This window comes from Miscanthus floridulus, chromosome 1, assembly GCF_019320115.1.
Source record: "Miscanthus floridulus cultivar M001 chromosome 1, ASM1932011v1, whole genome shotgun sequence".
Taxonomy (NCBI): Eukaryota; Viridiplantae; Streptophyta; class Magnoliopsida; order Poales; family Poaceae; genus Miscanthus; species Miscanthus floridulus.
Genome location: NC_089580.1, coordinates 108,125,009 through 108,197,097, shown reverse-complemented (window position 1 = coordinate 108,197,097; position 72,089 = coordinate 108,125,009). Strand labels below are relative to the sequence as shown.

General features: G+C 43.9%; 1 protein-coding gene across 1 annotated transcript; it reads right to left on the bottom strand.

The window, feature by feature from the left end:
- Positions 1 to 37,123: 37,123 nt before the first annotated feature.
- LOC136490785 (acyl transferase 1-like) lies at positions 37,124 to 41,955 on the bottom strand. Its single transcript, XM_066486979.1, has 2 exons — positions 41,458 to 41,955; positions 37,124 to 38,225 (listed from the first exon to the last, which is right to left on the bottom strand). The coding sequence occupies exons 1-2, from the start codon at positions 41,890 to 41,892 to the stop codon at positions 37,260 to 37,262; spliced, it is 1,401 nt and encodes a 466-aa protein (XP_066343076.1). The 5' UTR covers positions 41,893 to 41,955; the 3' UTR covers positions 37,124 to 37,259.
- Between the last annotated feature and the right edge of the window lie 30,134 nt (positions 41,956 to 72,089).

Genomic DNA, 72,089 nt, shown 5'->3' with positions numbered 1-72,089 from the left:
AGGTGGCAGCTGCGGCGTTGGAGACCTCCTTGGAGATGGTGTGGATGTAGCCTCACCTTCCAACACAATGTCATCGTACAGAGCACTATGATGATCTGGCAATTGAACAATTGGATTTAGGTTGGGGGAGGATCTGCTACAAAAAAAGGAATGACATATTATTATGAGCAGATTGTTAATTATTTAAGCCAATACAAATTAATGATGTAGTGTTTTCATCCGCACGTACCTATGGTGAGGTAGTTTAGGAGGAGGTGGAGCCGACATCCCTGGAATGATGATGTAGCGCTTGCACCATAGAATGAATGTCTTCTCCGCTTCTCCTAGAGTCTTCTCGCCATCACCTCTAGGAATGTCAAGAGGCAAATCACTAAAACCTTTTTCAGCTTTATCTACCGAGATGGTAGCATATCCTTCTTGGATTATATTCCCATGAATCCTTGGTGTCTTGGTTTGGTCAATATGATTAACAAGACTGATAGCCACCTTGATTGTGGAATTCTCCTTTAGAATGTGTAGCTCACACGTTGTACAAGGTTCAGTGACATCATCCATAGGGAAGCATAGTCCTGTGTCCCCTTGATTTGGTATCTCCATGGAAGCGCATCTACTTTTCAACTGAACAGATTGGCTAATGTTGATTCTTAGCTCTGATGCATGCTTGCTTGCACTCACTGCTATTTGCACTTGCCTTCTGATTTCCTCCTGCATTCTCGCTTCAAGGTTTTTTTCCCGCTCCTGTGCTTCACGCACCGCTTCCTCCAACCTCTGGAGCTGCTGTGCCTCTTCTTCCTTCTTTCTCTGGCGACTTCTGTAGGAAGGTCTGTCCTGAGGGAATCCATGCTCCCATGAGACACTTCCTTTGCCTCTAGTTCGGCCACCATGTTCAATAGTCCCGATGGCGTATGTTAGCTCATCCTTCTCTCTGTTGGGCCTGAACGCACCACTAGCAGTAGCTCTCTGAGCATAAAACAATCTTTTTGCTGCTTCTTGTAGTCTTGCACCATAAACGCACTTCCCTATCTCCTGGTCTAGTGTTCCCCCATGAGCGAAAAACCAATTCTTTGCATGTTCTCCCCACTCGAGTGATTCTGGTCTGATACCCTTGGCAAGAAGGTCTGCTTCCATTTTGTTCCACTTCTTAATGGCAGTCGGGTAGCCACCTGATCCCAAGTTATGGTGGTATGTCTTCTATTGGGCATTATGTTGGTTCTTTATCACCCGACTCACACCCTCTTCTGAAGTCTTGTACTGTACAAACTCATCCCAATAGGGCCTCTGCTTTGAGATCGGGCCTGGGACAGTAAAATTTGGTGCTATGTTCTTCTTGACATACGTCGTGTATAGGTGTTTCTTCCAAGTCTAAAACTAGGTGGCCATCTTCTTCATTGCCCAATCCCTAACTCGCTCCTTCAATTCATCACCATCTATTATATCATCATAACCATTTGTTTGGAGCATGAAATGTACCAAGACATCTTTCCAAATTAACGCCTTGTCATGATCGGAGACAAAACTAATATGAGGAGCATTGGTCTTCTTCTTCCATTCACGGGTACTAATCGGGAGCCGGTCCCATACAAGGTAACCACAGTGGTGCACAAATTTCATTTTATTCAGCCCCCCCGGTTCTCCTGTATCCACATTGAACTCTGAGATGATGAAGCGGCCCTCCAATGGCTTTTTGGGACCTCGAACATTTTTACTCTTCGTTGTAGTTGTTGATGTCGATCCAGAGGGCTACAAAACATAAACATTATTTTTAATGTCATGAGCACACATAAGACATATGATAATATATATAGCTAATAATAAAAAATATATACTTGGCCAATATGTTGTTGCTCATTTTGTTCAAGAGCTAAGTACTGACTCCCGTCATCTGCATCCTCTTACATGTTATTTTTAGCACCATCATCGCTGGCAACTTGAGTGCCAGTGTTGATCAAATTCATCATCAACTCCTCCTCATCCATGTTTCTTGGGTCGGCCATCTAGCTTCAAAAAACAAAACCAATATATAGTACGTCAAATCTTTGCTTACATGCGTAAAATCTACGAATAATATGCATTATTAAATCTTGCCCCTCGGTCACGGATGCAATTCGCCACACTAGGGCGAACTGCGTCGGTACTAGGGCGAATTAGGGCTATACATAAATGGCCGAGGGTGAATTGCATCGGTGACTAGGGCGAACCACGTCGGTGACATCAACAGCGCGGTTCGCCCTGGTGTGATTGTTTAGCATTAACGATAACGATAATACGAATGTTGATCAACTAGGCCACGAGAGAGGGCGGTGTGATAAGAGTGGCGGTGCTCCACTCCGCCGTATATATGTCTGTACACATGGGTGAATGAGGGCGGCGGTGCTCCGCCTTATACATAGAAACGCATGGGTGAACGAGGGCGGCGGTGCTCCACGACGTATATATACATGCATATGAATACAAATGACGCATATATACGTGTCGGCGTGGTGGCCGGTGTGCTGACAACGATGACGTGAGGCGGGCCGGCATGCTGACGACGACGACGATGTGAGGTGGGCCGGGGCGGTGTCGGTGCGTGATGTTGTGATCCTATGTACCATGTGAATCATGTAGTCATTCATCATATGAGAAAATTCTATGCTGATAATGTAAGTATAAGTCATTATGAAATGTAAGTATATGTGTCTTATTGCTAATATAACCATTACTATTTCCAAAATGATAAGAATTTATTTTCTTCTTCTACAGGCGATCTCTGATGCTATAATATAAAGTTTGAAGATAGTCTTCCCGAAAAAAATATGTAACGCTCATATTACTTTAGCAACATTAATATATTATATCTGTATATTCAAAGTTCACAAATGAAGAAACGTTGAAGTTTTCCTTCATTGTCTATAGCCATGCATGCAAGTCCAACCATGCTTACATCATCACATGTGATATTTTTTATAAACTAAAAAATGCTTAGTTTACAAACTGGGTATCCAAATTGAGTTCCTATTTGACCATTATATATCCTACAACAAATCCTTCAAAAAAAAGACCCTACATGAATATATTTGGATAAAATTTCGTTAACAAACATTGATCTATGAAGATAGAAAAAATTCTTCTATTGAGCAAAGGCAGTGTTCTAGATTCATCAAACAATGTTCTAGTTTCCGGCCACCGTCTGAGAATGTACAAAGAGATCGATGAACTGATCACCTCGAGCTCGGCAGTGGAGGGCCTTGGGCGTGGTGGAGGGCCTCGGGCGCGGAGGAGGGCGCGGTGGAGGGCCACGGGCGTGCGCGGAGGAGGGGCACGGGCACGTGTGGTGGAGGCCGCATGAGGAAGAAGAGGGCAGTGGTGTCACAGAAGGCGAACGGACGGTGGCGCGAGGAAGAAGAGGGCGGCGGTGTTCAACGAGGAAGAAGATGAGCGGATCGATCTGCGCCAGGCACTGGAGGTTATATATCAGAGAGAATTACTCCCGGTGCCAGCCACCAACCGGGAGTAAAGGTCCTTTACTCCCGGTGCGTGTTACCAACCGGGAGTAATGGTCCCTTTACTCCCGGTGCGTGTTATCAACCGGGAGTAAAGGTATACCTTTACTCCCGGTTGGTAACATGCACCGGGAGTAAAGAGTTTTTTTTGGCAGGCCACGAAACTGCAGCCCACCTTTACTCCTGGGTGGGCTTCCCACCCAGGAGTAAAGGTGGCCTGCAGTTTCGTTTCCCGCCTATTTTGAGCAGACTTTTTTAATAGAAATATAGATTTTCTTGTTAAATACATAGTAAATTAAATAAAAGGCATAAAATTATTTTGTTAAAAATATGGATTTTCTTTTTCTTTATTGCACATAGGAAAAATCTATAACCTAACTTTTTTATTTTTTGTTACAATTATAAAACATAATGTAACTAATATTTATTATTTCATTAATGCAAAAATGTAGTGTTTAATTAAAATTATTAAAACTATTGGTTTTGGACAGGAAATTTGTTTTCACATCATTTTAACGTTAATATTTTAATTTTTCATCACTCAGTATCCTAATTTACCTTGTTGAGAGATAAATCCCACCAAATCAAACATTGATTTAATTTGAAACATGACATAATAAACATCTGAATTCACAATTATTACATAATATCTCAAACACACACTACATTAAATCACTATATCATCAAGTGGGCACATCAGTGAACTTCTTCTTTACGTATGTCCCTTGGTTATGATCGCTTCGTAACCATGGAGTGTCCTCATCATTTACAAAGATGCTAGGGTCTTTGTTCACTTTGAAGGGCGGAATTCGGTCATCCTTTTTATAATCTTCTGACATGTCCGACTTGTCCTCAATTCCCACGATGACTCTTTTCCCTGAAAGAATTATGTGGCGCTTTGGCTCTTTGGTTGAGTCATTATCATTTTTCCCTCTTTTTGGTTTGGTAGACATATCATTGACATAGAACACCTGATTCACATCCTTGGCAAGGACGAATGGTTTGTCTTTGTACCCAATATTACTAAGGTCTACTGTTGTCATTCCATACTCGTTGTCTACTGTTACCCCACCTCCGGTCACCTTGACCCATTGGCACTTGAACAATGGGATCTTCAAAGTAGGTGCATATTCTAGTTCTCATATTTCATCTATGCGTCCATAATATGTCTGCTTATTCCCATTCGGGTCTGTGGCATCTATGCGGACACAACAGTTTTGGTTGGTACTCCTTTTATCTTGGGCTACTGTGTAGAATATGTTCCCATTTATCTCGTACCCTTTGTATGTGACGATATGCCATGATGGTTGCATAGCCAATAAATACAATTGCTCATGGATGCTCTCATCACCTTGACATTTTTTTCGCAACCAACCGCCAAAAGTTTCCATGTGCTTACGCATAATCCAAGCTTCAGTCTTCCCTAGAAACTCGGATCGTAAGAGATCCTTGTGTGTCTCAATATACGGATCTACCAAAGAGGAGTTCTGTAGAACTATGCAGTGCGCTTTATTGAAATAATCATCATCCGTACCAATATATGTTTTCCTCCCTAGTGTCCCCTTTCCACTTAGTCTCCCCTCATGTCTCGATTCAAGAACACTAATTGAGTCAAGGTTGGGAATAAAGTCAACATAGAACTCAATGACCTCTTCTATTCCATAGCCCTTGGTGATGCTTCCTTCTGGGCGAGCACTGTTGTGAACATATTTCTTCAGGACTCCCATGAATCTCTCTAAGGGGAACATGTTGTGTAGGAACACAGGACCGAGAGTGAAAATCTCCTTGACTAGGTGAACTAGGAGGTGTGTCATAATATCAAAGAAGGAAGGAGGGAACACCAACTCAAAGCTGACGAGACATTGAACCACATCATTCTGTAGTTTAGCTAGATCAGTTGGATCAATTGCCTTCTGAGAAATTGCATTGAGGAATGCACATAGCTTCATAGTGGCTAGACGCACATTTGGAGGTAGAATTCCACTTAATGCAACTGGAAGTAATTGCGTCATGAGAACGTGACAGTCATGGGATTTTAAGTTACAGAATTTCTTCTCTGGCACATTTATAATACCCTTTATATTCGAGGAGAATCCAGATGGTACCTTGATGTTGTTTAAGCATTCAAACATGATTTCCTTCTCCTCTTTGCTTAGAGTGTAGCTAGCAGGACGTAAGTAATGGCGTCCATCATCTGTCTTCTCTGGATGCAGGTTGTCTCTTTCTCTCAAACAACGTAGGTCCTGTCGTGTTTCAAATGTGTCCTTAGGCTTTCCATACACACCCATAAAGCCTAGCAGGTTCACATAAAGATTCTTCGTCAGGTGCATCATGTCAATCGAGCTGTGGACCTCTAGGACTTGCCAATAGGTTAGGTCCCAAAATATGGACTTCTTCTTCCACATGGGTGCGTGACCGTTAGCGTCTTTCAGAATAGGTTGGCTTCCATGTCCTTTTCCAAAGACGACTTTCACATCATTGACCACATTAAGTACATCCTCACCGGTTTGGTTGCGAGGCTTGGTTAGGTGGTCTGCCTTCCCTTTAAAATGCTTGCCTTTCTTTCTTACGGGGTGATTTGTAGGAAGAAATCGACGATGGCCAAGGTGCACGACCTTTCGACATTTTTTCAAGAATACACCTCTAATATCACCGAAGCAGTGTGTGCATGCATTATATCCCTTGTTTGACTGTCCTGAAAGATTACTTAGAGCATGCCAATCATTGATTGTTACGAACAACAATGCTCGCAGATCAAAGTGTTCCTGTTTGTACTCATCCCACACATGTACACCTTCTTTATTCCACAAAATGAGAAGTTTATCAATAAGTGGTCTCAGGTACACATCAATGTCATTGCCAGGTTGCTTTGGGCCTTGGATGAGCACAGGCATCATAATGAACTTCCGTTTCATGCATAACCAAGGAGGAATGTTGTAGATACTTAGAGTAACAGGCCAAGTGCTATGACTACTGTTCTGCTCTCCAAAAGGATTGATACCATCTATACTTAAAGCAAACCTTAAGTTTCTTGCGTCATTTGCAAACTCTAGGAATTCTCTGTCGATTGCTCTCCACTAGGACCCATCAGCAGGGTGTCTCAACATATTGTCTACCTTACGATCTTCTTTGTGCCATCGCAACAATTTTGCAAGTTCTTTGTTTCTGAACAGACGTTTCAAGCGTGGTATTATAGGAGCATACCACATAACCTTGGTAGGGATTTTCTTATGCGGACGTTCGCCCTCAACATCACCAGGGTCATCTCGCCTGATCTTATACCGCGACGCATGGCATACCAGGCATGCATCCAATTTCTCGTACTCTTTGCCATGGTACAGGATGCAGTCATTAGGACATGCATGTATCTTCTCTATTTCTAGCCCCATAGGACAGGCAACTTGTTTTGCTTTGTAGGTAGTGGCAGTCAATTCATTGTACTTTGGAAGCATCTTCTTTTGGATTTTTAGTAACTCTCCAAATCCCTTGTCAGATACACCATTCTTTGCCTTCCATTACAACAATTCTAGTATGGTTCCCAACTTTTTTTGCCCTGCATCACAAGTTGGGTACAACAATTTCTTGTGATCTTCTAGCATCCGCTCGAACTTGATCTTCTCCTTTTCACTTTCACATTCTCTTTGTGCGTCACGAATGACCTGAGAAAGATCATCAGCCGGCTCATCTTCTGCGGCTACCTCTTCTTCAGCTTCTCCCATTGTAGTATCATTGAAGCACGCACCATCGGGAATAATATCATTGTCGTCCCATTGTTCTTCTTCACCTTCTTCCATTACAACACCGGTTTCTCCGTGCTTTGTCCAACAAATATAGTTTGGCATGAAACCCAACTTGAACAAGTGTGAATGAAGAGTCCTTGAGCAAGGATATTCCACCGTATTCTTACATATGGCACATGGGCAGCACATGAAACCATCGCGTTTGTTTGCCTCGGCCGCACGTAACAAAGAATGTACGCCGTCAATGAACTCTTGGGAGCAGCGATCAGCATTATACATCCAATGATGGCTCATCTGCATTACATGACATAAATATCATATTAAAACCTAGATCATAATTAATTATTTATACAACATGCGTGCCACCACAAAAGATACAAATTTATGAAAGCATCGCTACAATGTAGACAATCCCAACTACCACTAAAAGAACTAAAGCTAAAATACATTTCAGGAGCACAAGGATTTCGCGACCAATCTCAACTAAAATAGACAGATCCCCCGATTGTGCAACATCTTTGGGTTTCTTTGGCTGGATCACTGCCTCATTAGCCACCGTATCTGCCTGTTGTGCAAGATATTTTTGTACGAGTTCAACATACTCTTCCTCCCAGTAGAAGCCTGAACATCATCCACTGCCATCCCACTGAAATTAAAACAAAAAATTAGAACTTTAATCACAACCATCATGAAAATAGGTATAAACTAACCATAATCATTAAATATGATAAAATAACTCACATTGCGATCCGAACACTTGTAGAAGATACGATCCTTGTTGGGACCCTCCTTCTTCACTCGGTACTCCATCACAATCTTCGTCTCATCACGACACTTGCCGCATGGAATGAGAGGGAGGCCCAACCTAAGTCGCTTTGGAAACCCATGAGAGGCCGAGGACCCGGAAGCAGTTGCCATCTACTCTCTATACTCATTTTTTAATACACTATAAATTTCTCCTTTTATAAACAAATAAAATTAAGAAACTATAAAATTATCTAGATCTCTATACTCATTTTTAATACATTATAGCTCAAAAACATGTTTTAATAAATAACCATCCGTACTAGTTGACCTTGCTTACGTGATCATCTCGGCGAGCATTTCTCCACCGGACGGCACTGTACTTGGTCAAAGAAGAGCTCCGATTCTACGAGGAAGGGAACACGGTCTTCCACGACCATTGTTGCTCTCCCTCATAGAATCAAAGCTCCTCCTTGATATCCGTTACCGCTCGGCAGAGAACATGATCGCCGAGATTAATACGGTCCACAAGTTCAACTAATACGGATTTTCTATAATTTTCTAACTATTTTCTAAGTTTATATTTATATATACTACGTTTAGATACGGTGATTGACAGACTACTGTGACGATATCGGGACATGTGAATAAATAACCATCCGTACTAGTTGACCTTGCTTATGTGATCATCTCGGCGAGCATTTCTCCACCGGACGGCACCATATTTGGTCAAGGAAGAGCTCTGATTCTACGAGGAAGAGAACACGGTCTTCCACGACCATTGTTGCTCTCCCTCGTAGAATCAAAGCTCCTCCTTGACATCCATTACTGCTCGGCAGAGAACATGCTCGCCGAGCTGAACACGGTCTGCAAGTTCAACTAGTACGGATTTGCTATAATTTTCTAACTATTTTCTAAGTTTATATTTATATATACTTTAACCTTCTTTCATGTAAATATGCAAGCTTGAAGTGATTTTGAGCTCAAATTGCTTACAAATGAAAAAAACCACAATAAAGAACCATAAATATATATAGTGAACAAAATGGCATAAGAAAATGGTGAAAAATGAGAGTATGAGATTGGTAACCTTTACAACTGAAGAATCGACAGAGGAATCGAAGAAATCGATGGAGGAATCAAAGAATGGATGGAGGAACAATGGAGGGAGGGAGGAAGCAAGAACACTAGTGCAGTGAGCTTCAAAATGTGCTGAGCTCGGGCTCGGGGAGGAAGAAGGAGACGGCCGATATATAAAGGGAGAACATTTAGTCCCGGTTGGTGGATCCAACCAGGACTAAAGGTAACTTTCCAACCCTGGGCACAGCCATGGCCTGGGAGTAGACTTTTACTCCTAGTTGGTGGCTCCAACCGGGACTAAAGGTCCCTGCCACCTCTGTCTAGCGCAGTAGCCGTTGGGCAGGGACCTTTAGTCCCGGTTGGAGCCTCCAACCGGGACTAAAGGTATTTCTAGTCCCGGGGGCAAAAAATTCTCGGACTAGAGCCTATTTTGGCCGAGGATCAAAGGTCTGTTCTCTACTAGTGCAAGTACCGAGAAATCCAAATCCGCAAGCTGACGAGTTGCTGCTGAAGGTGACTGAGATGATGAAGAATCAGTTCGGTCTAAAGCCAAAAGGGCTAACCTTTTTGTACAAATGCTCATTTCTAGAATGGTATGATTTGGTCGCTCTTCCTACAAATTACAGGCTCCTAGAGTTTGCCAAGTTAACTGGTCAAGATAGTACAAGCACAATAGAACATGTCAGTCGGTATCTTACACAATTGGGCGAAGCATTAGTTGAGGATGCCCATTGAGTTCGTTTCTTCTCCTTATCCCTGTCAGGGCTAGCCTTCACTTATTTTTTGTCATTACCAGTCAACTCCATTGCCAATTGGGCTGACCTAGAAAAGAAGTTTCATACATATTTTTACACTGGGACTAGAGAGAAGAAGATAACTGATTTGACAACCATGAGACAGAGGACTAATGAATCAGGCATTGAGTTTCTTCAAAGATTCCAAGAGACTAGGAACTTGTGCTTCTCATTGAACTTGGCCGATGATCAACTAGCTGCTTTAGCTGTCCAAGGAATGTTGCCAATGTGGAAAGAAAAGCTGCTGGGACAAGAGTTTGACAACTTGGGACAATTGGCTCAATGGGTAGCAGCGCTCAATAGCTAATTCCAGAGTATGCATAGAGATACCTGATTCCAAAAGAGCACCACAATAGTCGAAGCTTATGATCCATACTCAATTGATGATGGCTATGAAGATGAAGAAGAAGAGGTTGCTACAACTGAATGGAATTGGGGTAAGAAGACAGTGATGGTGCCCAATCCTTGAGGAAGAGGAATCGAGGAGAGCTACGACTTTGACGTCACAAAATCAGATAAGCTCTTTGACTTCTTACTTGAGAAGGGCCAGATCAAATTGCCGGACTATCATGTTATGTTGCCCCCTGAACAGTTGAAGAATAAGAAGTTCTACAAGTTCCATAATGCTACTTCTCATTCCACCAATGAATGTAGAATTTTCTGACAGCACATATAGAGGGCTATTTAGCAAGGGAGGCTCAAGTTTGATACGCCTTAGAAGATGAAAGTTGATGATAATCCTTTCCCAGGAGATCAAAATATGGTTGATGTTGGGATATTCAAAGGAAAGACTAAGGTCCTAACATCGGCCATATCAAGAGAAGCTAGAACAGTTGATCCCAAGATGCAAATATCGGCTGATGAATATAGAGAGATTAAAAAACATCATGATCAGTAGAAGAACCGATATGAACAGGGGAAAACGTCAAAGGATGGAGCGATGAAGCCACGAGTCACATCTCGAATCCTATTGAATAAGTGGTGGCGGCAGAAGGAAAAAGATTATCAGCGATGGTTAGAGGATCAAAAATACTAGCGTCAACTGGAAGAAGAAAGGTATGAAAGGAAGTAAGCCGAATCACACTAGAATTGTCCTTTCTTTAGATACTGTTGGAACGAAGGTTTGAAATTGCCTACCAGATATAACTGTCTAGAATGCAGCAATCAATATTGGGAGTTTAGGCAATCTTAAATCAATGGCCGGTCTATCCATGCCTAGGATGCATATCATCATAATAACATGGATCAATGCTTAAAAAATAAAAGTATTTATGATCAGCTAGGAAAAAGAGTTGTTGACTAAGACTAGGCTGATCATGAAGAAGGAAGCAACCAGAGGGAACATGTTTGGCAGGAAGGCCAATGGTGCCCTAGAGGATTGACAAGAAGCCAAAAGAGAAGGGTGCAACGCCTAAGGAATAAAGAGATGGAATAGGCTCAGGCATCCGGTAAAACTCTAGTATGGCGTGCTAAGCAAACAGCTGATAGAAAACAACCATTGGCTAATATTTAAATGGCTTTTCTACTGCCATCAGAATTCAGAGCTCTAGTAGATCAAGAAGTTTATTCAGACTTCGATAAATTAGAGTATGAAGAGATGGTTGCCAAGTTGATGGTTACACAACAAGCGATATTTGATAAGCCAGTCAAACATCAGCACTTGAACGCTTTATACATGAAAGGTTTTGTTGATGGGAAGCCGATGAACAAAATGTTAGTGGACGGAGGCATTTCTGTCAATCTTATGCCATACACCACTTTCCATAAGCTTGGCAACAGACCAGGAGATTTGCTTGAAACCGACATGATGCTTAAAGACTTCAGAGGTAATACATCTAAGACCCCGGGGGTCAATGAACCTCAAACTGACAATCGGGAGTAAAGCTCTGCTCACCACATTCTTTGTCATCGATGGAAAAGGATCATACAGTTTACTCCTCAGTCATGACTGGATTCATGCAAATTGTTGTGTGCCATCGACCATGCATTAGTGTTTGATTCAATGGCATGGAGATGATGTCGAGGTGGTTCACGCTGATGAGTCTGTGAGTATTACAACAGCTGATCTAGTGTTTTGGGAGCTAGGAGACTTCAAATGCCTTTCTAGTAAAACATAGGAAGGAGGCTTCATCAGGATTAATAATAAAGTCCAACAGCCGGTTCAAGCAATCGGCTCTGAAAGCTTGTTTTAGTAGAAAAATTACGGCTTCACATTGGCCATTGGATTAATGGAAAAATAAGCATTGAGATGAACTTAGGCTATCACATGTGAATGCTGAGTCGAAGTGTAAGTGCGATTCAGAGTTAATGGATTCCTTAAAGAGGTTCTGGTTCGCTCAATAGGACGCTTGACCTGAGTTGATTAATCATTCGACCTTTGATACGAAAAGTTCTATGGCATAATATTCTGACACCCGGTCAACATTTGATAGCCGATCCATTCTCAGCTCTAATAGTCGGTACCGGAAGGGTATCGTCTCTAGTTCAAAATGAAAGATCTTCGAAGACATAAAAGCCGATACGATGTGTATCGCCTCTAGAGAAAAAACAAAAGAGCAAGAAACATTCACAATCATGCATGAAGGCATTGCGTTGAAACATATTCATGAAAGAACAGGGGTCTTTATTCATCGGATTACCCTAAGTACAAACTAATCAAAGACCTTTTTCACTACATCTTAAGCGGATGTGATGTCCACTATGGCCTCCGCTGCCATGATGAACTCTTCCAGTAGGTCCTCATGTTCTTCAGGGCCATCGCCCAATGGGAAACCAGTCTCCATGACATGGAGTTCGTACTCAGTCTAAACTTGTGCTGCAGTCAGCGCCACCATAGCGCCATGACGAACACCGTTGAGGGCGATCTCCCAAACATGGGCCAGAACATCGTGGAGATGAGCATTGATAAGGGAGCCACGAGCATTGACGGCTTCAACAGCCACGTTCGCCGCCAGTTGGAGATACTCCAACTGTGTTGTCAGGGCTGATGATCATAGAAAAGGGGGAACTATCAAGATAAAGGTAGTGAGAAATCAGAATGGAGACATCCCTAAAGATCATCCTACTTGTTACCACAGCATCAGAATTGGCCAGCCATGCTTGGACAGCGCTGGCCTCCTCCTCAGCCGCATGAAGAGCAGCCTGAGAAGCCCTGAGATGGATCTCGAGTTGGCCATTCTCTCAAGTCACCTTGGAGTAGCAGTTCTAAGCCACCCTCCACTCTCGGAGGAAACACCGAGCATCGTCACCATTGTATGAATCGGAGGAATCCAACAATGAGGTCGGTGCAGAGGACACGACATTAGATGGTTCACCAGCCTTGGGAAGAGGATGAAGCCTATCATTCACAACAAACCTAGAAACAAGAGTTCACCTCAATGAATAGAAAGTTATAGATCGTCGCCATAAGCATAAGGCACCAATCTCACCTCATGCGTCAGAGGCGCTAGCTCACCAGCATGTTCTCCTCTAGAGTCTCCTCCGTTGCGTGCTTACCGCGGTTGTCCTCACTGGCCATGATGTTGCTTGGATCAATTGGAAGGGGAGAAAACTACTATAGGGTTGTGAAGGTAGAGAAGTGCAAAGGAACAGGAGCGGTTGCAAGTGTAGATGTGTTCAAGGCCAGAGCCCTCGACTAGTATTTGAAGCCGCAGAGCAAAGAAATGGACGCCTCGGGGAGGTACAAAAGGCAACCACAATTAATAGAAGGCGAAGCGCCACCTTGCTAATATCGAAAAAGATGTGGCATCAGGCGATTGAAGGCAAAAGGTCGAAAGGTTCTCTCAATAAAAGATGCATTTTCAGATTCAATTAAGATCAAGATCATAAATCTGGAATCGGCTGTTTCCAATCAGCTCTTTGGCCGACAAAACAAATATGGTTATCGTACACAAGATATTTATGTTGACCTATAGATTACACATTCAGAACATCCTGAATGATTTTCAGTATTGCAAGCCGGACAACATTAGCCTCTGCAATCTTGCGCTCGCATTCTTCAACTATTCCAAGGGCGTTCTCAAGGCTGCCATGGATAGCTCTACTTTCTTTCACTTTGGACAATAGTTCCTATTTCTTCTGTTTGATGGCATCAGGTATTTGAGCTAGAGTGGACTTGCGATGATCAATGGCAGCCTTCACATTTTCCAGCTCCCTCTCAAGTTCTACACGTTTGGCTTCTAATTGGGACAACTCTAGATCGGTCCCGAGGGAAGAGTTCTTCAAAGCATCAATCGACTGTGTTAGTTCTTTGACCTCTTGCTTGTTGGAGTCCCTTTTAGCCAGCAATGCTTCATGGTTGGACAAGTTCCTCTAGATTGTTTTCATCTTCAAGGCCTAATCTTTGAAAATAGGTAAATATGATAAGACCCTGGAGAGAGCTGGGGATGGATCACCCTGAATAGCTAAGAAGACTCGCTGCATTGATTCAATATCTTGGACCAAATCGACTATGTTCTTCTCAAATAAAGGCAGTATATCTTTTAGCCGATTTCTAGTCTCCTCTAGCAAAGATTCAGCACAGGAAGTGACTGATGATCTGATTTCATCTTCATCAAAATACTCCTCAAGATTGAAAGAACAACTCTGTGCCGAAGGATCGAGTGCCTATATATAGGGGAAATCTTGATTAAGAGGTTTGAATGGTTTGTCACAAAATGGATGGTGAAAAGATACAGTACCTTCTCTGTAGTAGCCTCTATCAGAAGAGGGGGAGTAGCTGGTGATGCACCAATAGCTTTTGGTTGAATCGGCTCTAAATTTCCAGCGCTAATATCTGTAATGGCAAGGGGAGATTATTATTTTTATTGTAGAGGAATTGGCCAAGCACATGATTTCCTTACCATCAGGTGTATGCCGAATTGGGGAATCGGCAGTACGAGTATCAACAATAGGACTGTTCCCAATGTCAATGGGATCATTGTCAATAGGTTAACTGCCAAGCCCCTGCTCTTGCATAGGTATTTCCTCAAAAGATGTCTAGCGTGACAAATGATCAAATAAAGGTTGGAAAGCTAGGTAAATCAAGAAGTTAAAGGAAAATACTCCAACGAATATCAAGGATAAAACTCACATTTTCTGCCATTGTGAAAGCATTGGTTGCCTCTACTAAAATTGGCTTCTCCTAAGATGAAGGTTTAGTTGGTGGTGGATCAATTGCCTGAGATAGCTGTCCCACGCCCAAAGTAGACTAAGACGTGATGCTCGATAACTATGAAGAAAATGGGATCAGAAGATTGAACATCAGTTTGAGGAAAGTGTGAATCATTCACCTGAGCAGCTAATGGTCTTGTCCTACGGAGTCTTTTTTCCAGTAGTGGCTTTTTGAGTTTCCCCTGGAACCACTTTGCACTTTGGAGATTGACATGTCATGATCATGGGAGCAACATGGGTTCTCATCAACTTCTTCAAAGAAGGTGCGGTTGATCCCTCCCTTGAAATTGGGCATGACGGCTGGTAATCTATAGGACACCCTCTCCTATCTCGGCTTGGAGGATCAAATTCAATGTCCTGAAAGGGTCAGTTAGGACATTTGGCAAGAAGATTCGCCAAGTAATCTCTCCAAAAAGAGAATGAATGGATTACCTCACTATTAGAAGCAAATTCCCCGCCTAAAGCTATGCACAGAGGGTAGACCGGCCCATAGAAGAGATGGGAATGCCATTCTTGCCACCAGGAGTCAAAGAGATTAGAAGAAAAGCTGGCCCTGACCCAGTCATGCAAGGAAAAGGAAGGAAGGTCTAATCCCAATTGGAAGACTCTGGAAGCTTCTAGTACATCACTGATATCTTCCCTCGGCTTCAGGGTGTTCTTGAAGAACAGACAAGGGGGAAGTTGACCGAGGCTAAACTAACGGACCATAAATGAAGGGTTGTAAAACTCATAGGTTGGAGGATTGCCTAGGATGGAGGAGGCTTTAATCATTTTGCCATGACCATAACAAAATTCGGCTGGAAGAACACAGGGCTTGATAAAAGAATTAAAGATCATAGCCATTATTTCGTCCGAACAGCTAGATTCAAATTGGAATCTGAATGGAAAAGTTAGTTCATCTTCCTCATTATAAGGTAGCCAGCTCAGGATGGCCACATCAAACCCTCTGTAAATTTTTTTGAAGAGGTGGCTAGCATCGAAGTTGATTATTATGGCTGATGTAGCCTCACCATAGTTCGTACACCGTCAAGTTCTTCCTTCTTTGCCTCTATATTCCTCACCAAAATTAGAGGAAGCAAAGCTTAGGTCTTTGAGGTCAGGCTTTATAGTCTTGTGCATGTTGAAATTGAGCCACAATTGTATCAGCCACCAAGGACCGCTGATAGTCTGCATCGGTTCATTCTTTAGTAATTGGGTAGCCACCTGGTACATTAGATGATAAGCAGCTCCTAGCAGATATTTTCCAAGAGGGATATTCTTGCCTAATGCTAGGTGCTCTGCCATGAGTTTGTGATTATAGGTTGGACCACAAGATGACCCACAGAAAATGGATCTTTCCAACCACATGTTCAGAAAGGCCATGTATTCCCTTTCACTAACAGCTGGTCCATCTTCAATATGATTCAGAATGTAACTTGCCCATCTGATACAGTTTGCTATCTTGGCCAATCTCTTGGGATTGGCACTCAAATACTCATAAGGTTGCACTAATCCAGTAATCCTAAGGCCGGCCAACATATATACATCGGCCAGAGTAATGGTCATTGGGCCATGACCAAAAATGAAAGCATTCAAAGCCTTAGACCAGAAATAAGAAGCAGAGATCAAGAGTGAATCATTCCTCTCCATTTGGGACAATGAAAGTGTTAAGCATTGGTTCAGATCATAAAGCTCCTAGTCTCCACCTTTTTTTGTAGATACCCTATAGAACCAATCTCTCCATCCCTTAGGTGCATTAGGCTAGTTTCTGAAGGAAGTTTTGTTCTAGGATGATGAATTCACTATAGACTGTTTAAAGGGGATCTGGTTGGTTTCTTGGTGTATAAAATCGAATGGATCAGAATCACCCATAGGCCTGAGAAAGTAAGCATTAGGGACGGTAGCTGATGGAATCAAGATCTCATTCCTCATTTCCTAGAAATTGAATAAAATAAATTCAAGAAGAAAGAAGATATGAGGTGGTGGTCGATACTCAGAAAACAGAAACTTGGAGATATACCTTAGGGACGTGGTCGATGGTCGCCATCACGGTCAAAAATTGGTTTGGATCTGGCAAGGATTGCTTAGACGATGGCTCGTTAGAATAGATGATCTGCTAGGGTTTGGGACCTCGGCGATGATGGCTTTGGCTGTTTGAAGTTGGCTTAAGAAGAAAGGAGAAAGTGAATAGGCCGAGTAAGTTGTAAGATATACTATTGGGATGTTATATAGAACTTGGGCCAAGGAGTCAGGAGTCATGCGTATATCTCGGATGGTGCAATTGCGGCGTGGTAAACCAGTAAACTAGAATTTTGGGATAAAATCATTTTATCCTAAAATTGGAGGGCATGTGTTTACACCAAAATTTGGGAGAAGAGCATGGGAACTCATAGGCTTCTAGAATTATGCCAATCAAGGAGTCAACAGAGTAAATATTGATATCTGCTGGATTGAATGCGACACTAGATCGATTCTCTTCGAATGACGTCAGCAGATAACGATGACGGGATATGATGGGTGCCAAGAAGATACATATTGGACTCTACAAAAGGGGAAAGATTAGAGTCCAAGTTATCTTAAGATAGGAATATTTCCTTCATACCAAAGAATTGTATTGAGTCGTACTCGAGTAGGGTGCGTTTTTAGGCTCCGAGTATAAATACCAAACCCCGGCTATTGTAAAAAAACAACAATCAATCAAATACAAGTCAATTATTTTTCTTGGCTCCGGCCACCCCTTAGGAGTAGGAGTAGAGTAGATCTCGGTGAGTTCTTTAGCGAGTATGGCTACATTGATCTAGTCAACCTCTACTGCTTGTCTGTAAGTACCGTCATGGTTTATACCTCTGTTCGTATGGCTGCATCAATCGGGTCGACCCCCACTGTGACTTTGGTATAGGCTAGTTATCGACTCTTGTCTAATTCAAGTATGACCTGTGTGATTCTACCTCACACCCTAGTACTTGAATTAGATCAAGGTCAAGTTATCAGCTCTACCTTAGAATGGCAGTCTTTGGTAGATTCATTAAGTTACTGATATTGCTTATTGCTTTCATCGTTTATCTAATTATAGCAATATCACTCTGCCCGATTAAGATTGATCTAGATCGGCCTTATATCTTATTTAACCCATCGTTTGCTAATCTAATATTGATCTAATCTACACCTTAAACATTGAGTTATGTCTTGTCGGCCATTTTATATCAATCTTAATCATGCATAGCGTGCGGTTAAGGCATGTTCGATCTTGAGTAGATCTATTGGTTAGCGAGAACCATTTCATGACCCGTTATCACGGCCTATGGTATTCTGCCTCTCACCCCACTGTTAGCACCATGGAATGGGGATCGTTAGTTGGTAGATCTGTTTCGGAAGAGGCATGACCTTAACTGTGCGCTATGCCTGAATCGACTGTTTAGCCGATATCGAGTGCTTTCATGAACAGTTCACATTACGAGATCATTGAAGTAGAGATAAGTTGAAAGATATGTTAGCCCCAAGATCTTATTATTGTATTACGGCCTGCATGATTCTGCCTCATGCCCCACTGATATTAGTAATGAGTTAGGGTCGTCGAGTCTATTGTTGTTTCTATTGCCAACATGATTCTGCCTCATGCCCCACTGGTTAAGGCAATAGATGAGATCTAACATGTTCATTAGGTTTATCTTTATTGAATGGTTAAGTGGTGTTGAACTGTTTCTTTATATAAAAAAGGGTTTGGTTACTTTTAATCATTGGCTCAGTATAAACCGATCATCATTTATATCTTATTGACATCGATTAATATTTATTTAAATAATATTTATCCTGAATGATGACCAATTCTTCTTATACAACCCCATGAGCTTTAATCGATTTATCCTTCTGAATATGTTGGAATTGACTATTTAGTCAATCTCCTCTCATATCAGCTCTTGGTGCCCCTCTCTATGGGTTCCCTGCCCTCGATGCTAGGTAGGAGCGGACGGAATGGGGTGGAATGGTCTTTATTGGATTGTCCTCTCCCCTCTAGGTCTGACCTTATCCCTTATATAATGAGATAGGTTGGGTACATGGCGGTTTGGGTAGATGAGTCTATGGTCTATAAGCACCAGAGTACAAGAGGGTCTTGTAGTGGCGCTCTATGGACCGTGGCGGTGTCATGGATGTAACACCTCAGTGTTATGGTTGCACTAAAACACTTGCATCACATGAGCATGTGCATCATCATCTCATTCATAAGCATCATTCATTCATGCATAAGCATTTCTATATGAAACATTGCTATGAAACATGCTATTGTTCTTTTAAGTTTCATTGTATGTATGCTTTATGATCATGTGTGATTGAGTGCAAGTGATGAATGTGGGTAACTAAAATACCTTAGCTACACTTAGAATGTTATTAGGAACAATGTTCATGTTGACCATATTGCCTAATTACAGTTCCAAGTAATAGTTTGACTTGTGTTGACCCCTGGAGCTCTGTTGTTTGACTGTTTAAAAAGTACAGCTTAGATTGTTTGCGTGTCAGAGCAACCTAAAGCAAAGTTGTAGCAAATTATATAAGGAGCAAAAGTTATTTTATGACCAACTCATAAAAATGTGTGGAACAGTCTCAAACATGGCCCACAAGTCAGATTTGAGGGCTGATTCTACACTTAGAAAATTTTCCCTTGCTGATTTCTAGTTTTGCAGGTTCGACTTTGACTTGATTTTACTCACTATTCATTGTGAATTATACTTTGATCTCTAAAGGAGTTTTTTAGCTGGTACATAGGTCTTAAACTTTCGTTTAGGAAGTTTGCGCTAATGATCAAAGGATTCAAAAATCCATCGGCTCCAAAATGGTCCTGTCAGACGGTTGATCGCGGGCCTGATGGCTGTCTCCGTCAAGCCGAGTGGCCGACCACCGTCAGGCCGTGGCGGCCAAGTGGCGACCGTATGCCGGCGCTGCCCTGTTAGTTAGGCCATTATGGACATGATGATGCCATGCACCTACTGGTTGCTTATGTGCTTCGCCCGCGTCCATCTTGCCTCGCCTATTCGCTAGAGCACGCGGAAGCCGAGCACCGCGCCATCCACCATTGCCGCCGAGAGCATCGCCATCGCGTGGCTCCTCTGCTAGCCAGCCATTGAGCAATTGCTCACATGCATTGGAGCGCTTGGCACTGCTCTACTCTCTCGACCCCTTCATAGCCCCAGTTGAGCCAAGGTGAGGGTCCTTTGGCAAATTCTGTCATCGCTACCGTGCCTGTCACTCGCCAGAGCGCGAGCTCGCCGTGGCCCGAGCTGATCAGTGCTCCTCCGTGTGCCCTTTCCTCCGCATTGTCTCCCCCATGCCTCGTAGTGTCTCTAGTCCTACCTCGTCTAACCACTACCGCCTGGATGTCGCCAGCGGGTGAGCCTCGCCGGAGTAAGCTTCGCCGCCGCGCGGGCCTCTCCGTGGCTAACCTTCCCGAGCACATCTCCTAACCCTAGATTAGCATGAGTAGTGTTGCCTGAGCACCGTGGTGCCATAGGACCATTCACCTGTGTCAACTGTGGCTGGGGCCGGCCGGTGCACCGTCGTGCCACGCCGCCGAGCTGCCATGGCCGGCGATGAGCCATCTCCAGTGCGCCTCAGCCCTAACCACTTACCTCTATAGATGCGGCATGGTGAGGAGAACACCAAGGTGGGGTCGGTTTTGCCGGTGGACTCGCCGTCGGTGAGCTATCGCCGTTTAACCGCCGATCCCCGTCGTGCTCTATTTTAGTGCTGCTGACATGCAGGGTCCACTGACGTATGGGTCCCAAGCGCCAGTGACTGAGCTCCTGAAAACTAGTTCAAATATTCAGTTTTGGATGCGGTTTTGTAAATTTGATAACTGAAGTTTGGTAGATCCAAATTGTGTGGTTCAAATTTTGTTAGGATCATGGTGAAGTGTAGTATTTATAAAAAATATAACATGAACACTTGTAGTGGAATTTGTGGAAGATATAAATTGAAACTTGAAATGTGTTTTTAAATAAATGCAAACTTGTTTAATTTATATCTTGAGTTCTTGTGCTCCAAAAATTATGAAAATTTGTGGGTGAGCTCTTCTAGATGAGTAGAAGCTCTGTTAAATATTTGAGAGTTAGTGCATGTATGGTTTTTGATTTATAGATTTTCCTTTTATCATTGGACGATCCTTGTGTGAATTTTAGTAATTTATCTATGAATCCAATGACCATGAAATTTATTGGAGGATGTACTAGTACCTTAATGATGCTAGGAAAAATATAAAATCTGTTGCTTGACACTTTTCACTAGGGTTTCCTATTTATGTTATTTTAAGCCTTTATGCCTTGTCATTTTTGTGTAGGATGTGATACTTGTTCAAATGATGTGAAATTTATGTAGTAGCCTATTAGAGACATGTATAAGATACTGCAATTTTTGTGGAATTTTCTATACACTTTGGACATATGTTTATTATTTAACCTAAGTATCTCAATAAATTAATAAAGGCTTGAAAATAATTTATTTAGGAATGGACACTATGTTTTCTGGTGTTCTTTCAACATATATGGTAAGTTAGTAAAGTTGGTTTTATCCATTTGTATGTTTACAATGTGAGTTAATAATTATTTTCTTGCATTGTGTCTTTCTGGACAGTTCTGGGAACTTTAAAAAGTTCACCATGATAATTTGGGTTGCTGGGAAAGGGGTGAATACAAAAGTTGTAGATAACTTATGTATCTATGTCCTGTTAAAATTTGGTGCCATTTGGCCTAGCAGTTTAGGAGTTACAGTCGTTCAAATTTGGACCACAATTTTGTCTACTCTCTATCTTGTTTAGACCTGATTCGGTGTTTATGTAAATTCGACCTGCTAAACTTGGGAATCATGCTGAGGTGATTAATAATTAATTGTAGAAAATTTTATAAGCTTTCCAGATTGTCTTGTTGCATGTCTTTTGGATTTGTACAACTCTAGTTATGGATAAAACTAGTTACTGCTGTTTGCAGCCTTGACTCTGTGATTTCAGTGAATAGCTTGTTTGTTTGATATGAGTCGGTATGATGAGTTAGATGCCAGGCTAACTAAAATAACTTGTTAGTTGCAGGTGCTAGACCTCTTACTGAAGATGAACAACTTTATCTTAGGTTGTTAGATCTTGGTGAGTGTGTAGTTCTTGTGTTCTAAAAGAGATATGCACATACTCAGTAAAATAGATGTTAAATCTTGTATCATCATGTCCTTCATGCATCCATCTATACATGGCTGTACATTTCATCATCATCTTCCATCTCTTGTGCATGCATGATTCTTATACTATGCATATGCATGCAATAGGTGTTCTGGAGGGAGTCACGCTTCTGGAATTCGAGCAAGTACTTCCGGAGGAGCAGCACCAAGCTTAGGAGCTGGAGGTGCAGGCCCCTAAAGAAGGAGCCGACGAAGAAGTTCTTGAGTGTCCCGATCACCAACCTTCGTCTTTTCTGAAAGGCAAGCCTTGGAGCATTCTAAGTCTCCTATGTTTTGAAAATGGTTACTTTGAGTATCTTTATTTGTGATGAATTAAGTGATAGGAACTGGATGCAAACACTTGTTGCATATATTTATCTATTCCTTGTCCAGTAAACGTACCCTGAATCCTATTTAGATCCAGGAGTGAATCAAAGCTTAGCCTTGCTTAGACCGGTAAAAGTCAGGTGATTTCCTATCACCTGCAAGTTAGGAGAGTGTCTAGTCACGGTTGGCTATATTTGCTATCATGGAAAATAACCATGTGTTAGTAATGAATTGTGACCGGGCGAGATGTCGATAGAGAAGCAACAAGGCAAGGAGGTCTTGGGTGTGGATCTATCCCCGTCTGTGTCGGTTAAGGACTGATTTGTTGTACGTCCTCATGTCATGTTAAACGCATGCCTATCACTTAGTTGGCTAGATAACTCGTTCTGACCATGAAGCTGAGTAGCTCAACTCAGGCTGGAAGACCGAGAAGTGAAAGTGCACACCCTGGCGGTAGTAAGGATGTGCAGGGAGCTATTGGCGTAAGTCCGAGGTGAGATTGACCACCTAGCAGATTGGACTCCCTGAGGGTGCAGCGCTGCTCGGAGCCGTGATTCCTGAGATGTACCAAAGGTGACCTAAGGCTGCCTTCACGCGGTATGCCTGGGTTGGTGTTAGGAATACCCCTCTAGCTGGATAGGAATCGATTCGAATAGCCGTCTCTCCCGGATAGTGAGAACTTGACTGAGCAGCGGCAACGTAGATGCACTTAATGGAACTTGATGGTTAAATCAATGATGATGATGATACAACATTATATCGGATATGGTTACTAATGTTTGGAGTTAATCAGTTGCTTGCTCTAGTACAGGTGCTAATCTAGCTGACAGGTTAATATTGATAACTTGTTGCTTACTCATAATTAAATTATGCTCTTATATCACTAAGCTTTTATGCAAAATGGTTGCCAAGTAAGATCCACCGATAAAGCCTTGCATACTCCTTGGTGTCATTTATTTCTAGTTTACGATAGGTAAGTCTAGCTGAGTACATTCTTGTACTTAAGGTTTATTCCCCCTTGTTGCAGATGACGTGCTCTATAATGGCTACTACAAGTATTGTCTCCACCCTACAGGGGATGAAGACTAGATCATGGGCATGATCATCTATGTTAACTTATCTTACTACTTTTGCTGGATATGACTATGGAACTGGCTTGTATTTGAACTAAGTGTGTGTGATGGTCTCAAACTACTTTGCTTCCGCTATTTGTGAACTCGTTTTGTAATAACTATGTGAACTCTGATGTATGAGGTACTTGTGAACTACTTGTGAAATGGACGTAACATGTGGCTTGTTATGTTGAATTACTGTGATCTTGGTTGTATGCAAGTTGGTTTGAAATCCTTCATGGTTTTAGTTGACTACCGGGTTTATATGGGTTCAAGTATGATGGTTCAATCACTCTGGTGATTGCTTTCATACTTGTGCTCTTATAAATTGGTCAGTTCTATTACAGTGGAGTTGAAGAAGCCTTGGGTGTCATCCGGCTACTCTATTCCATCACTTTGCATGTTAGGCGGTGTCAGCTTGGACCGGCCTCCCCTAGGTGGACCTTCTAGAGTCTTCTTTATGGCCAAAAAGGTCAGCTCTAGGGGCTGACGCGTGGGCCTAAGAGTCGCCCAGCCCCTAGAGGCCATGGGAAGCTTTTCTTCTTGTGTCACGCTCCATGCATGACCCTATCGCGGAAGTGGCTGACAGGGCGACGCCCAGGGCATGGCATCTTGGAGCCCTCGAGGCTTGATGGCTCGAAGTTTGTCTTCTTGCTCCTAAGCCTTGGCTAGCATCTCAAGCCGAGTAGGAGCTAAGGCCCAAGCTTGGGCATGTCATAGATTGGTAGTCTAAGGCTCGGGCAAGCCCTTGACCCCTATGCAGGGGCTACGCCGTGCCTAGGCTCAGCCAGGTCTCTTGATCGAACGGTGCACATGAGCATACCCGATGGGTATACCCCCTGAGGCCCTAGGCGATCCTGGAGGGGTTAGTTGGGGGTCCCTTTGGTCAGGAATCATTGATCTCAAGGCTTAACATACCCATATGTTAGGATCTCATCAAGCACCCCTTAGAAATACTCTTCCTCAAACTACCAAAAATAGGGGATCAAAAAATAAAGTTGGGGAGAGACACGTATTGCATTCTTATCACTTGAGCCAAAAACTTAGTGGCAGAATCTCTCCCTAATCCAAAGCTGCCCAAGGAAGTTATGTCGGTCTTGCCCTTTTATTCTCCTGAATCATACTTAGAAAAGGATGTGAAACTCTTCATAGAAGAAGAGGATGATTTAGGCAAAACTTTTGATCTTCCTCAAGAGGAAGCACTAGCATGACCTCCGGTTGAGCTAAAACCCCTACCCATTGGCCTACGTTACGCTTTCCTAAACGGCAACAAAGAAACTTCTATAATCATATGCGACAAGCTTACTGATTAGGAGACAGCCAAACTCATCATTGTCTTAGAGAAACATAGGCCAGTCTGGTATTTGGGGTATCAATAGATTCCCATCCACCCCGATGATCAAAGCTAGATGACTTTTACATGCCCATATGGAACGTATGCATATTGATGTATGTCTTTTGGGTTGTGTAATGCACCTACTTCGTTCCAACGGTGTATGATGTCTATCTTCTCAGACATGATAGAAGAAATAATAGAAGTTTTCATGGATGACTTCTCATTCTATGGGAAAACTTTTAACCACTGTCTAGAAAATTTAGACAAAGTCTTGCAATGATGCCAAGAGAAGGACCTAGTACTTAACTAGGAAAAGTGCCATTTCATGGTCCATGAGGGCATCATTCTTGGGCACCTTGTGTCGGAGATGGGGATTGAGGTAGATAAGGCTAAGATCGAGGTTATCGAGCAACTACCACCGCCATGAATGTAAAAGGGATCCATAGCATCCTAGGTCAAGTAGGGTTCTATAGACAATTTATCAAAGATTTTTCACAAATCGCTAGACCCATCGCGAACCTGCTAGCTAAGGATGCACCCTTTGAGTTCACAGATGAGTGCTTAGATGCTTTCCACACTCTCAAGAAAGCACTCATTTCAGCACCAATCATCCAACAACCTGATTGGTCACTGCCATTTGAGATCATCTATGATGCTAGTGACTATGTTGTTTGTGCGGTCCTAGGCCAAACCAAAGATAAGAAGCATCATGCAATCGCGTATGCTAGCAAAATGCTGACAGGAGCAAAGCTTAACTATGCTACCACTGAAAAGAGCTTCTCATAGTCATTTTCGCTATTGATAAATTCAGATCTTACTTAGTTGGAGCAAAAGTTATTGTTTAAACTAATCATGCTGCATTAAAATATTTGCTCACTAAGAAAGATGTGAAACCATGCCTAATAAGATGGATTCTCTTACTCTAAGCATTTGACCTTGAAATAAAAGATAAAAATGGAGTAGAGAATACTGTTGTAGATCATTTGTCGTGTATACAAGTCACTAACATGTAGAAACTTCTAATTAACGACTTCCTATGTGACGACATGCTACTCAAGGTGATGGACTCCAACCCGTGGTATGCAAACATTGTGAACTTCATGGTTGCAGGCTATGTACTACTGGGTGAAACAGGAGAAAATTGCAAGTCAAAAGCCGATGTCACCTTTGGTATGATCCATATCTGTACCGAGTATGTTCGGATGGCCTGCTAAGGAGGTGTGTGCCAATGGCAGAGGGGATACAAATTATTGAAAGATGCCATGCAACACCATACGGAGGCCATTATAGAGTATTCCGCACACAAGCCAAAATCTGGCAGTGTGGGTTCTTCTAGCCAACAATGTACGAGGACACCAAGTAGTTCATCTAGAGGTGTCAAAAGTGCCAATTCCAAGGAAGCATCAATGCTCTCAATGCAATGCCCCTACACTACAACCTTCAAATAGAAATATTTGATGTGTGAGGCATCAACTTCATGGGGCCATTCCAAAAGTCCTAGGATTGCGAGTACATCCTCGTCATTGTTGACTACATGTCAAAATGGGTGGAAGCACTGCCTTGCCAAGCTGCTAACACCAGGCATGCTAGGAAGATGTTCCATGAAGTGATCTTCCCTCACTTTGGAACACCAAGGATGGTGATAAGCGATGGGGATCTCACTTCATGATAAGACATTTAGAGCCTTCCTAAAAGAGCTTGATGCCAAGCACAACATCACCACCCCCTATCATCCTCAAACCAGTGGTCAGGCCAAGACTTCAAACAAACAGATCAAAAATATCCTATATAAAACAGTCAATGAGATGGGAAAGGGTTGGAAGAACAAGCTTCCTAATGCACTCTGGGCACATAGGATGGCTTACAAAAACCCCATTGGTATGTCACCATTCCAGCTAGTCTATGGGAAAAGCTACCACTTGCTAGTTGAGCTTGAGCATCGAGCTCACTGAGCAATCAAAAGCTAGAACATGGATTTCAAGCTAGCCAGCAAAAATAGACAAAAACAAATAGCCGAGCTAGAGGAGTGGCGAGAGAAGGCTTACCATAGTGCCAAGCTCTACAAAGAAAGAACTAAGAGATGGCACGATCACCGAATCCAATAGAAAGAGTTCAAGGAGGGAGACAAAGTTCTGCTATTCAACTCCCGAGTCAAGCAAATGGCAAGGGCCGTACACAATCATCAACACTTCGCCGCATGGCGCAATCACCATCCAAGACAATGATGGTAACATTTTCATAGTCAACGGTCAAAGATTAAAAGTTTTCCTAGAGCCTTCTTAAAAAATAACCTAGAAATAGATAGAATAGATTTAATTGCTTTTGATAAATTTACTCAAAATTTATGAAAACTTAAAAACAATACTAACATATTCTTTCATTTACTTAAAAATAAAAAAATGCTTCATCTTCCTAAGCAAGCTATCATGGCTAAATGACCATTATGCCATCACTAGATAACCCATGATTCGTGCTTAATCTTGCTTGATTTTTGCTGATCACATGAATATTCTCTCTTTATTACAAATCATCTGAATGTTGCAACTTGAATATCCGTTTGATTCACCATGATCATGTGCATCTTGCACTATCACACACTGATACTGATGAATCAAATCCAAGCACCAGCATATCTCACATCTCCACACATGCATTTGAACCTGGACGAAAACACGTCGTAGGGGGAGGAGCTGGGGGTGCGGCCGCACCCCACACCACCCGTGGCTTTGCTGGCTCCCATCCTTCATAGACCTAATCCTAATACTATTAGTGATCTATGTGTCATGGGTATAGGCAGTGCTAGGATACTTACCTTCGTGGTAGAGGCCCTCTCACCTATACAAACCACCCCTTGACCTCTCTTCTCCTCACACCATGCTTCAAAGCTTCCTCTCTCCATCCACAAAGTATTCCAAGCTCCAACTATAACCTTGAAGGAGTGACACCATCGACTTAGTGCCTGAGAGCTCATTCACGAGGGAGAAAGCAAGGGCGATCTTGGAGACACCCCTCGCTATCATGCCACCACCAAGCTACGCCATGAGCGATGGGACTAGATTGAGGTCCATGGCACATTCCAAGGTGCCCCTTGGTAGTGCCAAGGAGAAGAAGGCACCCTCAATAGGGCCAACCACCGGCGCCGTTGGGCTCAAGAGGAAGGTGCCCAAAGTTAGCAGACCGAAGAAGCACTCTTTTGTAATGCCTTCAGGCATCTTGGTCTCAAGCACTTGCTCATCCATGCATACCACTAGGCCTAGTCTTTCCTACACCATGGTAGGCATGTGCAAACCCGATGGAGGGTATGGAAAAGCACTCATGTGCAAACCGGCTAAAGAGCCAATGCGCAAGCCGGCCCCGTCAGGAAAAGAGTCGACAGAATCCTCGGGTGTAGCTCTTAGGTTCAAGAGGATGGTCAAGCCTCCTATTAGAGGGCAGCCCACTGGATTCTTCAGTGACAGTGACGACGAGCAGCCACGTAAGGGCCCCATGATCACCTCGCTTAGTACTAGCAATAAGAGCATGCACGAATACATTAGAAGGGCTAATGATCGTCTCGCTAAGAGTCTATTGAAAATAAAAGACCTCAGTGATGATATCAATGAACTTCACCGATGCTTTAACGATAAGATTGCTATGGTGGCAATGGCAGCAGGAGTGGTAGATGCTCTAGATTAGCCTTTCTAGGCCACTCTCGCCAAAAATAATCAGGCACATGTTTATCTTTTTAAGTTTTTCATTCTAATCACTTTGATTTTCAATCATGCAATGCACCTATCTTTTTGATAACTGAATAAAGATTGTTATTAGAAATATTTGTTGCTCTTGTTTTCGTATTTCTTTTGTTGTCAAAATAAAACGGGCAAGAAAACAAGTGTGAGGGAGGCAACACACTCACCTCCAACAAAGTTGCACAAAAGATGACCAAATTCAAAACTTGGTTTGTTCAACTCTCACTCTCTCCCCATATTTAATAAAAAGATTTAATGCTAAACAAATTTTAAATAAACTAAGAAGGAATGCTCCATCTCCATGTCTTCCTATGATTAAAAGTTTGCATACTTTTTATTCCTTGCTAATATTCCTAAAAACTTGTGAACACTATTCATAGGGAACCCATTTTATCTAAGTAATTGATGAATGATATATAGTAGGATGACAAGACACTTGCTCATTCTTGCAAAGTACTTGGGAATTATTTTTACAAAACAAAAATTCAAAATATCATGTTCCTTGAATGATAAACAAATACCTACCAAGGCCATATATGATCATACAAGACAAAACCTTCCACATATGCCTCTTACTTTGTGTTGAGTTTGGTCAAATTTTGTGACCCCTGTTGAGAGATGTTTCATGCTCCCAAGATCAAAACTCATGTACACGCCACAAATAAACAACTATTCCTACACTAGGAATACGCTAAAACATGTTCCCATCCCTAGCGAAATAAATACTCCATGCTCTAGAATATGATCTCACTAGCTTATTTCTAGAAAGAGACAAAAAGGGCTATGCAAAAAGTATTGAAAAAAATGGGGCACATGAAGGTCCCAAAGTATAGAAAAAATACGGGCACATGAAGGTCCTAGAAGCATTCATAGGAAAATAAAAAAAGGCTAACTATGTCTCAAAATAAAAGGCTAGAGATCATATCAAACAAAGGAGTATAATTCCACCAAAAAGTCCACACACTCGCATAGTTTTGATCTAAGAGTATGACGCTTCTCTCTAGTGAGGTCTAGGATTGACTTTACAACATATGCAAGGTAAGTGTGCCTCAAAGTTTTCATCCCTACCTAAAGCTCCATATAAGATTTTAGAAGTAGGATGATCAAAGAGAAGGCAAACTTTCAACATATGCCTTGGTGAGGAACCACTTACAAAAAGTTGAGTGACTTGACAGAATCATTCAAGGAACAATAGTTACCTTTATGTTTTAAAAAAACCCAAGTTTCTGAGCAGGGATAGAGTGAGAAGATTTGAATCCAAGCTATTCCATTTTTCAATTGCCGAAGATATTTTGGTAGACACTTGGAAGTTCACAGGTTAAGGTGAAGCTTGGAATAACTTGTATGCAGATTTCAAATCAAGGAGATAAACCTGCTTAGTCCTTAGAACTTTACTCGAGGACGAGCAAAGGACTAAGTGTGGGGGATCTTGTTGGCGATGCTTAACTCACATTTCTACCACCAACATTTAAAATAAAATAAACAAATATGAAAACCAAAACCGAGAATTAGGGCTTTTAACTAACATATTCTATAAGTTTTGGTGTATATATGTTTTGCAGGTCACAAACATGAAATACATGACAAAATATGCAATCATAGAAAGTGCAAAGCACATTCAAGCCAAAGAACCACCAAAAGCCCAAACAACTGATGAATTTCGGCCAAGCACCGACGTGGGAGCCATCTAGGCCTAGCTAGGAACCCACTAGAGCAAGGTGGTGGCAAGCGGGCTAGCCTAGGGTATGACCACCGCCCTAGCTCCCCTCAGCCCCAACTTATGTAGGCAGTGCATTCAATGCCCTAGGAGGTTGGTTGCATGGGGGGTTTCCTAAAATACATGAGCAAACTGACCTCCTCAAGCTATATAAGAAGACCTCCTCTTCACATTATCAACATCATACACTTGGAGAAGAAGAGCAAGAGCACCCACATTTTTCATATTAGCTTCTAGCTAAATTAGCATAGGGAGTGAGAGGGAAAGTTAGAGAAGTACCAGAGTTGTCGTCTACCTCCACTAGTGTACTCGGTGCGCTTAGTGGAAGTAGTGGCAGAGCTATCGGCTCCCCTACTTGTACCTCTATGATTGTCTTACTACTTGGAGTAAGAAGTTTGTGTTCATCTGTTGATATCGAGTTCTTAAGAAAGTTATCCTTGTTCATTACAAGCTTGTGGGTTTGTCGTTCATCCCTAGGGTGAATACTCTAGTAGAGGACTCCTAATAAAGATTGAAGTTCCTGGCCAATGCTAGAGTAGTGACCAATAGCATAGACATGGTGTCTGAGCTAGAAGTCACCTTCGTTTGCCTCGTATCCCATGGTTGAGGGGTAGGTGGTAGGTGGTGATACCCTTATCCATCCTCTGTAATCCCCCACATTTGGGTACGGCGTACAATTACAAGCCGACAACGCTTGGCAGACCAAGTGTTCACCGGTGCCTGTAGCAAGTCTGTAGTGGCAAAGTTACCTTTTCTTAGGTTCTCTAATCATTAGAAGAACCTCACTACCCAAGTTATCCTTCCTCTTGTTCTCTTGGGTAAACTAGTTAAGAGACTACTTACACCTCTATTCCTCGAGGAAATACGATACTCTGAATACTACCGGGTGATTTGCTACAAAGGTACTTTTGTGCACTTGTGGACTTTTTCTGCTTATGCTAAGAAGCACAAACAAAGAGCCGCCACCATGCACTAGTGAGGAATGAGGGCTAGCTTCTGCCACTACCCATTGTTAGCAAGGAGGAATCTAGCTAGATCTAAAGGAGAAGGGCACCATATGCATCATCGCTAGGCATTCTATGTATCGGGAGCTACATATGTAATTAGTAATCATGACTTTGATCAGTGGGATGGCACTGATTTTATATTGTGAAGTCATGTAGTAGAAGTACAATATAAGTTAGTATGAAAAATGACTTCGATCAGAGGGATGGCACTGATCTTGTATTGTGAAGTCATGGAGAAGTACAATAACAGTAGAATAGAAGTAGAAGTAGAATATAAGTAAGTATGAAAAATGAGTTGGAGCAGTGGGATGGCACGTACTGCTCTCAATGTAATTTGGGGTGGTTCGCACATTAGAACTGCAAATTTTGGCAACAAACCAATATATATTAGGTAATGTCAATTTTGGCTATCAACATCTCAGCATGTGGAAAACATCACTTTTGGTATAGTATCACACATCTGGCAGAGTGTCCTCTTCCATTTGTTTATTCGCATTGGACGTTGGTATCGACGGTGATGTTGATGAGCACCACCATCCTAGCATTCGCACCATCGGTGTAAAATGAACCCAGTATATAAGTGCCTACGGCAAAAAAAAATTCCCCAAATTTTCCATACCTGCCCCCTAGAGCCACTCGCCGCTCGCTGAGTCACCGTCGCCCTGCCAGTCGCTGCCGATCGCTGATAGCCCACCCGCTGGCTTTCCTCCACCCCACCATTCGTAGGCATCCCGACCGCTGGCTTGCCCCCCCCCCCACTCTATCGCTCGCCATTGGCTCGCCCCTGGCTTCCCCCCCACTACACCGTTCACCGGCGGCAGTTGAGCTCGCTATCCATTTTCATGGCCGTCGAATCCCACCTCTCTAGCTGTCGTTTCCTATAGATCTGAGGTAAATAAACTTTAGATTGGCTAGGGCCAGTTGCAGAATAGTGGTGAAGCATGAGCCATCAATTATTCTTGTATGTTGATCAAGTGAAATCAGCAGCCTAGGGGTAGATTCTTGTATCTTTTCCTCATTGTGTTTGGATTCCATTTATTTAGGACTAGAAGTTAAAGATAACATATTGTAGAACTCAATTTGCAAGTAGAACTATCATATGGGTAGATTCGTCATAGCTTTACCATTTATATGTAGTCCCTCTGTCTATAGAAGGATGCAATTCTCGCTTTATGAGAGTCAAGCCATTTGAACTTTGACTAAATTTATATAGAAAAATACAAACAATAATGATATAAAATAAGTACCATTAGATTAGTTATACAATATATTTTTCATAATAAATTTATATTGATACATAAATGCTAATACTATTTACTATAAACTTGGTCAAACTTGAGCTATATTGACTGGCATGGATCCCATAATTGCATTCTTTTCTGGATGGAGGTAGTACTCATCTGGAGCTTGGGCATCTAGTGTTGAACAAGGCTGCTTTATTTGTGCAGGTGAAAAACAACTTGTAGAGCACCTTCATCTCAAGGTTCATCATCACCTATTAAGTTTTTATTTTAGTTATGTGTACCCATATTTGAACGTTGTTGGTGATACCTTGCTAGGTAGCATCAAGTCATTTTTTCGCTAAGTTTTGAATTGAATGGCTAGACGAAATTATGTTTTGTTAGGACTTTTAAAAGGATGGCTTCTGTTGGACGATTGACACGGCAAGTGGTCGCCAATCGACGATGGACTGGTCGGACTAATTCAGGGAGTCAGCCTCTGAATGTAGTAGCAGGTACTGAGGGTGGCGAACCATCTTACCCTTCCTCATTCCTCGACCTCTAGGGAAACGGTGGGTAATCCATCTTTGTATTTCCATATCTGATATATATACAACAATCTTATAGCCGGAGTATTTGATCTCTCTCTCTCTCTCTCTCTATATATATATATATATATATATATATATATATGTGTGTGTGTGTGTGTGTGTGTGTGTGTGTGTGTGTGTGTAGGAGGCACCTCCCACCGAGAGTAACACAACAACCATAGCAAATAGGCCAGCTATGTGCCAGGCTAAGCGAGGGCCGAGCAACTAGCCCACCTTGCCTAGTGGCGCTAAACATGTGATCACCTTGGTGGATCTGGTCGGAGAACCCATGGAGCCAATTGGTGTTATGGCCATACAAGATGGCCATCGGGGTGTTAGTGAAGGACAACATAACCATCAAGTACATGTACTAGCATAAAAAGGATAGCAAATGGGTGGTTCCATCCAGTTTGATGGAACTTTGCTGGCAGAAGCTGAAGGACCTATTTGAGTTTTCTGCTAGATTTGATGAAGAGGTTACAAAGGATCGGGCATTCTTTATCATGGGCAACTCATCCAAGTATTTTAGGTACTACCTAAACAAAAACCATGTAAAGAAGGGCATCGAGCCAGAATGGCATAAATACCCACATTAGCAAGAGTATTGGAGTGATTTCGTGAGTTGGATGGAATCGGATGAGGCGAAGGAACAGAGTGAGGCAAATATAGGATGTCGCATTGCACTAGCTCACATGGCTACATGTGGAAAATCCAAGATTGGGAATAGGAGGAGGAGGAGCTGACCTAGAGTGGTGTTACGGTCTGTACATCTAACTAGGATCCTCATTCTATAAGGTTCCTTCTTGGGAGTCGGGTTACCTTCAACCTAGATGGCTTCCTAAGTTATTGGGATGCTACAACTAAGGAACTGGCACAAATGGTGAAGGCAGTCCACAAGGAAGTTGCTAATGGTACTTTCAAGCATAATAAGGAGAATGATCAACTGACACGGGCCATGGGAAACAAAGAGCATCCTAGTCGTACATGTGGGTTTAGACTTATTCCATGGGAGCTTTCCTTCCCAGATGACATCTCCACGTATAGAAGACGTGTCATGAGGAATGCCCAAAAAGAATTAGAGATGCAACATCTGATGGAGGCTGTTCGACAAGAAATGAAAGAAAACAATCAACATTTTCTTCAAGAGCTTGAGGAGAGAATGAAGAATCATCCTTCGCCACCAGATGAGGTTGCTATGGTCGGGGTCATTAGTCTAGACTGGGTATAGAGTAGCTGTGGAAGCACACCGCTTCCTCTCGATGATGCATGTCTCACATTCCCCATTGATAAGATCGTGGAGCCAATACCTTGCAACCTATATGTGCTGGAGAAGTTCTATAAGACCAAGGTGGCGCAAGGTCTTGCCTATCGTTGTTGCGAAGCAGGGGATGTGCTGCAGAACAATATGTTGCATGTAGGGTGCTCCAAGGTGACCATTGATGTAGTAACTAAGACCAGGTACCGTGCAGTTGAGTTAGATCACCTAGAGGATGAGGATAGGAAGACACTGGGGGAGAACTTGTGTTGCCAAGTTTTTTGGCGCAAGCGCTACATATCCTTTGGCTCGGATTCCAAATCCAATGATGATATGGATGATGAAGACTTGGAAGACTTGCACCAATATAGGGAACCAAGTATTTCATCACCGCTATGACCCAAGAGTCGCAAGACCGGTCCATCTACTAGGACTACAATCAACCATCTCAGAACTTGCAAGAAAACACAACGACAGAGGAACCGCTATGACCCAAGACTCGCAAGACTAGTCCATCTACTAGGAATACAACTCAACCATCTCAGAATTTGCAAGAAAACACAACGACAAAGGAAGAACTTGCAGATGCTGAGCTTCGGTGGGATAGAGAGGAGGCGCCACCTATATGGCAGTTTCAGGCTAGGGGTGATCTGGTGGCTCCCGGAGAAGTCCTAAAATTAGGACCGAGAGGGTGGGAGGTGTGTAATTGGTACAAAGGTCAATGTAGTGTTGGGTTTGGTGCAAGAATTTTGGATAAACTATTTTATAGGGGAACAGATGACTCATTGTGGATTCAGTTCAAGGCATTGTCTCAATTTTACCAAAAGTTGGCCTTGGACATTCATATCATGAGCTTGTGGACCATGTAAGTCTAGTTAGTACACCATGGATTTTATAGCAACAAGTTGAGTTTCTAACAACTACATATTGTTTTGTAGGAAGGAGGTAGACTTCTATAGTGCGCAATGGATTCAAATAGGCTTCTTGAACCTAGTGTTATGCAATCACGGGACACTAAAGACATTGTTTTGTAGGAAGGAGGCAGACTTCTGCAGTGCGCAATGGATTCAAATAGGCTTCTTGAACCTAGTGTTATGCAATCACGGGACACTAAAGTACACCAACACCATTGATGAATTGGCAAAGAGCTTCCGTCTGTTGTAAATGCCTAATTTTCGACTCCATTACATATTTGAGGGTTGAACCTAATTGGAACCAGCGGTGGCGTCGTGAATGCAGCGACGACCATCATGTCCTTCTTGAGATCAGCGTAGAGAGGACCACTGTCAATGTTTACGACTCTTGAGGGAGCCAACTAGAGGACAACCATCCATTCATTGAGGTGCTGAACAAGACAAGCTACTACTACATTGGCAACAATAAGATTATTTGTTACATAGCTTTGATCATCTTATGTCGGTGTCATGAACTTGTCGCACAGGGCCTATGAGAAGTTAAAGTCAAAGTTAGAGAAACACCGTGAGCTTGGTAGATCTAGGTTTCAAGTAGTATCGGCTGGTTTGATCCCAATGCAACCTACGGGCAATGATCTCTGTGGGTTATATGTCATGCATTACATGCACAGCCTCATCAATGCTCTCTCCGGCTCACAGGTTTGGCCCCTTGGCCCCTTTAGTAAGTTTGGACGACCTCGCGACATAGTTAGAGTGTGTAGCAAAGCTTTTCTTAACTTTGTTTCACCCTTTTCTTGTGTTCCAGATTGAAGTGTCATCTACACCGGAGCTGACCGATTTGGATATATCTGGGTTCCAAGAAGATCTTTCTGGTTTCGTTATGGACCAAGTCGTGAACACCAAGGGAGTCCATCACCTTCTCTAATCATGGTGCTAGTGTTTTGAAAAGTATATATTCGCTGTTGTTGGATGCCAAACGTTATGTCGCTGTGGTTGAAAACTATGTTTGTCGCTATCGTTTTGTATGGATATTTGTATCTCAGTGGTGATGTATGTTTGGATACAATACATTATCTCTGTCTATATATGTTGCTGGCGATGCGTAAGCCACGAAATTTCTATATTATTGTTGATGTTATAATGGATTGTGAACAATAATGATGCATAGTGGTAAAGGTCGGGGACGTATGCATGGGGGAAGGCCGAAGGGGTACGCGGACTTTAGTCATCCATCAACTACGTTCAATAATTTTTTCGGGTCCGTGAACTCAATATGTGTGACGTGTGTTTATTAGGACGCGTCTCCCATAAGATATCTCTAATACAGACGCGTATTCTCATAATTACAGACGCGGTTTCCGAACACACGTATGTAGTAACGAGTTATCATAGACGTGTGTTGACCCCACCAATATATTACAGACGCGTGTTCCGAACACGTGTCTATAGTAACGAGTAATCACAGACGCGTGTTGGCCTCGCCGATATAGTACAGACGTGTGAACTCATATTACAGACGCGCGTTCGCTGCTGCGTCTGTAGGGGACACTGTTGGATATTACAGTTTTTACATAGTGAGCCATGAGAATATGTTGGTCTTTTTTTTGGTTATGTGCTTGTTTAGGTAGAGGCCGAAAGTGCTTTTCAAGATTTTATATCATCTCAAGGTAAATTGCATGAAATTTAATAAAAACTTCCTTTATTAAAAAAAATCAAAGAATAAAAATCCAACTATTTCAGCCTAGCAAAATTACAAGAGTTAAAAAATCCAACAGTTTGGGCCTTGCAAAAATTAAAATTGAGAGCATAAAACTTGCAATTGTTTCAGTACACCACACATCCTTCTTAGAATGACACACAACCAATACTTGCATAGACCTTGCTTGCCGCTAGAGGGAACTCTGTATAATTAAACTCTTATCATCATGTTTGTTCAGCCAAACAGCCATCTCCTTCTTGAACCTCTCCATTGCTGACCTTGGCAATAGCAGTGACACCACCGTTGAGTCCTCCCCGTCTTGGTTCTTGCACCTCATATGATCGCTTCCTATCTTGGAAGTAATGTCGCCAGCCACTGGTATGCCACCACCCACAAACTCAGCCCACCCAAGCTGCAAACCATTCCCTGCTGCAATCCATTTCGTGTCAGAGACCTCGTATGTTCTTGCTGGATCTTCACAAAGTCTGTTGCGCGTGGATGCCATTGTCTCCAACATGGATTCCATGCACTCCTTTGCTGTCACACTGAGCTTTGTTTCGCGCACAAGCTCAACAGTGTCGTTGAGCGGCTGTCTGCAGAGCTCATCGACTGTTACTTGTGCTATGGGAGAGAAATGCGCATTGCCGTAGTAACCCCATGGGATGGGGGTATGGTGGTTCCACCTCCCACGGGCATTCATGGTGATCATAAGGTGCACTGTCTGATTTGACTTGTATCCCAGAGCTATTGTGCGACATCGCCACATCACAGCAGTTATCAGTTCAAAGGATGTTGCTGAGTGGGCGTGGTATCCCCTTATGTGGTTTTCTAGAGTTGTCATCTCCCTTGGCCCGAAGATGAAGTAGTCGACTACCATTTCATTGAGCGGAGTTGACAGCATCACATCGTCACATGTAGAGTCCAAGATGTTCAATTGTAATTGTTCATATGAAGGGTTAGGGTATACGATGGGGGTTGGGCTATGTGTTGTACTACTTAGAAGCTCTCTTTTCCATACGGGAAGAATGCTGGGGGCTGCTGCATCACATGCCAATTCAGCTATAGTTATCATGAGTTGAATCATACCAAAACCATCAGCCATGTTATGACACATGTGGAATCCACCCACAAATCCGCCGCATTTCAGTCTGGTCAACTGTAAAAATAAATACCAATTAAGAATCAATATAATGACATTTGTATTAGAATGCCACATAGCAAAAGAAGGAAAAGAAACACATTTCAAGCCATTCAGTAGCCACTGGATCTGGAAAGCATAGGCGCAAAAAAAAAATGCAAGCTCTTCGCTTGAACCCTAATCCAAGACCAAATCCTGAGGATGGAAAATCTGGCAACAAGAGAAAAAAGGTCAACAGCAAATAGATCTTCACTTAATGTCTGAGTTGCCCTTTCATGGCATAAGCTTGGAGGCAGGTGCGAGCTAGCGTGGGCACAATTCTCTCTACATCCAAATCTCCATGTTCCTATTCACACCTCCATTGTTGATTGGTGGGAAGTTGCACATAAGGCAGTACTAAAAGATAAGAAATGAAAATTCAATGGAATATGCATCTACATCACGTAGAGTTACGTGGAGTCTCGCCGTGATGTGAATGGCCTCTGGTAGACAGATCATAACAAGAGTGGTGCAGCATATTCATCCCCACACCCAGCCTGACCGCAGGATCCCCCATGGCTTTCAGCACCCGGTGCTCCCAGCCCGCACGATCCTGCACGGCTGTGCCGCATCTCCAGCTAGCAGCCGCACCAGTGTCGGCTTGTCCCCAGGCCGCAGCCCATGCCATCCTCTCCCCACTGGTGGCAACAGAAATCATGGTGACTTGGTGAGGACTGAAAACTTTTCTCCCTTCCATTCTCCTATTCCTTGCAAGATCCCCAAAATCTCTAACCCTAAGGACAATATTAATTGTGTATGTTTTTCTGGAACAAATATCCCTTTTGCTAAATTTTGCTGGATTATCTTGTAAATGTCATGGCATGCTTCGAAATGCTAGACTTGTGAATATCATGAAGGCACTTAATTGTGGTGAACTTGAAACTAGGAGTGTATTAAATCAAGAGATGACATTGCCTAGGCCTGGTGATACTGGGTAGGGCTCTCATTACAAAATTGTATGCAACATCATTGCTATACATCCCACTATCCGTGATGTACTCATCACTGTTGGAGAGGATACAACATATAAGCATGATTGGACAAAGGACCATTTTATGGTTGAGGCATTTAAGTCCTTCGATTTTGTTTTAAGTGCACACTTATTGTTTGTTATTCTTGGATACACAAATGAATTGTTTGAGCATTTGCAAAGGAGGGAGCATGATAATATTCATGCAATCCAACTTGCTAGTGTGGAAAAGAACACAATGCAACACTTGATGAGGACTAATGGAAGGAAAAAGTTCCTTGAAAAGGTCACTTTGTTTTGCAATAAACGTGGTGTTGAAGTTCTTGCTATGGAAGGTAATTATGTGCCTTATGGAAGATGAAGACGGTTTGCCCAAAATCAAACAAATGATGATCACTTCACAAGAGAATTATATATTCGGAGTCGTTGATAAAATTAGCCAAGAGCTTGATAATTGATTTCATGAGAGTAATTTGGAGTTGCTTTCTTCTATGTCGTCCCTCAATCCTACCAAATCATTTGCATCCTTTGACGCACACAAGGTAAGCATAATTGTTGAGTTTTCCTGTAAGGGCATATTTGGCTCCGAATTCCTAAAGCTTGAATTGCAACTTGATTACTATATTAATGTCATGAGATAAGATGATAGATTCAGTGGTCTAGAAAACCTTGTTCACCTCTCAGTTAAGCTAGTGGAAACAAATAGACATAAAGTTTACGATTTGGTTTACTTGCTTCTGAAATTGGTATTGCTTCTATCAGTGGCGACAACAAGTGTTGAGAGGGCATTTTCTATAATAAATTTATTTCGAAACCAAGTCCAGAAATAAAATGATTACTCTTTTGGATGATTGCCTAGTGTCATTCATTGACAGAGACATTTTGGATGAAGTGGATGAAGATGACATAATTAAGACTTTCATGGCCAATAGAAAGAGTACGCCCAAAAAGTAGTGATGCAATTCTATATCCTCTTTAACCTTCTATATTGCATATTTGGAGCTATTAGTATGTTGTTTGAACAAATTGTATTGTAATTTATGACTTATTATTATGCTATTTAGTATTTGTACACTGAATTATGAGGCCATTTTAACAGTACTTTACCAAATTGCTAGATGGGTTTTACCATTTTGGATATGAAAATTTTGATCCGGCATACGCCATGCAAAAATTCTAAATCCGCCACTGGGTGAGAGTGAAGGACAGTGGATTAAGAGACCGGAAAAGAGTGAGGGGGACAGACCGAGGGAGAGAAATTTTTGCTCTAGGTATGTCTTGCATGATTCTATCTACTATGCATTCCGAGTCGCTAGCTACTTGCTTTGTTGTTCTTTTTCCGAACAGATACTGATGGTTTAGTAGTATGTTTGCACCAGTTATTAAATTTATAGAGCTAGAAGGCACTGGAACGGAAATGTTCATGTGGACAATTTTTTAGAATAATAGGTAGTCCCTAATTACATTCATCTAATGAAACAATAGTTACGTACCCTCGTTACGGACAACCTCTGAAGTAAACTAATGGTGCCCAAAATGTCAACATCAGCGCCTCCACAACAAGCGTTGACCAATTCAGAAAATGGTTATTATTGCAAAAGCTAAAATTTTAAGATGACCGACTAATAAATTCCTTTACTATTTTTTTGTTCACCCACGAGTGAAATTTTGGGTGGACCAGAAACCGTCTAAGAATTGTCCCACGGTGAAAAATATCCATTAACTGCTTGATATTTTTTTATTTAAAGTCTCAAATAACTTCCCTAAGAATGCATCAATCCTGGGCCTATTTGGATCCTCACATCTAAAGTTTAGAGCTCTAAAAACTTTAGAACATTTTAGCTCACTTTTGAGGTCTAAAGTTCCAATGTGAAGTGGGCTAAAGTTTAGAGCTAACTTTATACCACCTGTTTGGAGCTTTAGCTCTAAAGTTTAGAGTGGGAGGATTCAAACCTGCCCATATTTGTGGCACTCATTGTGAATCTTGTACTGCCTTCATACCAAACTATAAGATATTTTATCTTTTCTAGATACATAATTATTCTTACTATGTACTTAGATATACACCTATATCTAAATACATAGTAAAAGCAATGTATTAAAAAAGCTAAAACATCTTATAATTTGGAACCGATCGATAGAGTAATAAATAAGAAAAAATGGCACACTTTCTCTCTATCACACTGTTTTTTTTTTAAAAAAAAAAGAGGGAAGAAAGAGGAGCTAGATAAAAAAAGTAACCTGCATGAACAGCAATGGTCTACCAATAACGGCTCTCGTATCCCCAGCATCACACAGCAGCTCCTCCACGCACGGGTACGGCGGCTGCAGCGGCTCTCCGAAGTCCTCCAGACGCACGTCGGCGTCGGCCTGGACGAACACCACCCCTTCCGCCGTGCAGTCCACCTCGAGCCTCCCTCCGGCGTCCTCCCTCAGTCGCCCGGCGACGGGGTAGTAGTACACCAGCGCCTGCGCGAGGGCCGCCCGGATGGCCTCCGCCGGGTCATCCGGTCCGTCGCTCTGGCCGTGGCAGCGCCGGAAGAAACCGATCACCGTTTCGTAGTAGCGGAGAGCATGCTGGTCGTCGATGTCCGAGAGGGCCTTGGTCTCCCGCGGCGTCGCCCGTGCCGGCGTCACGAGCTCCGGCACTCCCCGTCGCGCCATGAAGGACAGCATTTTCTTGGTAGTGTCGTCGAGATCGCGTACGCGTGAATATTGTGGCTTTGGACGTACGTTGTGAACAAGTGACTGCTAGCTTTGACCACAGCCAAGCGTCGTTGAAGCTGGTGATCAGAGCCTGTTATATAGGAAATGAAATGGAGAACCTCGATCTCGCTCGCAGTGTAGATCGTCGTATATCTTTTTCTCGCAAGTGGAGTTATTTTGGTATCTTGTCTATTTGTTGTGGAAAAAATTGAGAGCCAACCGAATTATTTGATAAAATCTCAAGCCTACCATTAATACACAGCAGACAATCACTGTGGGCTCTGTCCTCCGCCCGACAGTGGTATTGTGGGGGTCACTAGCCAGTTCATTGTCTTCAACTGAGTGACCGCCTGGTAGGAGATCAAACATCTATAAACAGGAACAATCACACAGTATTCCATTGATCTGTACTTGTCGATTAGCTATCCGACGTACGTTCTACATTTCCGAGGGATGGCGCCAGATCAGAACAGATTGTTGATGGCGTCCAGGGAGTCAGTAAGACTTTGGAGTTGCCGCCTGCCAATGCATAACGCTGCTCTTGCAAGCAGCTGGAGTTCCATCTTGGATATGTAATCTCCGCCTCCCCCAAAACCTCTGAGGCCTCTGTTCCATCTCGGTGGCATCTGTGGAATGAAAATTCAGGTGTGGACAGTTCGTTCGCCCTCCTGTACGTGTTGACCTCAAAAAAAAAAACCACAGTGGAGTCTTCTTGTACTTGTCATGCATGTGAGATAATTAAAAGAATTCCACATCACACAAAATGCAGCCTATATGTAGCCTTGTGTTGACCATTGATGTGTGTGATTTTAGTACAAAGCTAGTCAGATAGTCACGACGCCAGATAGGCTTCGGCTATATACTATTGCACTAAGGTAGCACCATCCCAGGTTATGCAGCAATGCAGCAGGTCATATACATAGCACTAAGCATGTAGTCAGTATTTTATTCAAAAAAATGCAATTTAATCTAAGCGTTATTGTTTACACTAAAATTTAGGAGAAGAGCATGGAAACTCGTATGGAAACTCGTAGGCTTCCAAGATTGTGTCAATCAAGGAGTCGATTGAGTAAAGATTGATATCTGTCGGGTCGAATGCGACATTGGGATCGGTTCTCTCCGAATGACGTCAGCAGATAACGATGACGAGATATGATTGACATCGAGAAGATACATATCGGACTCTACAAAAGGGGAAAGATTAGAATCCAAGTTACCTGAAAATAGGAATGTTTTCTTTGTACCAAATATTGTACTGAGTCATACTCGAGTATGATTCATTTTTAGGCTCCGGGTATAAATACCAAACCCTGGCTATTGTAAAGGGGACACAATCAATCAAATACTAGTTATTTACTTTTTTCGGCTCCGGCCACCCCTTAGGAGTAGGAGTAGAGTAGATCTCGACGAGTTCTTCAGCAAGTACAGCTGCATCGATCCGGTCGACCTCCACTGCTTGTCTGTAAGTACCGTCATGGCTTATACCTTTGTTCGTACGGCTGCATCGATCCGGTCGACCTCCACTGCGACTCTAGTATGAGTTAGTTATCGACTCTTGTCTAGTTCAAGGACGGCTGCATCGATCCGGTCGACCTCCACTGCTCGAACTAGATTAAGGTCAAGTTATCGGCTCTATCTAAGGGTGGCATTCCTTCGGATAGATATACTAAGTTATTGATATTGCTTATTGCTTCCATTATTTATTTAATTACAGCAATATCACTTCGCCCGATTGGGATTGATCTAGATCGGCCTTATATTCTTTTTGACCCATCGTTTGTTAATCTAAAACTGATCTAATCTGTACTTAAAACGATGAGTTATGTTTTATCGGCTGTTTTACATCAATCTTGATCATGCATAGCGTGCGGTTAAGGCGTGGTTGATCTTGAGTAGATCTATCGGCTAGTGAAAACTGTTCCATGGCCCGTTATCACGGCCTGTGTGATTCTGCCTCACACCCCACTGTTAGCACCGTGGAGTGAGGATCATTATTTGGTAGATCTGTTCCTGAGAGGGCATGACCTTAACTGTACGCTATGCCTGAATCGGCTGTTTTAGCTGATATCGAGCGCTTTCACGAACAGTTCACATCATGAGATCGTTGAAGTAGCGATAGGTTGAAAGATGTGTTGGCCCCATGATCTTATTATTGTATTACGGCCTGCATGATTCTGTCTCATGCCTCACTGATGTTAGTAATAAGTTAGGGTTATCGAGTCTATTGTTGTTTCTACTGCCTGCATGATTCTGCCTCATGCCCCACTGGTCATAGCGATAGATGAGATCTAATATGTCCATTAGATTTATTTCTATTAAATGGTTGAATGATGATGAAATGTTTGTTTTATAAAGGAGTTCGGTTACTTGCAGTCATTTGCTTAGCATGAACTAATTATTGTTGATATCTTATTGCCATTGACCAATATTTATCTAAAAAAATGATATTCATCCTGAATATAACCGATTCTTCTTACACAACCCCATGAGCTTTAACCGATTTATTCTTATGAATATGCTGGAATCGGCTATTTAGTCGATCTCCTTTCATATCGGCTCTCAGAGCTGCACATTCGGGACTGTCTGGCAACACCGGCATATTCCGCCCTTAATTACTGATAAAGTTTCTCTCATTGCCAATTGCAGGGTCAAATTGACTGGCACGTTTTGGGAGGAGTGCGCAGGATCGACCACCCCTGCGCTGAAGCTAGACGGATCTCCAGCTCCATCGAGCGGACCCTTCCGGCTTGCTCGTGTGTCCTCGGCATGGGACGAAATTCCATTTCGACACACGTTTCTGACACGCCTGGTGGGACCCCACAATCGTCATGGAGGTTCACAACAACAATGACATCCTTATACTGCATTATGAAGATCTACCTGATGGGGATAAGGGTATCATCATCAAAGCTATAGAAGAGTTTCAGAACAAGTATTTGTTGTCCTACACCAAAACACGTGACAACACAATTGTTCAGAAATTTCCACTATCAAGAGTTCTACTACATGGGCAGACGGATACAACTGAAGATGAAGACAGGCGTTTCTCTAAGGAAGTTGTAGATAAATCTGTTCGTGATGCCATATCAAGCCATAACGAAGGTTTCTTGGACATATTCCACAACGCCATGAGAGAGGCGATTCATGGGTTTCCAGTTGGTCAAGGTGGGCTAGCTTATTACAACATTCCAGATCCGTCGACCTAAGGGACTAATCAAGTTGGTACCAGCCATCAAGAAGTAGCACCAGCTGGTAATGGTGATGTCCAAGCAGTTCAGGGTTTATCTGAACAGGCTCAAGGAACTACTGCAAATCAGATACAGTGTAATCCTGGACCACCAGTACAGCATGTGCAACAGCCGGCGGGGCAAGGCCCGAACCAGGTGATCAATTTTGGCACATTAGGCCACATACCGTCATCGTCTCAAAAAATAGCACCATCAATTCAAAGGATCCGTAGAGATATAGATCCTTATGTCTACAATCAGAGACTTCAAGCAGCACGCCAGCAAAGAACCCAGCAGCTTAAAATTCCACAAGGGTATCACTATGGCATAGATTATAACACCCTTTACATGATGCCAAATCTAGGATATCAAGGTACACGGGATTTCAATCCACAGATGAGTCAGTAGGTGCAGAGAAATCCAAATTCAAATGCTGACGAGTTGCTGCTTGAGGGTGATCGAGATGATGAAGAATCAGTTCAGTCTGAAGTCAAAAGGGCTGACCTTTTTGTACAAACGCCCATATCCAGAATGGTATGATTTGGTCGCTCTTCCCATAAATTACAGGCTCCCAGAGTTTGCTAAGTTCACTGGCCAAGATAGTACAAGCACGATAGAGCATGTCAGTTGGTATTTTACACAATAGGGCGAAGCATCAGTTGAGGATGCCCATCGAGTTCATTTCTTCTCCTTGTCCTTATCAGGGCCTGCCTTCACTTGATTTTCGTCACTACCTGTCAATTCCACTACCAATTGGGCTGACCTAAAGAAGAAGTTTCATACATATTTTTACACTGGGACTAGAGAAAAGAAGATTACCGATCTGACAACTATAAGACAGAAGACTAATGAATCGGGCACTGAGTTTCTTTAGAGGTTCCGGGAGACTTGGAATTTGTGCTTCTCCTTAAACTTGTCTGATGATCAACTAGCTGCTTTAGCTATTCAAGGAATGCTACCAATGTGGAAAGAAAAGCTACTGGGACAAGAATTTGACAACTTGGGTCAATTGGCTCAACAAGTGGCAGCGCTCAATAGCTAATTCCAGAGTATGCGCAGAGATATCCGATTTCAGAAGAGTACCATAGTAGCTGAAGCTTATGATCCATACTCAGTCGATGACAGCTATGAAGATGAAGATGAAGAGGTTGCTACGGCTAAATGGAATTGGGGCAAGAAGACAGTAATGGTGCTAAATCCTTGGGGAAGAGGAGTCGAGGAGAGCTATGACTTTGATGTCACCAAATTAGATAAGCTCTTTGATTTCTTGCTTGAGAAATGGCAAACCAAGTTGCCCGATGGTCATGTCATGTTGCCCCATGATCAGTTGAAGAACAAGAAGTTCTGCAAGTTCCATAATACTACTTCTCATTCCACCAACGAATGCAGAATTTTCCGGCAGCATATACAGAGGGCTATTCAGCACGGGAGGCTCAAATTTGATACGCCTTGGAAAATGAAAATTAATGATAATCCTTTCCCAGGAAATCAAAACATGGTTGATGCTAGGCTACTCAAAGGAAAGATTAAGGTCCTAACATCAACCAAATCAAGAGAAGCTAGAACAGTTGATCCCAAGATGCAAATATCGGCTGACAAGTACAGAGAAATTAGAAGATGTCGCGCTAAGCAAAAGAGCCGATATGAGCAGGGGGAAACATCAAAAGTTGGGGCGACAAAGCCGCGAGTTATATTTTGGATCCTATTGAATAAGTGGCAGTGGTAGAAGGAAAAGGATTATCAATGTTGGTTAGAGGATCATGAATATCAGCATCAACTAAAAGAAGAAAGGTATGAAAGGAAACAAGCCGAATTACATTGGAATTGTCCTTTCTTCAGACATTGCTGGAATGAAGGTTTGAAGCTACCTACCAAACATGACTGTCCAAAATGCAGCAATCAGTATTGGGAGTTTAGGCAATCTCAAATCAACCGCCGGTCTATCCATACTCAAGGTGCATATCATCATAATAACATGGATTACCACTTAAAAAATGGAAGCGTTCATAATCGGCTGGGAAAAAGAGTTGTTGACCAGAACTGGGCTGATTATGAAGAGGAAGGCAACGAAAAAAATATGTTTGGCAGGAAGGCCAATGGTGTCCAGGAGGTTTAACAAGAAGCCAGAAGAGAAGGGTGCAATGCCTAAGGAATAAAGAGATGGAACAGGCTCAGACATTCGATAAACCTCAAGTATGGCATACTAAGCAAACAACCAATAAAAAAGCAACCATCGGCTAATATCCAAATGACTTTTCTATTGCCATCAGAATTCAGAGCTCCGACAGATCAAGAAGTTTATTCGGATTTCGATGAATCGGAGTATGAGGAGATAGTTGCCAAGTTAACGGTTGTACAACAAGCAATATTTGACAAACCGGTCAAACATCGGCACTTAAAAGCTTTATATATGAAAGGTCTTTGTTGATGGGAAGTCGATGAACAAGATGTTGGTGGACGGAGGTGCCTCTGTGAATCCCATGCCTTACACCACTTTTCGTAAGCTTGGCAAAGAACTAGGATATCTGATGGAGACTGACATGATGCTTAAGGACTTCGAAGGTAATACGTCTAAGACCTAGGGGGCAATAAACGTCGAACTAACAATCTGGAGCAAGACTCTTCTCACCACATTCTTCGCCATCGATGGAAAAGGGTCATATAGTTTGCTCCTCGGTCGTGATTGGATTCATGCGAACTGCTATATACCATCGACCATGCATCAGTGTTTGATTTAATGGCATGGAGATGATGTCGATCTGGTTCGCGTTGTTGAGTCTATGAGCATCACAACAGCCGATCCAGTCTTTTGGGAACTAGGAGACTTCGAATGTTTTTTCTGGCAAGTCATGGGAAGGAGGCTTCATTAAGATCAGCAATGAAAGCCAACAGCCGATGCAAGTGATCGGCTCTGACTAGTTTGTTTTAGTAAAAAGTCACGGCTTCACGACGACCATTGGATTAAGAAAAAATAAGCATTTGCCCTGGAGATGGGTTTAGGCCATCGTATGAATGCTAAATTGGAATCCTAAATACGGATCAGAATTAAGAAGTTCTGTTTCGCTTAATAGAATGTTTGACTAGGGTTGATTAATCAGTTTGACCTTTGATATGAAAAGTTCTGCGGGATGTTATCCTAACATATGATCAACATTTGATAGTCGATTTGTTCTCGGCTCTAATAGCCGGTACCAGGAGGGTATCGCCTCTAGTTCAAAAAATGAAAATCTTTAAAGATAATAAAAGCCGATACGTTATGTATCGCCTATAGAGAAAAAACAAAAAGCAAAAATAGTCATACATAAGGGTATTGCACTAAGACAATCATGGAAAAGCAGAAGATTTCATTCATCAGTTCGCCCTAAATACAACCTAATCAAAGACCTTGTTCACCACGTCCTGAGCGGATGTGATATTCACTATGGCTTTCCACTGCCATGACAAATTCTTCGAGCAAGTCTTCATGTTCCTCAGGGCCGTCGCCCATTGGGAAGCCAGTCTCCATGGAGTGGAGCTCGTACCTAGTCTGGACCTGCGCCGCGGTCAGCGCCAACGCCGCACCATAACGAACGCCGTGAAGGGCGATCTCCTAAACGTGGGCCAGAATGTCATGGAGGCGAGCGTCAATGAGGGGACCCCGAGCGTTGACAGCGTCCACGGCCGTGTTTGCCGCTAGTTGGAGAGACTCCAACTGCACTGTCAGAGCTGATGATCACATAAGATGGAAGGAATGTCAACATAAAAAATAGTGGAAGTCGGAGTAAAAGCGTTCATGGAGTTCATCTTACCCGCCACCATGGCGTCGGATTCGGCCAACCATGCCTGAACGGCACTGGCCTCCTCTTTGATGGCATGAAGGGCCGCTTGAGAGACCCCGAGATGGATCTCAAGGTGGCCATTCTCGCGAGTTGCTTCAGAGTAGCGGTTCTGGGCCGCTCTCCACTCTCGGAGAAAGCATCGGGCATCATCGCTGCTGTATGAATCGGAGGAGTCCGACGATGAGGCCGGCGTGGATGATGCAGCGTCAGAGGGCACGCCGGCCCTAGGAAGAGGACAGAGACTGTCATTCACAACAAACCTATAGGCGAGTTAGAGCAGTTCATCATCATAAACAATAAATGTCAATCTCACCTCATGCGTCGAAGACACTGGTTCATCGGCATGTTCTCCTCTAGGATTTCCTCCGCCGCGCGCTTGCCTCCGTTTCGGCAGGATATTAATGCCTCGGTACGGGACAAAATTCTGTGTTGACAGTTATGTACTTAGGTCTTATTTGGATGCTCATGTATCAACCTCAATCCATGTGTATTGGGGTGTGTTGGTGTTGAATTCAAACTAAATTGCACACCAACCCACCCCAACACATATGGTTTGAGGTGGCACACCAACCCACTCCAATACATATGGATTGAGGTTTATAAAAAACGAGGCCTTAGGTGAATCAAAAACTGTACAGCAGAGGAGAACGGTACTACTGTACACCATTCAACTAGGCATTAATATCTGCCACATGATGATCCATTGATCTCGAGTCTTGCATTGCATAAAGCTTAGATCTTGACTAAGGTTGTTGATTGAAAGAAGAAATTAAGGGGACACTTCACAATTGAGCGTCAACCGTGTACCAAGCATACTTCTTTATTATTCCGTTCAACAAGACTCCTTGTTGGTACGGTGCTCATGTGCGGGAATTTCTCACGCATCCGGCTGGTGGAAAAGTATTGCCGCGTCCAGAAGCCATAAGTGAGATCATGAGATGTCCGAGCTGGCTATGCATGTTGCTAATAGACCTCTACTATATATTTCGTAGATTGATTGCCAAGTCCATCCTTGATATATGTGAGTGGGTATATATATGTAACTGAGCATGCACTGCTCCAGATAGAGAAGACCTAGATAACGCCACATCGTAGCGTGCGCGGGCAACTAGGCAGGCAACAGCTAGGGTAGTCCATCAACCAGTGGTGGTTCTGCATATATGGTACTCCGTATAGAATCTTAGAAGATAATACCTGTAGCTAATTATAAAATCTACCTATACTAATTAGTGTATATTTTCTAAAACAATAGGCTTATAGATTCTTTGTCATCTCTAGACAGTTGTGATAAACTTATCAAATACTAATCTATATATTTTTTGGTCCGTATTCCATAGTTTTTTCCCTTGCATGACTACACCAGATTAGCTTATCCACTGTTAGGTCTATATCCGGTATCACCATGGGATTCAGATCCAATATTTGTTTTCCAAGATTCAAATTTAAGACCTTAACCGAGCGTCCATACCAGCTGAGCTACACAACACATGTAACTGTATAACTTATGCTATTCTTTTAACTTATATATTTTTATTTGAATCTTATATTATATGTTTAGCACTCTAAATGATCTCAAAAAAAGTTGATAATAATTGCAAAGATGTAGATCTCGTCGAGTACTACAACTTTGATGTTGACATTGTCTCCATTGGACATTGTTAACCATCTCAAACCTGATTTGAAAACTCATATTTAATATTTGGACTTGTAAACCATCTCAAATTAAAAAGTAGTTAGCTATAAAGTTTTAGACCTCTTTGAACTCTACAATTCTATATAAAGTTTATTTTGATCTGACCTCATATAAAAAAGCAATGAATTTTTTTGTGCCAAAAAGTCTATCCCTAGCGGTTCAACCCAAGAAATAGTAGTGACCTGTCACTGCTGATTCGTGACTATAGCTGTCGGTGAAACCGAATTTTTTATATTCTAGCCTTTTTTTTTGAAAAATTTTCACAAATATGCCTCTGGAGGAAATATTTCAAAATCTAGACTCTTAGCTCGGCGCCGAGCTTACACGTCCGCAACACGTTGCTGGCGCCCAGCTCTTAGGCTCAACGCAGACGTGGCGGTGACATGGCAGGAAGCTCGGCGCCAGTCACCTTGGCGCCGAGCTCGGCGCCAGTCACCTTGGCGCCGAGCTCGGCGCCGTAGATCTTGGCGCCGAGCTCGGCGCCGTAAATCTTGGCGCCAAGCTCGGCGCCGTAGATCTTGACGCCGAGCTCAGCGCTAGGGTGACTGGTGTCGAGCCTGTCTTACGTATGGGCCCCAATCCTCTCTCTTCCTCACCCACTCTCTCTCGCGCCTCCCTCGCCCGAGCAGCGCACCGCCGCCGCCACCGCCCGCTCCCTCTCCCGCCCCTGGCCAGCCACCCCCGCGCGCCCTCGCCCGCACCCGCGCCTTGCCGCACCCCACGCCCACGCCAGACCGCCACGCCCCGCCCCCACGCCGTGCTGGTCCCCTCGCCGGTCCCCGCGCCCGGTGGCCCGCGCCGTGCCTTCACCGAGTCCGCGCCCGCAGCCGCCTTGGCTGCGCCCCACCGCGCCGGTGCCGTGACTGTGACCATGCCGCCCGCCCGCCACTTTCGGCCTCGAGCACGCCCGCCGTGCCACCCGCGCTCGCCGAGCCAGCCTCGCCGCATGGAGCGCCGGGTTTCCCGTGCCCGCCGTGCGCCACCGCCATCCTCGGCCGTGCCCCCGCCGGCCCCGGCACCTGCAGCGCCCGGCCGTGCCACCACCGGCCCGGCTCGTCGGCCTGACCCACGTCCGGCGTCCGCTGTGACTCCGTCGTCGGATAGGTAAAAATTATGAATTTGCATTGTGCGTACTTAGTTAGCTTTGATTATAGTGTAGTAGTTTTGGCATTTGTTATTTACTAGTTAATGTGATGACTCAGGTAGTTGATTTAGTTAGTGATCTAGTGAGATAGATATGTAGATAGATTAAAACATAGATTCATAGGTACATAGATATAGTTAGATAGCTACTTAGATAGCTAGTTATATATTTAGTTAACTAAATAGGATCTAGCTATTTAGTGAGTACACTGTTTTTATGTATGTAGTTATTATCTTATTTACTTAGTTTGTAGTTAGAAAGTACTTGTTAGGTACTATCTATCGTCTAATTTGGACTAAAGGATATGTGTTTCGTTATGTGTTTGAACTAGATAGACAACCTAGTGACCATATATCGTGGAGGCACTATTGAATACGATCGCTATGGATATGTTGAGTTTGTTGACATGCAAAGCGTGTTTGTGCTATTCAATGATAGGCCTTCATTTAGTGAGATGGTTGCAAGGGCTCGGGAGGAGCTGCATTGCCTTGGAGATGATGGCATTGCAGTTGAGGGTGTATTGCACCTAGGTTCTCCTCCCAACATCCTTAGGCGAATGATCCCAATTGGGTGCACAGATCAATGGGAGAACTATATGAGATCGGCTATGAAGAGCTAGCTACAATATTTGGACATGGTTATGCGTTGGGTGTTAGTTGATCCCATCCCTCATGGGTTTTCCCCACTAATGGGTCAGTAGGCACACATCGACCCTCCCGTCCTGGAACCTAATACGGATGTGGAGGTTGCACCTACGGTTCCCGATGCTCAATTTGCTCCCAATGTGGTAGTTGGAGATGCTTGCCAGACTCATGTTGTTGTGGCAGATCCTCCGCATGAGATCCCTTTGACACAGAATCATCCGACTAAGTGTCTTAATCGCAAGGTTATTAGGAGCTTACCCGCTAGCTTACATCCATTTCTTTCATTCTTTCCTGATTTCTTTGTTTATGTTGCAGGAGACATTCGTGAGAATGTGGATGTGCCCCCTGTTGCTGCGCAAGTGCACTGTGGAGATGGATTCCATGGCTCCAATAGTGTTGAAATTATGAATGATTCGGAGCCATATGAGATGGCAAGGGCTCTTGATTCTAATGATGATCGCCCTGTTGGAGAGCTGATAAAGAGTGATGCTGAGATGCTGAGGCGTATCTTTCCCAGCCGCCGTGATCCAAGAGTTCACGAGTTCAGCGATCTTGCTCATTCCGATTAGGCGTGTGCAGAAGGACGTGATGATGAGCTCCTAGAAGCTCCTGAGGTCGGCCCTAGCATGGTAATTGAGAGTGGGAGGGTGTTCAAGGACCTCCCTACATTGAAGAGGTGGTTGTAGGCGTTTGTAGTGATACGAAAGAGACCTTACAAGGTCTTGCATTCATATGTGGAGCGCCGTTACATAGTTGTATGTGACAAGGAATGCTGCCCATGGAGGGTTTGTGCAAGGAAGCAAAAGGTCACCGAAAAGTGGAGGATCACAAAAGTTGTCGGGCCACACAATTGTGCTGACCATGAGCTAACACTGAAGCATAGGTAGTTGACATCTACTCTCATTGCCATGCGGTTGATGGGAATATTGCAGGGAGAATCCAACATGAAGGTGAGGACAATTATTAGGACTGTTGAGGCGTTATATGGAGGTTATGTGATAACTTATGGTAAAGCTTGGAGGGCTAAGCAGCGAGCATGGAAGATGACATATGGGGACTGGGAGGATGGGTACGAGCAGCTGCCAGTACTTTTCAATTCAATCAAAGCGGTGAATCTAGGCATGCATTATGAGTACATCCCAAAACCAAATGCATGGAAGGATGGGAGGCAGATATTCTTCCATGCTTTCTGGTGCTTCCCTCAGTGTGTCGAGGCCTTTAGGCACTGTCGTCCCATCTTCTCCATTGATGGTATGTTCTTGATTGGCAAATACCAGGGCACACTTCTTATAGCCATATGCTATGACGCGAACAACAAGTTTGTTCCTTTGGCATTTGCTTTGGTTGAGAAGGAGAACAACGACAGTTGGGGATGGTTCTTGAGGCTAGTTCGGATACATGTGGTTGGGCCTAGCAGGGAGGTTGGCATCATATCCGATAGGCACTAGGGCATACTTAATGTCGTGCGAGAGCAGATAAAGGGGTATGCACCTTTGCACCATCGTTGGTGTACTCAGCACCTTGCCAAGAATCTACTCTGGAAGGATGGTGTGAAGGGTAATTTTGATCTATTCTAGGAGGTTGCTCGACAGCTTGAGGACAAGTACGTTCAGAAAAAGTTGGAGCAGGTCAGAACCGCATCAAATGCAGAAGGTAGACAATGGCTCACAGGTTTGATGAGGGATTTGGAGAAATGGACGAGAGCTCATGATGCCAGTGGATGGAGGTACGAGTTTTAGTGCAGCAACATGGCGGAGTCATTCAATAAGTTGCTATTGGGGATACGTGGTATGCCCATGAATGCAATCGTTCAATTCACCTTCTACAACCTTGTTGCCTGGTTAAACGACAAACACGCCCATGCATTGAAGTTGCGGAGTGATGGAGAGATATGGGCTCCAAAACCAAAGGCACACTTAGAGAAGGCAAATGAAAGGGTTGGCACACATGAGGTTACATGCTTTGACCACACCACAGGGACTTATCAGGTTGAGCATAGGGGCAGTACAATGTCCGACGGCGAGGTTCGAGAGTCGAGGATGCATATGGTTATCCTCCAAGATTTCAAATGCACTTATGGTAAACCAAGGCAGTACCACTTTCTATGTTCACATTTGGTGGCAGCAGCTAGACATCACAACTATAATATCGAGAGCAGGATACGTCATGAGTTCAGTGTCGACATGCTTGTGCACACATGGAGCCCTCGCTTCGTGCCTTTCTAGGACCCTAGAGAGTGGCCTCCATATGATGGGCTGAAGTACATTGCAGATCTAGCTTACCGTTGGAACAAGCGTGGATCAAGGAAGAGGATGAGGCACAGGATGGTTATGGATCAGATACCTAGAAGAACGAGGCGTGGGAGAGGAACCCCATTTGTTACTGACCCCGAGCAGTACGAGTGCAGCAAGTGTGGTAGACTTGGCCACAATTCACAAAGTTGCCATTGGCAGATTAGTCAGGTGCGACTATTGGTTGATTTTATTATTTCATATTTTTCGTATTCATTTAATTAATTATGCATGTCTCAATTTATGCATGTAATTGTGTCAATTACTTGTACATTTCTAAGTTCATGTTTCATTGTATATTGGATTTCTAATTCATTGACTTTTTTCTAGGATGGCGCAATTCCACCTGCTCGACCCAACGTACGAGGTGACCCACCGAGGACGTCTCATAGCGTAGGGGTAGGTAACAATCTATATGTTTTGTTCAAATTTTGGTGAGCATACATATGTTCGTGAAGTAACAGGAGACTATGTTTTATTCCATGTAGGACCTTCCGCTCTTTTGTCCTAGAACCCACAATGGGTTCTTGGACATGCAGTACGACGACAGGTACACTCCTTTCCTACAAAGAGTTGGCATGGATGTCATCTCTTTTCAGGTTCATCGTGGGTTGCCCAAGTTCAACTCAGCGGCCATAACTGCGTTGGTTGACAAGTATTATCTTCAATCATTGCCTCCATTCATGGCCATTTGTTCATGCGCTTGCCTTTTTTACATGTAATCTTGCTTTGTCTAAAATATAGGTGGCGGCCAGAGACTCACAGCTTCCACCTACCTTTCGGGGAGATGACAGTCACGCTCCAGGACTGTCAGAAGATGCTAGGCCTGAGGATTCATGGCAATGCAGTCACCGGGCAGTGTAGGGTAGAAGGCTAGAGAGCACGAGTGGAGGCCTTCCTTGGGCATGAGGTTGGCGAGCAAGGGGCTCGCACTTCTAGAGTTCTCATCTCCTGGCTCCAGCAAGAGTTTGCATAGTGCCCCGAGGAGGCAGATGAGGAGACAGTTGGGTACTACTGCAGGGCGTGGATCCTACACCTGTTTGCCTGCGTTCTCTTCCCCGACACCATGGGTGACACTATGTCGTGGATGTGGGTCCACTGCCTCAGTGACTAGGACCAGGCGGGTCACTATAGCTAGGGCTTTGTAGTCTTAGGTTTTCTATATCGGCAGTTGTGCGAGGGGTGCCGTCGGACTTCATCCACAGCGTCACTTGGTGGATGCATGTACCTGCTCTAGCTATGGATGTGGGCTCATCTTCTACTTGGCTGTCCGGAGGTTCTGGCTCATCATGAGTGGTTCCCAGGTCAGCCTCCATGTCGCTAGCCGACGTGGGCATACCTTTGGGACCAGGTTAGGGTTCCGCACCTGAGGTTAGAGCGAGCATACATTGAGTTCATGAATGAGCTAGACACGCTCACGGCGTCTAGTGTAAGTAAATTTTATTTCCTATGCTGGTTTGAAATGGTTTAGTATACCATCTAACATCTTGTTTGGACATATTCCAGGTGGAGTGGGAGCCGTACGATGGAGAGGGGGCACTTACTTTTCAGTTGAGCAACATGTGTGGGTGCGACGATGACTTCTATAGGATGAGGTGCCCTCTAATCTATTTCTATGCTATCGAGTTCCACCTGCTAGATTGAGTTGCACGCCAATTTGGAGTGAGACAGCTTTGGCCAACGGCTCTGTTCTCTACTAGCGTTGACTTACACAAGTAAGTGTTTGGCTATTTCAAATGTCTCATGATGGTCCATTTTCATTAATATGGTGACATGTACATGGATTCAAGTAATGATGACATACGTGCAGGCTGGATCGTCAGAAGAACAGAAAGATTTTTTACTAGGAGAAGCACCACTAGTTCTACATTGAGCTATGGGAGGAGATGCACGACAACGTGGATGACAACAAGGAGCCACACACGAATCGTGAGTTCAGGCAGTACCAAGCTTGGTACCAACATGCGACACGTTGTAGGCTGAGGGTACAGTGGATAGAAGATGACTACGCCGACATCGAGTCCTCCAACGATGAAGACACGGCGTATGACCAAACTACTCGTGTAGGAAGGCAGGTGGAGGCAGGACCGATCTTGGACAGAGTGGTAAGTTAATTGCCTTATTTTTCTACGTTAAGTTTCATACCAATACATTATGCATTAGAGGTATCTATTTTAGTTAGTGCCAAGTTAGATTCTTGTACAAAAGAAAACAAAATCTATTGCTATATATTCAGAAGTATTATTACTAGGAACTTTGTTGCAGGGCAATACACTCAAATGCTCCGTTGAAGACATTGAGCGCTTTCATCCGATAGTCAGGGACGATGACATGCGTAGCTTCCTAGACGTAAGATTCAAACTATTCTTTCAAACATATTATTAATACATTAGATTCTTTTAGTTAATATAATTTTGTACAACAGAGGCTGTCACGTCGGCTACGCCATGTGGCTGCTCGTTGTGGTTACAGGACAGACATGATGCAAGACGTGTATGTTCCTTCCATAGGAAGAGGAGGCTTAGGTTCCTCTAGCCAAGTAGCTATAGGGGAGGAGGATGAGGACGAGGATGAGGATGACGATGACGTGGACCAGAGGCACGAGGAGCTTGGCCCCTCTCAGCTCCACGACGCTCCCTCATCTCAACCTACATAGCCTCTAGGCACTAGGCGATGCCGTCCACCTAACCCTTGCACTCCAGGTATGAGCGCTCTCGGTCACAAGGGTAAGGGTAAGACTAGGAGGCAGTGAGGGGTTGTGATAGATGTTAGTATGCACTATTATGGATTTTGTATTTACTTTTCTGTAACTATTTGGGACTATATGTTCATTGTGGACTATTTGGACTATGCAGGACATGTTATGTTGATTGTGATGTTCGTTGTGGTTGCATTGTGCTCTTTGGATGATTAAATGTTTGGATTATATAATGATGTCTCTGTTTGTAACTGTGGATGCTCTTAAAACAAGGGAAACTCTTGCGAATTTTTTCCATGAATCATAAATCATACTATACTGCTAAAAAGGCACAAATGTAGTACATAGATTAAATGTAAATTCATTAGAATGTGTATAGTCCAATCGTATCGTACAAATGCTTTGTAGATGAATCTAATCTTTTCAAGTAATAATGAATGAATCTAGGGTTTTTAGACAATGAAAATAGACTTTTCAGTTACAAGGACAGTAGCGATTTATCACTTCACTTACATAGTACTGGCATGCAAGGAAGCACAACTCCACTCCATCTCCACCATCCATCTTATGACTGTTTGATCCAAGGCCTGAGGTGAAGAGGAACACGGATCGCTGACATGGCACATTGAGAGGCCTCCATTCCTCCTCTCAACCTATAAATAATCCCTCACTCCCTCTCATTCACACACACACAACAAGGAAGAAGAGCACTCCTCAGTATTTTCTTTCATTGTAGTACCAATGTCTGGAGGGTCGTCCAGAGAGAGAGGAAAGGGGAAGGGAACTACCATTGTGTGGGAGGGTTCTCTTGGTCCCGATTTCTTTGAGGAAGCTCTTTATGAAAGGTTCCCAGTTGAGAGCAAAAGTGATTTCACCAAAGAGGCACCACTGAGAGGATATGATGAACAGAAAGAAGAGTGGCCAAAATGCATGCATGGTGGGGACTGCCTAGTGCAGATGTTCACCAAGGGAATAGATGGAGGTCGTCATTTCTTCAAATGCCCGCGAGCAAGGGTAATTGCTATTACTATTTGTTTCTTCAATATGTTCCTCTTCTATACAACTTACATGACATACTTATTGTAGTCTTCCTTGTCGAAGAAAACTATGGGTTCACTAGGTGGATTGATCCTCGACCTATTTATCTACATGCAGAGTACATCTACTACCTGTAGGACCATATCTTCGATATAGAAAGGGAAGTTAGCAGCGGTTACAAGGATGATGGACAGGACGACAACAACAATGGTGCCGATTCATAAGATGCACTCTGCAATGATCCATATTGCACCTGCCCTAACCACAAGAACAAGGGGCCTCCCCCGTCACCCCCGCCACCACCACCACCAACAATGGGAGGCTACTGTGGAGAAGGTGCAACACAATTTGCTATGTGGCGACTTTATCTTATTCACATACCACATCTATGTGTTTGTTGTTTGGTTTAATTACCTAAGGCATGTTAGGTTTAGTCAAAGGAACTCTATACCCTAGTTTGGTACATGTTCTCATATGCCATTTCATGTGTTTTGTGTGTTGAATTATTAATGTCCTACTTCATTAGGTTTTGTTTGTAGCACATGATCACATTTCACTACGTCCGTAATATTAAACTAAATATTATGACCACAAATAATGAAAACAACCATATAATGAAAAGTCCAATACTATGCCACATTAAACAACATAATAATACTAGAAGTACGTGCCGATAGTAGACATAGGGGGCAAATGCACTTTCGAATCCTCAGTCTGAACATACTGAGTAAACAACTCATCATCCGAGTACCAGTCCTCTACCATAACCTTGTTGCTATGGCTAGGCTCACCTACATTGCTCTGACCTGCCTATCATGAATAGTAAGCAGCCTCTGCTTCATCTGCAGCCTCTACGGCCTGAGTGAAGAACACGTCATCATCCTCCTCCGCCTGCAAGCCCGCCTCTGCTAGAGCGATGAGCTCGCTCAGTCTGCCAGTGTCGTCCTCAGCCTCCTCCACCTACAAGCCCGCCTCTCCTAGAGCGATGAGCTCGCTCAGTCTGCTAGTGTCATCCTTAGCCTCCTCCGCCTGCAAGCCCGCCTCTACTAGAGCGATGAGCTCCCTCAGTCTACTAGTGTTGTCCACATCCTCGTCCCCCTCATCAGACAACACAATAGGTGATTGAACAGTGCGACCAGCTCGCGTTCTATGCTCATCTAACTTCTTTTCCTCATACCTTGCACGAGCCACCTCTATGGCATGTATCTAAGTTCAACTCCGTGAGAGACAAGCATTCGGCTAAGCCATTGATGACCTGATCGATAGACACAATCAGATCATCGTTGTCGATGGATCTCCTAACCCAGTGGTGGGGAGCTAGGACTAGAGACGTTGTTGTAGCAGTTGGCACGATCGGCGTAGGATGATTCTGCACCACCTCCATGATCTCTTCGACGCTGATGACCTAGGTCATAGATTCAATCGTGAACGACTAGCCTATCTCGGGAAGGACCATGGAGCTCGGAATGCGGACCAAATGGCTCACCATGGATTCAGCATGCATGCCCCCTACCTGGCGTGCCACTGTTGATGAAATCTAGTCGGCATTCTACCAAGGGGTATGCCCACAATAGTAGATGAATTGGTGGAGGTGTGCGTGATGGGAACTAGATGATGACACAGAATGCAGAGACAGTGATTTAGATAGGTTCAGGTCGTCAGCTTGACGTAATACCCTATGTCCTGTGTCTTTTGGTGGATTGTATTATGAGATGAGATGAAAATGAGGGGGGTCCCTACTCGCCTCATATAGCTTGGGGGGTAGGGTTATAAGTCAGTTGTATCTATTCTGATCGGTTACATGATATGTGTTACAAGGAATACGATATCTAGCATATCTGATCAGATTCTCCTTCATCATCAACGATGCTTCATGTAGGCTTGTGGCACACGCCGACCTATGCCATGCCCTGCGTGGTGTGATCTCGTGGGCTGGGCCTCCCCTAGCGGCATGGCCCATGTATAGCCATGTGGGTATCCGGGGTTATACCCCCATAGGAGGGCTTGGGGAAGGAAGGAAAACAAGTGGAGTTGTAGAAGAGATCACGGTGGTTAATATATCACTACTATAGAGGAGCCACTGGTGTTTTTTGGGAACAAAGAGGAGTCATTAGTGTTGAAATGTTACTGCACACGTAAGAATGTCCGACCTCTATAGGTTTGAACATGTTAGACACACTGCACAGACCTTAGCTTACATTACAAACAAGTTAAAGTTGCTGCAAAATAATGACAACATCCATCCAAGAGGAAATTAACATGTCCATAGACAATCAAACAATATTGAACCATTTAAGCATGTCATGACAGAGAGATACATCAAATGCAGCTTTATTTACTACTTTGCTAATGACTCCAACTCCAAGAACAAGGGAACATAGGGAAGATAGTATGGTCTGCCAATGATTTCTGGTAGGATGTCACGTCTACCTTATGGAATGTAATGTGTAGGGATGACATGAACTTTTCTGTTGTCCATGTTATATGCGATGATGGCTCTTTCCACCCCAACCACAACAAAGAAAACCAAATTCCATTCTAGGTGAACTATAACCGCTATGTAGCACGACTCAAAATCAAAGTAACCCATTTGTTTCTTAGTCTTTCCAAACAACTTATGTAGGCCGATAGTATGTGTTGACGGTAGTTAACATTCTTCATAAACTATCAATCTACCTTGCATAAATAATTAAAATGGATCGCCAACATAGACCTAGGGGTTTAAACTGACTAATTCCATGAGTTTTGGTGAATCTGTGTTTTCAACAGGATTTAATCAGAAAACCGTCAAGGAGGACCTATTCATCAAAGGAAATCATGGAATTCTGCCGTGTAAACAGCGAGGGAAGACTCTAGAAGACTCTAGAAGGGGAATCATCGAAAATAGAGATTGAACCACTAACAAGTGGGGCAGATCGGCCCCACCTACAGGTCGTTCAGCCTCTGGGGTCCACCTGGTGGCCCCTCATTGCTACGTTGGTTCTCCACCGCCTTAAGGATTGCATCTCCACCATTTATTCAATTTGGTAAGATCCGATGGCTCAAGATTGACACTCTGTCCTATATATATCTGCCTACACCCCCCTCTAGGAGAGATTGGCATTTGATCCTGAGATCCAAAGGGCCAGAAACCCTAATCTATATTTCCACCAAGATCAGAGCTAGCAATCAATAGAAGATTAGTCCTCAATATGATCTAGTCTTGTATTAGAGATAGAGAGATAGAGTGATAGGGAAGAGTTTGGAGGAGTCCTAGCCTATTGGTGCTCACTCTATGGCTTGTACCCTGGCAGAGTCAAGTTCTCTTTGATCTTGCTTCTAAGATTTCTCTAGTAATCGACTTATAATTCAAGTAAGCATCTTGTTCATATTATTCTTCAGGTTTGTGACATTCTTTTGAGTACTTTAATCCTTGTAGCTCCTAGGTTAAAGTAGTATTCATAGTGTAAGCGTGGTGCTTACACTCGATTACTCATGGATGTACCCTACTTTCTGGATTGGTGGTAGCTCGCGAGGGTGACTCTTGTAGCCTCATTGAATCCTTTGTAGTCCACCTCTCGTTAGTAGGCCTAGCAGGACCTTGTTACTATAGCAAACATACTCTGCCTGTGTTTTCTCTAGTTATTGAACAATAGAAGACAAAGCTTACCAAAGTTAGAACTAGAAGACCTTAGCAATCTCCTCTACGCTCCTATTATCTAGCCTTGATTGTGAAGTTGGGATAGGTTAGAATTGGTTATTCTCACACACATTTCCTTGAGTTTGATATAAAACTGGGTAGTCCCGGTGAAGTGCTACATTAGTATAATATCTGTGCGCTTGCGGATTATTCTGTGTGCATTAATTTATACCAACAAGCATTTCTGGCACCATTGTCGGGGAAACAGTTGTTGAGTTAACTTCGAACCTAGCTTATTGTTGGCGGTGCATAACTCACATTTCTACCGCCAGCATTTCAACAAAATAAAACAAATATGAATACCAAAACTTAGAATTATGGTTTATAACTCACATTTTCCATAAGTTTTGGTATATACATGTTTTGCAGGCACAAGTATGAAAATTCACCAAAATGTGCAAACTAGAAGGCGCATTCAAGCAAAATAGAAGCAAAGCGCATCCAAACTCTAGGCTTCGGCCAGAACACCATCATGACAGGGGTCTAGGTCCACCTAGAAGCCCACACGCCAAAGGTGGTGGCTAGGCGCACAGCCTAGGGCATCCCTAGCTCTGCCTGGCCCCACCTTTCTATAGCAGTGCATTCAATGCACGGGGAGGCGGTTGCATGTGGTGTTTCCTAAAATACCTGAGCAAACCAACCATCCTCAAGCTATAAAAGGAGGCCCCTCTTCACATTTGAGGGGATATATGCATTTGGAGAAGAAGAAGAAGGGCTACACATATTTTCATTAGCTTCTAACTAGACTAGAGTAGGGAATGAGAGAGGGAAAGAGTTAGAGGAATAGCGAAGTAGCGGTGCCCTCTACCTCTTGTACTCGGCAAGCCTTGTACCTCAGGTCGACGAAGCATCGGACTTGTCAGCCCCCTCTACACTTGTACCTCTACGTTCATCTTACTACTTGAAGTAAGAAGTTCATGTTCATCATTTGGTTTTGATTCCCTAAGTCAAGTTATCATTGTTGCTACTTACTTGTGGGTTCATCATCCATCCTTGTGATGGGTGCTCTAGTAGAGGACTCCTGATAAAGACGGAAGTTCTTGGCCAGCACTAGAGTAGTAGCGATTAGCGTAGATGTGGTGTCTAAGCTACACATTACCTTCGTTTGCCTCATATCCCATGGTTGAGGGGTAGGCGGTAGGTGGTGATAGCCCTATCCATCCTTCATAATCCCCCATGTTCGGATATGGCATAGAGCTATAGGCCAGAGGTAATTGGCAGACCAAGTATAAGCCAGTGCTCGAAGTGAGTTCATAGTAGCAAAGTTATCTTCACATAAAGTTTCTACCCTTAGAAGAACCTCACTACCCTAGTTACCCTTCATCTTGTTCTCCTAGGTAAACTAGCCAAGAGACTACTTACACCTCCGTTCCTTTGGGAAAATACGATACCCTAAATACTTCTGGGTGAATTGCTATGATGGTACTTCCATGCACATGCACATTTTTTTGCTTATGCTAAGAAGCACCAACAAGCATTTCTTAGCCGTTGCTGGGGAATGGTCATTGTTTTAGTCTCTGAACCTAGTTTGCCCGTGTACCCTTTGTTTTTACCTTTCTTTTCTTTTTACTCTTTTTCAATGGAGCAACCTACCATTCAAAACCTTTCTGCTCCCAAGGGCGAGTTCGTTGAACCACCACAATCCTCGAATCCAATCACAGCTTCTAGTTACGAACTCTACCCTAGCTTTGTAGCCATGGTTCAGGAACAAGCCTTCTTGGGGTGGGATTATGAAAACCCCTACCATCACTTAAGGGAGTTTGAGTAGCTCTGTGCTTGCCTAACCATTTTAGGCATGCCACAAGAAACACTTTGGTGGAAATTGTTTCCCTTCTCACTTGATGAGAGGGCGAAACAATGGTACGCCCACAATGTAGGGAAGGTAGCTGGCAATTGGGAAGAACTAAGGAATAGATTTTGTCTTGCGTTCTTCCCTATATCCCAAATTGCTGCCCTACGACAAGAGATACTCAACTTCCAACAAAAAGAGAAGGAAACCATAGGTGCAGCCTGGGACAGATTCTCAATTTTATTGAGATCTAGCCTAGACTTGTCTATACCCAACCACATGCTTTTGTAGCATTTTTTGTTAGGGTTAGAAAGGAATATGCCCTATAGCTCGATATAGCTACTAGAGGTTCGTTTACCCATAAAACCATAGCGGAAGGAGAAGCTCTCCTAGACCGCATTCTAGAGAACACTCCCCCACTAGAACCCCTTCGAGTAGAACCCAAGCTAAACCATGAGGAAGTCTATTTGGCTGAGGCCAAACCCATAATATCCTTAGAGAGACCCTCATCCGAACCAGAAGATCCGAAGGAAGGTTTCCATCCTTCGGACCTTCCATATTTGGAGGACAAGTTTTTCGAAGATTTTGGAAATACTTCGAATTATGCTTGCCAAAAGAGGCCACCAGTCCCTATCACTCCTTGCATTCCTCTAAACAAAGAATTCCTTAAGGAATCCATAAAGGCGTTGACTACAATTCTAAGTAACGAATGGACGGAGGAAGTGGAACATTCTTCTAAAGAAATTCAGATTCGTGTACCTTCTTCAACCATCCAATGCAATATCTAGGACAATAGCGTGGATGTGCTTTACAATCCAACTGTTGGAGCAAACATTATGTCTGCATCATTTGTGTCTGCCTATTTTGGCAATGAACCAATTGCTCCAACAAACAGCCTTAGGATTGCTCCACGAACCAACTTAAATGGATGTGGAGTTTTGCACAACATGTCTATGCGTCACAATAATGTCGAAATGGCCCTCAATTTCCATGTCTTTGACATAACAGATTTCGACATTTTGATAGGGCATCCCCTAGAAAAATTCTTTCTAGATCCACCAAAAATAGAGGATTTGGATGTAAAGTTGTGAGAGACACTTTTTCCATTCCTATCACTCAAGCTAAAAACTCAGTGGTAGAATCTCTCCCCATCTTGACCTGCCCAAGGAAGTTATATCGATTTTACACTTTGGTTCTCCCGAATCATCCTTAGAAAAGGATGCAAAACTCTTCATAGAAGAAGACGATGATTTAGGAGAAACCATTGATCTTCCCTCAGAGGAAGTACCGGGACAACCTGCGGTTGAGCTAAAACCCATACCCGCTGATTTATGCTATGCTTTTCTAAATGGCGACAAATACACTTCTGTAATCATTAGCGATAAGTTTTTCGAGGAGGAGACGTCCATACTCATCACCATTTTAGAGAAACATTGGTTAGTCTTTGGGTATTCCTTACAAGATCTAAAGGGGATTAGCCCAACTCTCTATACCCATCACATTCCAATTGACCCTGCGAGTACAACATCACGCGAACCCCAACGTAGGCTCAATAATGCGATGCAGGAAGTCGTGAAGAAGGAAGTCCTCAAACTTCTTCACGCTGGGATTATTTATCTCGTACCACATAGCGACTAGGTTAGTCACGTCCAAGTGGTTCCCAAGAAAGGTGGCATGACGGTCATTGAAAATAATAAGAATGAGTTAATTCCACAATGTACCGTCACGGGGTGGAGAATGTGCATTGATTATCAAAAACTCAACGTGGCAACAAAGAAAGACCACTTCCCATTGCCTTTCATTGATGAAATGTTTGAGCGGTTGGCGAAGCATTCTTTCTTCTATTTCCTCGATGGGTATTCAAGATATCATCAGATTCCCATCCAGCCTGATGATTAGAGCAAGACAACATTTACATGCCCGTATGGAACATACACTTATCGTAGAATGTCGTTTGGGTTGTCTAATGCACCTGCATCATTCCAATGGTGCATGATGTCTATTTTCTCAGACATGATAGAAGAAATCATGGAGGTGTTCATGGACAATTTCTCAGACTATGGCTGTCCACGAAATATGGTCGGTAGTCTACCTAGGGGTATGCCCAAGGTAGTAGATTGTCGGCAGACAGATGCGCAAGCCACAAACAAGATGGTGACGCAAGACAGACACGAGGTTTTATCCAGGTTCGGCCACCAAGAAGGCATAATACCTATGTCCTGTGTCTGATTGTATTGCTGTATGTCAATGAGAGATGTTTTTTAGAGGGGTCCCCTGCCTGCCTTATATAGTCCGGAGGGCAGGGTTATAGATCTGGAAACTAATCCTAGCCAGTTACAATTGCCATATGTGGTTGGATAAGGATTCCTATTCTAACCGACCAGGATCTTGCTTGATCGTCAAATCTGCCTTGACTCCTTACGCGGGACTCCAAATAGGTTGGTCGGGCCGCGTGTCGTCTTTTGATGGACCGGACCCTCTGATCTGGGCCGGCCCAAGCCTAGCCGTAAGGGTATAGGAGTTAATCCCCCCATAGCTAGTCCCCGAGCACCATGTATTATGCTGCGACACGCCATTTTAACATTCTCTGACAAGTAAGGCTTGAGTCCTTGACATCTCTGACCTCCGTTGTCGCTGAAGAAGTAGGTTGTCTGAAGAATGTATGGTGCTCTTAAGAAAAAAGAAAAAGATTTCCATCCTATGAAGTGTGCCCACTTGTATTTCTGAAAAGAAATGTAAGTGAACCTTGAAGCATAGCATCCTTGATTATCAAAGGCGTAGGGGTCGAAAAACAAACACGTTCACCGCAAGGTGAAGTGTGCCCACTTAGTCCCCGAGCCTGGTAGTAGGTGACATAGGCACATGGTGCCAGGGTCTAAAAAGAATTCCCAGTTAAGTTGAGAAACCAATCGTCGTACAGGCGATACGAGATGCACCGGTAGGTGCATCGTACCGATGTAGTCCCCGGGCTTGCTGGAAGGCGAAGTACGAGCCTTGTAGCAAGGTCTAAATAAATGTCTCTCAACTGTATGTGAGTACAAATCACATGTAGCCGAGGAGAACGATCTCCAAGCAGTGGTTGGGACAGTTTCCGAGCACGATAGTAATCCTTACAATCAGTCAAAGCACAGGGGTCGATTAAACAAACACATTCGCCGCAAGGTGAAGTGTGCCCACTTAGTCCCCAAGCCTAGTAGTAGGTGACGCAGGCACGTGGTGCCAGGGTCTAAAAAAGAATTTCCACTGAAGTTAAGAATGCAATCGTCGTACAGGCGATACAAGATGCACCGGCAGGTGCATCGCACCGATGTAGTCCCCGAGCTTGCTGGAAGGCAAAGTATGAGCTTTGTAGCAAGGTCTAAATAAATGTCTCTCAACTGTATGTGAGTACAAATCACATGTAGCTGAGGAGAGCGATCTCCGAGCAGTGGTTGGGACAGTCCCCGAGCACATTAGTGGTCGGAGCTGTCCCTGAGCACAGCAGTGGTCGGAGCAGTCCCCGAGCACAACAGTGGTCTGGGCAGTCCCCGAGCATTGTAGTGGTCAGAGCAGTCCCCGAGCACGGCAGTGGTCTGGTCCATCCTTGAGCACAAGTCATGCAGCGAAGAAACGAATGCTGCTAGTACTATTACTTGGTGTATTTATTTATCTCCTTACTCTATCAAGTCCAATCTGATACGTCTGGTCAAAAAAGCAAATGGGTATAGCACGTCACACTGTCTTCTTGTTCTTTCTGGCAAACAGCCGATTGGCACCTGTAAGGAGGTGCGTCAGTGTGGGCCCTCTCACACTATCATCGAAGAGGCGCGTACAGTGGTAACGAAGGGGCGCGTTTATTGGTGTAGATCTCAAGGTTGTGAAAACAACCGTCTACGGCGCGTACGCACGTCTCCCAAGAATCTCGAGCGGATGAAACGACGGATCTCTTGGTTATTTATAATATAGAACTGGTAAGTTACTTTTTACCGATCCCCATTATCATTCGTCGCCACAGCCTTCTTCTTCCTCTTGCCGAATCCTATTCCTCCGAAATCATCACCAATCACCCCTCCGCTGCATCCACCCCTTTAGCAAGGATGGATTAATGGCGAAGAGAGACGCCTAGAAGAAAGCCAGAGTCATGGCGAAGGAGTGGTGGAAGTCAAGGAGCAACGAGCAGACCATCGAAGACCTCGTCGCCATGGGAGTGCTCCACAACAAAGCACTCGTGGGATGGCGTGCGCTGGAAGGAGAAAGCTACCCCGATCCACAACCAGGTGAGATTGTGGTTTTCGAGGATTTCTTCAAGCGGGGTTTTGGGGTTCTAGTGCACCCTTTCCTTTAGGGGCTCTGTTTGTACTATGAGATTGGGATTTGCAATCTGCATCCCAACTCGATTCTTCTTGTCTCCACCTTCATCCATCTTTGCGAAGCCTATGGTGGCTTCCATCCCCATTTAGACCTCTTTCGCCATCTGTTTTGTCTGCAGAAGAAAGGGAGCGGTGGCTCGAAGATAGCCGGAGGCGTATACCTCAATCTTCGTGACGGGATGAAGGCCCAGTACTTGCACTGCCCTTGGAACACATCGCTGGACGAATGGTACAAGAAGTGGTTCTACATCCGCGAAGAGCCGAACTCGATCACCCTGTGCGACGTGGGGTTCATTCTGGAGAAGAAGAACAGCTGGTCGGAGAAGCCCGAGAACTTGGAACAGATCACAGAACTACTCGGGATGATCCCATGGGGGAAGCTAGACGGTCCAAGCGTGGTCGGGAACTTCATCAGCCGGAGGATCCAGCCCTACCAGAGGAGGGTACATCCTGGCTACGAATACCAAGGGAGCGCTGATCCAATGAGGACCAGAAAAGAGGCGCTTGACAAGATCAAAATCAAGGCTAGAATTGGGGAGCTATTCAACTTAGCCGATCCCAATTATGTCAGGTTAAGCAACATCGAGCACGCCTTCAAGCTGGCCCGACCTCCCCCAAAGGTAAATTATGCTTCCTTGTGCCTGTAGAGTTATGTTGTAACAAAAATTGACTGTGTTGTTGCCTTTATGTTTCCTAGAGTAATGGCCGTGATAGGGCAACAGTGTTCGTGTCTCCACCCCCTAGTGTGGATTGGCCGCAAGTTGCCGACCGAACCGCCTAGACCAGTGCCAGGGCTGAAGACGTCGACTGGGCCGTACTCGAGGTTGGAGAGGAGGCAACGGCCAGGGCTACTGGCAAGCGACCGGTGGCCAACAGACATCATCAGGCCATCTTCCCACTTTTAGATGATGAAACAGAGGATGCAGACATCTTTCGACTTGTCCCTCGAAAGAGAAGGAGACAAATGGAGTCGACGGAGCAGGGTGGCTCCTCTGTGCCAGCAGGGATCGCATCACCGACCACTGCAACACAGAGGACAAGCGGAGAAGGGGTCGAGCACCCATCCTCGGCGCCTGTACTGGTCATGGAAAAAGACCCAGTGGAACCCACCGAGCACGTGGAGCAAGCACGGTCGAAGAGACGCTCCTTCGCCACGTCATTCTGTGCTTCCAAGCTGTAAGTATTTGTAACCTTGATGTAAGCTTACAATTTGTATTGAATACTATTGTCTTCTGAACTTATCTCTGATATATTAGGTCGGTGTCCACCGAAAATCCCGACCAGCTAGCCGGGTGTAGAATGGCTTCACTAGCAATGGCAGAAAGAACTGCCCAGCAGCCGGCTGTGGAGGAACCTGTAGAAGAAAATCCACCGGAACCTTAGTAGACGAGTGGCCAGACAACAGTCCCCGAGCAGCTGGTCGAGAAGAGAGCCAAGCCAAGTACAAGTGCTCCAAGCAATAACCCTGCTAAGGGAGATACGTCGGCGCCAAGGGGACCAGACCAAGCCGAAGAGCAGCAGCCGGAGGTGGCACAGAGCACGCTTGCCGATGCTATGGCTCGTGGGAAAGTCATAGTGGTCGCAGAGACTATAAACTCCAGACCAGCGCCGCCTCCTGAACAAGAGGCCGAAGAGGACGAAGTAGAAGAGGTCCTGGGCCGTCCCTAAGACAAACGACAACATGTATATGTGTCGCGCTGGTGGAACGACGAGTGGGTTATGCATGAGGAAATCCCAGAGGTCGAAGAGACCCTAAAAGTTGAACAAGCGGCAAAATGTCTGGTGACAGAAGTCCAGGCATGTTTGGCTTGACCACTTGATCCTGCTATTTAGTCGAACTGATCTGACTTAGCTTGTTTATATGCAGGACTTGATGAAGACCGCAAAGTACCGAAAGAGGTGCTTCGACCAGATTGAGGGAATCACGGCAAACAATAGAGAACTGGCGGCCGAGGTGGAACGCTTGCGCCGCCAACTTGAAGCCGCCGACCAGGAGAGGACGGAGCAAGAGGCACAAAACCAGAACCTGGTCATCCAGCTCAGTAACAAAGAGCAGGAAAAAACAAGTAAGTTGTCATTTTATCACAGCAAGTGCATGACACGTGTTGTTGCATTGTTGGTAGTGACAGCTGTAGTGCAGGCTTAGAAGCCGAAGTAACCCGCCTCCAAGAGGAGAATAGCCGTGTGACCGCAGAGTGTGGTCGCCTGAAGGAGGACAACGAGAAACTGGCGCGCAACCAGTCTCAACTCCAGGACCGCACAACCAAGATGAAGGAGGAACTAAAAAGTAAGTGTTCCAGACCACCTTTCTCATTCTGTTGCCCGCCTTATCTTGTCGTGCCGTTACATTTTGATGTCTTGTACGGTTTGCAGTTTTAAAAGTCAATGCCAAGAAACATCTAGAAGCCAGTGATGAAAGATCGTGACGGCTGGAAGGCACGATGCCTAGAGACCACCAAGGATCAGGACACATGGAAGAACCGGTGCCAGGAAGTGGCAACTGGCATTTTGCCTATCCTCGACCTTATCGACCCGGCGCTCATAGAGGAAGAGCCAAGGACGCCCCAGCTCGGACTGGTCGAGAGATGCAGAAAGGCATGGGGATGGTTCCAAGAGTTCGTGAAGGAGGCGGGTGAGTACACGGGTGCACATGTGCTAAGCATGGTGCGTGCCCACTACCCCCTGATCGATCTCAAGCGCCTGGAGGCTAGGTACCCGAAGGAGGTAGACCCAGACAAGGCTGAGGAGCTTCGGATGGCCCAGCTGGACCTGTCAGTCAAAGATAATTGGCGACATTAACCTGTGTGGAGGTGGGACAACACCTGTACAGGGTACGCCATCGACAAGTCAGCTGGAAACGCCATCAGTTGCAAGCCAACCGATGAAGCCTGCGGTCTTGACCAGCCAGGCATTGGCGGGGCCATCCTCTTCAGCTCGACCAGCACAAGAGTCCCCAAGACTCGAGTAGGATATCGGAAACAGCGAGCAGCAGGTGCCGCGTGCCCCGACCAGCCAATGGAATAGGCTAGAGCTGTAGAAGAAGGACATAGTTGTGTTATTGTAAACTTGGGCCTCTTCAGGCAAGCTTGTAATAACGTAACTACATATCATCATAAGCTTGTTTGCTTTGTATAAAACATATTTAAGCTTGAAATTCATGTTGGTGTAACTAAGTGAGAACATGTTAATGTTCTGTTTAGTTGTACCAGTTTACTCATGACGTCATCCTGAAAAGTTTGTACGTCCCCGATTTGGCATGTGGTCAGAGTGTGAGGCGCGTGACCTGTGCACACATAGACGTAGACAAGTCAAACCAGGGGGGACCTGCCGATCGCCCGTAGCATAGAGAGCAGATCTCGTGCACGCGTTGGGAGGAACCAGAGACAGGGCCTGCTCCAAAAACCCGAGAAGGAATGGTGGTCGGTTTTGTCTGGCTAAGTTAAAATAACCATAAAACTTGAAGTGACACATCAGAGTGGTCGGAGCAATCATAATAGCTTTATTGAGGTAAATCGAAAGTACAAGAGGAGTACATATCTCAATGGTTAAGCATAGAAACATCTAAGCTTGTCGATGTGCCACGAGTTTGGTACGTCCGTACCGTCTAGGTGAGCTAACCTGTAAGACGTTGGTCGTGTGACTTCCTTGATCATGAAGGGCCCCTCCCATGGGGTTGCGAGTTTATGGACACTAGCCTGGTTCGTCTTCCACTTCAAGACCAGGTCCCCGACCACGAAGAACCGCTCTTTAACATTCTTGTTGTAGTACCTGCGCAAAACAGCAAGGTATTTGGCCGT

Bases quoted from the DNA above. Each gene is read 5' to 3' on its own strand.
- LOC136490785 (XM_066486979.1), bottom strand. From the start codon at position 41,892: ATGCTGTCCTTCATGGCGCGACGGGGAGTGCCGGAGCTCGTGACGCCG. The intron at 38,226-41,457 runs GTTACTTTTTTT...TTATTTTTACAG, and splicing joins GACCATTGCTGTTCATGCAG to TTGACCAGACTGAAATGCGG.